We start from the raw sequence: 72089 nt of genomic DNA, 5'->3' as shown, positions 1-72089 counted from the left end.
GGGAGTTGGAGGGGGTTGAGACAAGGGGGACCCATTTGTCGCCCATGTTGTTTTTGATTTTGATGGAGGTTCTCGGTAAGATGCCTTGCAAAGAGGCTGAAGGGGCTGGTTTAATTCGAGGTTTTAGGGCTCACGGTAGACAAAGGGGAGGGGGTTTGTGTATCGCATCTATTGTTTGCGGATGACACGATTCGTTTTGCGATGCGATGAGGAGCGATTCTTTATATTCGGATGCTTCTTCTTTGTTTTCGAGGGCAGTGACAGGCCTTAAGGTTAATGTGCTGAAAAGTGAGATGGTTCCTATTGGGGAGGTTCCTAATATCCATGTCTTAGCAGAGCTTTTGGGATGCCGGATTGGATCTTTGCCTATGACCTATCTTGGTATGCCTTTGGGGGCGTCCTTCAAGTGACCTACTGTTTGTTTTCCTATCTTGGAGAATTTTGAGCGTAAGTTGGCCGGTTGGAAGAAGTTGTATCTGTCAAAAGGTGGAAGACTAACGTTGCTTAAAAGCACTTTGTCTAGTCTTCCCACTTATTATCTGTCTCTTTTTACCATCCCTACGCATGTGGCCAATAAAATTGAGAGGTTGCAAAGGGATTTCTTGTGGGGGGACTCCAAGCCTCATTTGGTGGGATGGGACAAGGTGTGTGCACCTTTGAATAATGGTGGGTTAGGGGTAAGGAAATTAACTACCTTTAATAAAGCTTTACTAGGGAAGTGGTTATGGAGGTTTGGGATTGAGGAGACAAGGCTTTGGAGAAGGGTCATAGCCCTTAAGTTTGGGGAAGATTGGGGGGGATGGAAGTCCAAGCTAGGTAGAGGGGCGCATGGGTGTGGCTTGTGGAGAAGTATCCGCATGAGATGGGAGGATTTCAGCAAGAATACTTACTTTGAGGTAGGGGTGGGGGATAGAGTGAAGCTTTGGACTGACCATTGGTGTGGGGAGTCTCCTCTTCAGTTGTCTTTTCCGAGCGTGTATGGGATTGCATCAAATAAAGAGGCATCGGTGGCCTCTTCTCTTGAACGGTTAGGGATTGAGGAGCGGAGAAGCTGGAATGTTCGTTTTATTCGGAGTCCTAATGATTGGGAGATGCGTGAAGTGGATGACTTTCTTCGAACATTGGGCTCCAATCTTCCTCACACCGAAAATGTAGATCGTATGCGATGGAAGTTGACAAAGAACGGGGTCTTTGATATTCGTTCGTTTTACAATAAATTGAGAAGCTCCGCGCCTATCATCTTCCCTTGGAAAGGGGTTTGGAAGGTTAAGGCTCCTCGGCGTGTCTCTTTCTTTGTGTGGACTGCTGTTTGGGATAGGATCCTTACAGGGGATAATTTGAGGGGAAGAGGGTTGGATTTTGTCGATTGGTGTATAATGTGCCGCAGTAATGGGGAGACGGCGGATCATTTGTTTTTACATTGTGGAAAGGCTTCTAGACTGTGGAGTTTGGTTCTTAGATCTTTTGGGTTCTCCTGGGTCTTGCCTAGATCGATTGCGGATACTCTTTTCAGTTGGTGGAATTGGCTTGGAAAGCATTCGTCTAGCATTTGGAATTTAGCTCCTTTATGCTTGATGTGGTGTCTCTGGAGGGAACGCAATAGGAGGACGTTTGAGGACATGGAAAGCTCAGACGACCAGCTTTTGGCCTCTCTTAGTGGCACTCTATTCGATTGGTCTAGGGCTTGGGGACTCACCTCTAGTGATTCTCTCCCTATGTTTCTTAGTTCCCTTCTGTGTTCTTAGTTTATTTTCCTCTTTTTTCTTTTTTCTCTTTCTCTTCCCTGTGTACTTATCTCTCTGCCTTATGTTTTTTGCATAAGGTAGTGTTTTTTGAATGCACATATTTTTACCTATCAAAAAAAAATTAATAGGTATTAGGTAAGTACCAAGGTCAAACAAGGAAAACTAAAAGAAGTTGAAGGCACTAACTATATATAAGCCACTAGTACTAGATAGCGTCCATCAAAATAATAAAAAAACTCCTTCAAAGACAAATAATGTTTTATGATCAACATAAAATATAAGTTCCCAAGAAGATTATATGGAAATTTCATGTCCAAATTGTCATACACAAAATGATTTTTTTAAGCCAATCAATAGAAAGATTATAATTAGTGAAAAGGAATAGAAACAACTTGTGCCAATGATAATTAGTGAAAAGGAGTATAATCAGTGAAAAGAATATAATTAGTGAAAAGGAATAGAAACAACTTGAACATAATCTTCCCAAGGCCAAAGCCAACGAATAACAAGCAATTACTTTATTTTCTTAGTTCTATTTAATTCAACTTCATGTCATCAATTATATTATGAATGATTGAGTATATAGTGTTTAAACCAATTTTTTAAATAAAATTCCACCAATTTGATTTCTGCCTAATAACCTTTACATTACATATGAATGAATGCCATCTAATATCATAACTTTTTATTGATCCACATCAAACCAGCTAATGTCAACAAAATGGCTCTTAAATCAAATTTAACACAATAATGTATTGATAACACTCAAAACCAATGTTTAGGACCACAATTTTATAAAAGATGGCAGCACAATTGAACCACACCTCATTGATTCACCTCCTCTTGGACCTCACCACCGTCATCCTCGCTTGTTTCCTCGTTTGTTTCCCAAAACTCAGTGTAGAGAGCAACTTGTAACGATCCCTTAAGCCCATCAAATGGAAAAATCTTGCCTGTGTTTGTAGAAGGATCATACAAGACCAGCTGCCCTTCTTTGCTCTCCATAAACATCTTTCCATACCCCCAAAATCCCAATGGCCTTTCCAAATCCAAAGAGGGTCCAATTCTAATAAGCTTAGTCCACGACTCCCTAACACCAAATTCAAACAAAACCCATATATCAAAACACAACATCTCCACCTCCTTCCCAAAAGGATAAACCAGCATAGCAATAGACCCGTTCAGCGCGGTGAGAGTCGTCTTCCAACTGGAGTAATCCCCAATAACACTAGCGTCCGGAAATGAAGTAGACTTGAATACCTCACTGGCAAAGTCGAAGCGAACAATCTTCTCGTCCTCATTGTTATCTAATGGAAGCGGTGTCGCGCACCAGAAAAAGTTTCCATCCAAGTACATTGTGGCCCTCGACTGTGTATGAATCCCATAAGGCACGCGCGCGACCTGAGGATCCAGCTGCCTCCACGTACCACCGCTCACGCTATACACTTCCGCTTCTTGACTTATATGAAGCAAATTGGTCGCGGACCTGAACTGAACATTGAGAAGCCTCACGACCTTGAAGTCATTGGATACGGAATCGAATCCGAACCCAACACTGTGGAAGTAGACATTGACCATTTCGCGAGGGGATATAGGAGGGAGAGGCTCGAGCACCGATGAGGTGGTGGGGTCCCAGAGGTAGATGGTGCTTGCGAAACAGAGACAGAGGAGACCATCGGAGGAGGAACCGACGATGTCGAGGTTGAGACCATGGTTTGGTTGTGGGAGGTTAAGGATGACTTCGGATGTGTATTCTGGATCGAGGTTGTCGTAGGATAGGAACGAGAATGTGTGCTTCGAGGTGTCGATTTTGTCTGTGGCTTTGACGAGGACGAAGAGAGGGTTATTGGGGTCTTCGGATTTAGAGATGAGAGTGGAGTGGTTGATGAGGTTTCGAGAGATCAAATCTGGGGTTCCGATGAGAGAGAGCCAGGTTTTGGAGACGCACTTGAATCGAATGAGGGATTTTGGGGGTAGGCGTGAGAGTATGTTTATCACCACTTCCTCAGGAAGATAGGTTGACATTGTTTTTGTGATTCTGCTATTGCTCGTAAGCTGTTTGTGGAATTGTGAAGGAGAGAAATAACTCTGCAACCGGAGATTCTGAGCCTATCTGACCGGCTTAAAATTCCCTGAAAAAAAAAAAATAAAAAAAAAAAAGAAAAAGAAAGAAGAAGAAGAAGAAGAAGAAGATAAATAAGAAAAGGTAAATTCAATTAAATAGTCATGAACCAACTTATTTAGTTGAAATTGAAAAAATTTTGCTAAAAAAAAAAAAAAAAAAAAAACTCATTTAATAAATTTTGTTGCATAATGAGTACTATTTAGGATGGTTATTGTGACGGGCCAAAATTGGACAAGTAAGATTTCAACCTCACAAGATTTTCCCGTGGATTGCTTCAAGAGATTTTTTTAAGTGAAAAAGTCTCTATTTCTAAGAGAAAGACTTCTTCAACTCCTCAATTAATTTATAGAGATGACATCTCAATCAACCTTGTTTACCCTTTTTAACAACTCTATTAAGTGACATTAGAATGTATGTTTAACATCTATAAGCCAGGCAAAGTAAAACAACTTATGTTTGGGATTAATACAATAATGCTCATCGGTTTAGGCCAAGGTGTAGGTTAACACTTGTTCTTGAACTACAATATTCTCACTTTCTCTCTTTTTTGCTTTTTTTTTCTTGATCCCCTTTCTTATAGAGATCCCTGTCCTTTATATAGTCATTCAGATTGCATCCTGGCCTTCCACTTGGGCAGCTAAGGCTTTTTCTTCAGATACTTGTTCCATCAAGGCTTCACTAGAATGTTTCTTTATTAGGTTGTGAGCTGTGATGATACTATTCAAAGGTCATTCCACCATTAATATGACTATCTAAGTGGATGTAAAGTATTAAATGCAGAGGCGATAGATGCTTTATCTGTACCCTTCTTTCACCTAGTCAATGACAAACCTTTCTTCCTTTCCTTAGTCACGTGTCTAGTGGTCTTCATGGCCAGACCTCGGCCCTTCCAGGAATGTACTTGTATCCTTGGGTTCCTTAGGCACGTCGATCTTCTCGGGTTTTGTGATTGCGTTATCATGTTTGTTTTAAGGCTTCCTTGACAAAACCGTCCAAGGTGTGCCCCTTTTGTCATGACCTCTTCCCATTTGTTCTTGTCTTCGGTTTGCATGCTATTGTCCTCGGTTTCCCGTCCTCCCACAGTTATATATATAAACATATTAATAAAAACTAAATTTTAAGGACAAATTTAATCAATAGACTAAATTGAATTTTAATCAATAAAATATTTGAATTTTATTTCTTTATATTTAATTATTTGGAGAGAACTTAAAAAAGAAAGAATCTTGATAAATCTATGGAGGCAAAAGAAAAAAATAAATAATAAATTTATTGATGAATCAAAATTCTCTCTTTTATAACAGATTATATTTAATAAGAATATTTTGTGAAAAAAATAAATTTATCAAAAAAATAAATTTATTTTTCTAACTTTTGACATAACCAAAAATAATATTTTTTAGGCGTAAATGCACTTTTGGTCTCTACATTTTGAGTCATTTCTCAATTTGGTCCCTAAATTAATTTTGCTCCTAGGTTAGTTCCTGAAATTAGAAAATTGATTCTATTTTAGTCCTTACCGTCAACCCACTAACAGAAAAATCTAATGTGACAAATAGAGTGCCTTGTTGGCACATTAAATGCTGACGTCGCTATTAAAATAATAATTAAATATTTTATTTGGCCTTTTTTAAATGCCACATTAGCATTTTAATTTTTTTTAAAAGCCACCTCAGAAATTTTTTTTAAAAAAATTTTAAAGAAAAACCTTAAATTTAATTCAATTAAAAATTTTAATTAATTTTTTTTTCATAATGTTGTTCATGTTCTTCAGTTTGTTCTTCATGTTCTTCACAAACCAAACCCAACAACCAAGAACTCACCCATCACAAGAACACGAACCCAGCAACCAAGAACTTAAATCACAATAACACAAACCCAGCTACCAAGAACTCAAACCCATATCAAAAGAACACAAACGAAAAGAAGAAAAAATTAAATTAAATACTAACAGGAAATATTCTTCATGTTCTTCCCAAGTCCAAGAAGCAACCAAACCAATCTCTAGCAAACCCCAAATCCAAATCCAAATCCAGAAACCAAATCCAATCTCCATCACCAGAAAAACAAAAAATAAATCCAAGAAACCAAACCATAAATAAACCCGAGAAACAAACCCATAAACACAGTAAACAACCCAATCTCCAGCAACCCATAAACCCATAAATTTTCTTGGGAAACAAACACACAAAAAACCCATAAAATCAAACAACTCCACATTCTCTCCAAAAAACAAAAACAAAAACAAACCCAGAACAAGAGGAACAAAGTTTTGCAATTGAAAAAGGATAGGAAAATCTGACCACGTGTGAAGCCGTAGGCGAAGGAGATAAGGCTTGGGGTGGCTCATCCATGGCAAATCAGGAATAGGTGTGCTGCTACCTCCACCAACAAGCCTCCCACGTGAAAACCCTCAAGGAAAACTCCGCTGAACCAACACCCAAGACCGCATCAAGATACCGTCCATGGCAAATCGTTTTCTCCGCATCAATCTTGTGAGCTCCGGCCATGGAGTTACAATGGAGAGAGATTCTGTCCATGGACGGTGAAGAGAGAGAGAATATTTGAGAATAGAGAAAGAAATAGACTTAAAAAGATAAGGTTAAAGAAATAAGAAGAAAATAAAAAGAATTAAAAAGAAAAAGACTAAGATAATGATTTTCTTTTTTTTTTTAAGAAATTATTTTACTTTAAATTAGATTAAAAAAAAATTTGTTTAAATTTTTTGAGTTGGCATTTTTTATTATTTTAAATGTGATGTGGCATTTAGAAAATGCTAAATATTTTTTTTTTTTATTAGCCACATCAGCAAACAATGTATTTCGTCTGCCACGTATGTATTTTCTGTTATTGGGTTGACGGCAGGGACCAAAATAAAATCGATTTTCTGATTTCAGGGACTGACCTAGGAGCAAAATCAGTTTAGGGACCAAATCGAGAAATGACCCAAAATGTAGGGATCAAAAGTGCATTTACGCCAATTTTTTATTTATTACCTATTCTTAATTTTTTTTTAATTAGAAATTAAAATAATTTTTTGTTTTTCATTTTTGCTTACTTTATTCAACTTTTATTTTAGATCATAAATGAAAATATACTATTTGTGGGGGGTCTGAGGATAGCCATTCCTACTGGACCATGCCTAAGGAACCTATGAGCCAAGTAGGCAAATCCCGTGAAGGAAAACTTGGTACAACTTGAAAGAAGGGTTTGAACGAGGGCCTTAAACAGTCAGAGGAAGGCAACTGCCTTGGATGTGACCGTCCCGAAATAAGCAAGGGGAGCCCTACCCCTGGCTTGGAGGCATGAGCTGAGGGATGCCACCGTGGCCAGTATGGAAGGAGAGAGAGTGGAAAACTTGTTGAGACAGCAACTATTACCTCCGCATTGAATACACTGCACCAACTAGGTTAGCCGCATTAACGGCTGAATGACACCTTATTAGTGCCATAACAACCTGTAGCTTACTTTGCACTTCCTCCAAAGGTGGGATGAGACAAGTATTTGAGAGAAATCAACCACTCTCCAGGTGGAGGGTCAAGATGAGAGGATAGCCACTATAAGAGGGGGAGAGATCCCAATGAACAGGGATCAGAATTTGGAGATTTAAGAGAGAAATAACTGGAACTTGTAACCCTGAAGTGTAACAAGCTCCTTCGATTGAATGAGGAGACATTAATATAATCTTTTTACTTCCATCTTTCTTGTTAGTTTTATTTTCTTTCTATCTAGACCTTTTTCTTTGACTTCAGCCCTTTGGATCAGGAGCGCATGTGTTGGTCCGTTATATCCATCTCTTCAAATTAATTGTAGTGGGCTTGTACCCAAAGCCCGATATTTTTCATTTGGGCCTTTGTGTTTGTTTTTGCCCCCACACACTATTAAATCTAAAGTAATTTTATTGAGGTTCTATTTCAAAAATTATATTTAGTTGCAAAATATTGTAGTACCAACTGTATTCATCTTTAGCCTTACACATCTTGAGTATCACATGAATTTGTTGAATTTTACCATGTATGCAAAATTTTAAAGATAAAGCTACGGAAGAACTAATTTGGATGTACAATTTTTTGAGAACTAAAATGTAACTTTTCAAATTTCGGGAACTAATATAAAACATTACCTAACATTTAAACCTTACATTTTTCACCTAGAGTATAAAACAACACATAATATTTTGCTCACACAATTTTCATCATGTTCTAAATTGTATGTATAGAATTTGGTAATTTATTTTTTAGATAAGTAATGAAAAATGATTTGTTTAGGTTACTTGATTAATGCATCTTTGCAATAAAGATGTAGTTTTTCACTATTTAAATTTGACTTGTATATAATAATAAATTATGAAAGAATGATTTTCATTGGTTCAAAATGAGTTCAAAGTGAGCATGAAAGTTTTTATGAACTAAAAGTAATTAATTTAGATTGCAACCTGTTAGGGACATATTTTATGTAATTGACTAATCCTTTGACAATTGGCCTGGAACCTACCATAGCTAAATGTTGATAATCTCACTAGCGCTCAAGCTCCCCACAGACAACGCCAATTGTAGGGAGGCGGTTTCAATCTTTGAGTTCCTAATTGGCATAGAACTCATCAAACGACTCAACCTCCTCCATCTTGATCTCTTCGAAGCTTGTAGTGAGCCTCTGAAGCTTTGAATACTTGACAACCTTGGTTCCCACATAGGGTGTTTGGAGGATGGTCCATGCTTCCTTGACAGTTTTGGTAGAGGATATCTTCTTAAACTTCTCATTCGTGACCGCACTGAATAACGCATTCAATGCCTTGCTGTTGAAGTTAGTTGCCTTGATCTTAGCATTATCTCAATCGGCCGGCACCTCCTTTGGCTTGATCCAACCTATCTCCACAGCTTGCCACACTTTTTCATCTAATGACTGCAAAAAAGCTCTCATATGTACTTTTCAATATCCATAGTTAGTGTCATCAAATAAATGAGGTATAATCAATGATTGTCCTCTATCCATGACAACACTAGTCAATGGATCACACAGTAAAGATTAAAATCTAATCAGAGTGTGTCTGCTCTGATACCACTTGATAGGCCAAGAATGTATTGACCCCTTCTAATAAATTAACCAAATTAATTAGCAATTTAATTAATTAATTCAATTAACATGCAATACACGTGGTAGCACAAACAAACCACCAACTAAGTTAAATGCAGCAGAAAATAAAGTTGACACGGTGATTTGTTTACGAATGGAGAAAACCTCCAAGGCAAAAACCCCATCGAGTGATTTTAAGGTCACCACTCCCGAGAATCCACTATTATCATAACAAGCTGTTACAAGTAAAGAAATCTCAGTACCTTATACCAACGTATAATTGAACTCTTACCCTAATGCACAATTAAACTTGTTCTATAGTGACAATCTCTCATTTTTAATGCACAGCTCCCAGTACGTGACTAACCAATTGATGTGCTAATCCCAATACACGGCTTACTCACTAACTTGAGAAGGATGTTGACTGCAAAATTCTTCAATTCATCAACACGATGAAGATCACGAAACTCCTTGGTTACAAAATCCTATGGTGTACAAATGCAGCAGCTTCTTCAAGAGAAAGATGAACTAGGGCATGTGTCTCTGGTCACAATATGCTTGCTCAAAACCTTTTCCTCACACTTGCGCTTGCCACCTTTGACGGCCCTTAAAATAATCCTTATATATGTTTAGGGTTGTGAGAAAAGAAAGCCTAAACACATATACATGGATATGCGTGACATCGGATCTGAAAAAATTGATTTTTCTAAATCTCGATAGATAGGTTATCTATCGAGCAGCTGTCGAGCATTGGGCTAAAAATTCCTTCTAAACCTCGATAGATGCTATCTGTCAAGCTAGTTGTTGAGTTTTAAAATCTAGCACTTCTTCACTTGTTTCTTAGACAAATTTTCATGGCTTTAATACTTGAGCTTAAACTCTTGTTCCTTGAAGTATTTAACACATCCTAGATCTATCTAATTACAAGTAAAGTGCGTTTTATCAAAAAATTATCCAATTCTAAATGACATATGTTCCTAACATGATTCACATATGTCTTAACAATCTCCCCCTTTGACAATTTATGACAAAACCAAAACAAATAAATGAACATATGATAGAAGTCATAAATCACTCAACTCATATTCACTTGTTGAATACAATAAAATCTATCATAACACAAACTCTTGAAAAACTTTGCAAGAAGAGAGTTCATGGTAAGAGAGACTTTGACAACCTGTATTTCTGAAATATTTTAAACAAAATTCATCACAGCATCTTAGTGTAAAACAGAAATAAAAGATTGCGTACAATTAATAAGAAGCATGTGCATAAAGAGAGAAAAGAAACAACACATGAAGAAATAGGGGAAAGAATGTAATAGCAAGCTCACTATATATATATCTCAAAGAAAGTACAAGGTTTGCTATCACAATGTAAGAACAGAGTATCTAAAAGAGAAAGAAAAGAAAAGATACAAAAAGTCCTCAATACATCCCTCAAAAAAACAAAAACACTCCCCCTACCAAAAATATATCCTATACTAACTCTACCCCTAAGTACATGACTATTCTCATACCCAAAACTACTCTCCTTTTTGTCACGAATGACAAAGGGTAAGTCACTGAGAAGCAGTCATCTCCTCGTCACTAGAAGAGCTAGAAGTTTTATCCTCTTCAGCATCACCACCATCATCGTCCCCGTCCTCAGATGCCTCTGGAGAAGGAGAGGGAGACTTTACAAAGCCACCAAGGCGAGCCTGTCGTTATGCAATACGACTGACATCGGTGTTCACCTGACACAACTCATTGCTGAAAGTGTCAAGGCGAGTATCCATGCGTTGAAGCTGCCCCATGACTGCCTCGAGGGTCACACCACCCGTTGAAGAAGATGAAGGGGTGGATATGGATGGAGTTGAAGAAGCCGAAGGAGTCGCCGTCTTGGTCCGTGGCTGCTTCGGTTAAAGCTAGGCCTCACTCCGTCTAACGGTGGCCGCATCAATGGCACACGTGACTAAGAAGTGATCTGACACGAGATAGGAGACAGAGAAGTGGCGAATGATCCACATGATAGCAGAAGGAAAGATAAACTTATCACAGATTGTTGTATGCTTATAGACATCTATAAGGGAGAGTATGAAGTGAGAGGAAAAGTGAATGGTAAGCCTCTCAAGGAGGGATAGCAAAAAGTGAGCACGAGGCTCAGTAATCAGTGAGACAAGGGATGTAAAACAAATGTCATCACAATATTCAGGAACCTCGGACCTTTAGCAAAGGCCGAGCAAGGGGTGTTTTGACGACCACCCCAAGATGAAGGTGTCTCACAAAATAGAGATATGAGCTCGTCTTTAGACACAGTCTTAAGACGACGACAACCGGGGTTATCAGGATACGCTACCTTCGGAATGTGTAGCACTTCGAATATAAGATCCGGAGTGACTACAATACGGGTACCTCTAACAGGAGTAAAGAACTGAGGTATAGTGTAATCGAATCCGTGCATATTGGGGTAAAACTCCTGTATAATCATGGAGGGACAAGTGACCGGGACGTCACGAAGGGACTCCCAACCCCTACTGTAGATGACAGTGGGAAGGTTAGTATCGAAAAAAATCCGAAAGGATGATTTGGCATTCAGAACAAATGTCTTGTCGAGAAAAGTTCTTCTAGAAATCCTTTCAGGCTTTCTCATCACAGAACCGAACGTGAGAGGGGGTAGAATGAGAAGAAGATGCCCCGGAACTAAGAAGGTTCCGGGATGGAGTAGACTTACGTTTAGGTGCATGATGCAGACTAACTGAGAGAGAGAGAGAGAGAGAGAGAGAGAGAGAGAGAGAAGTAGAAGAGTACTACCAACCATTGTTATTGATTCCGTTCCGTTCCGGTATGCAAACCGGTACCAGGATACCCAACGTTCCACCTCGGGCCAGATTTCGGGCCATTTCGGTCCATTCCGGCCAATTCCGACCGAAATGTGAATTCCGGCCGGTACATGATTTGGCCTATGGAAAAAAAAAAAAAAAAATTTGATGGCTAATATTATGTTATAAATTTTGTTGGCTTATTAGTTATTAATTATTATGGGCTTATGTAATGAGTAATGACTTGTTATAAATCTTCTTATTGTTTGATGTTGTATTGAGGCTTAAGACATAAAAGTTAAGACTAAATGTTTTGTATTATTTGATGTTTAGTTATTGTCTTGTAAATCTTCTTATTGTGTGATGTTAAATAGATGTTATATTGATGTTTAAGACTTAAGAGTTAAGACTAAATGATTTGTATTATTTGAAATTTAGTTATTTATTTATTAGAATTGACAATTTTATGTTTTACAAGAATATATATAATTTAATTTTTAGGAACCCGAAACACCTTAAAACGGTACGCCGAAATCGGCCGGTACCGAAATATTCCATTCCACTGGACAAACTGAAACGGGGTCCGAAACGGTATTAATAACAATGCTACCAACATAATCAATACCAAAAAGATAGAACTCATTGAACGACTCATCCTCCTCCATTTTGATCTCTTCGAAGCTTGTAGTGAGCCTCTGAAGTTTCGAATCCTTGATAGCCTTGGTTCCCTTATAGGTTGTTTATAGGTTGTTTGGAGGATGGTCCATGCTTCCTTGGCAGTTTCAATAGAGGATATCTTCTTAAACTCCTCATTTGTGACCGCACTGAATAACGCATTCAATGCCCTGCTGTTGAAGTTAGCCGCCTTGATCTTAGCATCACCCAATCGGCCGATGCTTCCTTTGGCTTGGTCCAGCTTATCTCCATAGCTTGCCACACTTTTTCATCTAATGATTACAAGAAAGTTCTCATGCGTACTTTCCAGTATGCATAGTTAGTGCTATCAAATAAAGGATGTATAATCAACGATTGTCCTCTATCCATGACAACAGGGGTCAATGGATCACACAACAAAGATTAAAACCTAATCAGAGTATGCCTACTCTGATACCACTTGATAGGCCAAGAATCTATTAACCTTTGTGATAAATTAACCAATTAATTAGCAAAGTTAATTAATTAATTCAATTGACATGCAATACGCGTGGTGGTACAAACAAATCACCAACTGAGTTAAATGCAGCAAAAAATAAAGTTAACATAGTGATTTGTTTATGAATGAGAAAAACCTTCAAGGCAAAAATCCCACCAGGTGATTTTTAAGGTCACCACTCCCGAGAATTCACTATTATCACAACAAGCAATTACAAGTAAAAGAATTCCAGTACCTTATACCATCTTACAATTGAACCCACAATTGGACTTGTTCTGTAGTGACAATCTCTCCTTTTCAATGCAGGGCTCCCAATACGTGACTAACCAATCGATGCGCGAATCCCAGTACGCAGCTTACTCACCAACTTGAGAAGGATGTTGGCTACAAAGTTTTTCAGTTCATCAACACAACAAAGATCATGAAACTCCTTGGTTACAAAACCCTACTAATACAAACGCAGCAGCTTCTTCAAGAGAAAGACGAAGAAGGGCATACGTCTCCGGTCACAATATGCTTGCTCAAAACCTTTTCCTCACACTTGTACTTGCCACCTTTGACAGCCTTTAAAATAATCCTTATATATTCTTAGGGTTGTGAGAAAAGAAAGCCTAAACACATACACATGGATATGCGTAAAATTAGATCTGAAAATTTGATTTTCCTAAATCTCAATAGATAGGTTATTTATCGAGTAGCTGTTGAGAATCGGGCTGAATATCTCTTTTAAACCTTGATAGAAGTTATCTGTCGAGTTAGCTATCAAACTTTAAAATCTAGCACTTCTTCACTTGTTTCTTGGACAGATTTGCATGACTTCAATACTTAGGCTTGAACTCTTGTTCTTTGAAGTATTTAACACATTCTAAATCTACCCAGTTACAAGTAAAGTGCGTTTTGTCAAAGGATTAGTCAATCCTAAATGACATATGTTCCTAACATGATTCACATATGTCCTAACAGTTAGGTGGCAATCTTTTTTATATATATTTTTTGACAATCAAGGGCATCCAGATTTCAAGTATCTGACTATTTCCATAGGTATGTGTTGTCCCTTCCCCCCTTCCCCCCCCCCCTCTTCCCATGCACAACAGTTATTATAGGGAGGAATCCCTTAAGGATGGTCCCAAGATGGGGGTAAAAGGTTTCGAACCCAGGATATTATGCTTACAGATATCATGAGATCTTATGAACCACAAAGTCAACCCTTTGAGGGAGATTTGAGGTTGACAGATCAATGCCAACTAAGTGAGAGTGCAAGATAAAAGAGGCAAAGGAAGATCATCCCTTATCGAACCTAGAGAAAGAAAAGGTTGATACTAGTGAAGAGAAGAAACCGAAAAAGGTGAGAACCAAATGCAAAAATATTTTAGTGTGAAAAACTGTGAAACAAACAAAACCAAAACCCCAAAAAAAGGGGGGGTATTTTTTTTTTCAAATTTTTCAATAACATACTGGAGACTATTTTGGTTTGATCTAAAGAACAAAATATTTAAATATTGGTCAGTATTAGTGAACTTATTATGGGTAACCACTATATACACATGTGTGTTATTATTATTATTTTTTGTCTAAATTTTACTAGGATATCTAACTATTTTAATGAATATTTTAGTGTTTTCGAGCAAGAGTGGATTTTTACAAATTCCTTTTCCAAATCTTGAATTTTTTATTTTAGTTTCTTAATGGCCAGCAATAAGGTGTATAACAATTGTATAATGAAGTTAACTAGGGATGTCCAGACAACCCGCAAGACCGACCCACCCGACCAAACCGACTGGACCCAAACCGTCCGCCGCCCAATCCGACTACTCCGGTGGTCGGCGGCGGGTCCTCACTTTACAAAACCAATTCTGGCGGATTGGGTGCGAGTCTCTTCCTCCAATACCCGAGCCACCCGACCCGACCGCCATATATATGTTTAAAGGTCTGAACTCTTCAGTTCTCACTCTCAGACTCAGCTCTTCCTCCCACGATCTTTGCTACCCTTCTCCGATATGACTCGTCTTCGATCTATTCCTCTCCATCGTCGACCTATGCCTCTCCATCGTCGATCAGTGCTCTACGTCGTCGACCTCCGTTCTTCGTCCACAATGTCCCAGCTTGTTTCATCTCTTAGGTTCATTTAGCTGTGGATTTGTGGATCTGTTCTCTGGGTTTTGTTCTTTGGATTTGTAGATGTTTTTTGGGTTTTTGTTCTTTGGATTTGTGGATCTGTTGGTTGGGTTTGTAGATCTGCTCTTTGGGTTGTAAATCTGTTGATTTTGTTCTTCAGGAATCAAACTTTAGTGTTTGATCTGTGTATTTCGGTCGAAATCAAAGCCGACCGCCGCTCGTCCACTGCCCGATCCGACCCGACCGGTGGCTGTTCGTGGTCAACGGCGGGTCTGAAAATTCTCCACCCGATCTGACCGGGTCGGTTGCGGGTTGGGCACAAACTCGACCCGGACCGACCTGTGGATAGCCCTAAAGTTAACCTTAAGTGAATAAATTAATATTTTTAAACCACGATAGAGAATGCCGAAGCAATGGTCTTCTAGTTGCATGGCAAAATCCAATAATCAATTGCTGGCTCAGAATAACTAGTCCAACAATAAGTTCAATTCTTTTGTAACATAACTGGGCAAAATAACCCAAATCACAAATAAAAAATAAACTAAAATGCAAAACTTACTTTTTAAGTTTTTCTAAAATTCATTTCAGTCCTCTAACTATGCTTTTGTTTATTTCAGTCCTCTAAACTTCAGATTTATTCAATTAAAGCATTTCTGATAATATTTGTTAAAAGTTTTTGAAAAAGAAAATTGGAAAATACTTTTCAATCATTAATTGAATTTTTTTTATTTAAAAAAATTAAAAATGAAAAGTTAACAACAACTTATAACAAAAGATGATGAAAAAACCTTAATTACATAAACTTGAAAATTAGAAGACTGAAATGAATTTTGGTGAAACATAAAGGGTGAGTTTTGTATTTTAGACTAAAAAATAAAAATTGCTAAGGAGTTGGACTGCACGGTTCTTGCCACCAGTTCTGCATGAACCGTGCGGTCCAACCCTGATTTTAGGAGTTCACGGAATTGCCATATATGTCCGATTCTCTATGCTTAAAAAACCGGATTTCAATCCAGTTCTCGGTTTTCACGGTCCGACCTCTCGGTCCGGTCCGGGTTTGAAAACCTTGTTGATAAGTACAAAATCTAAAACTAAGACTATTTTGTGGCCCATTTGGCTAAAAATAATATGAATTAACGCATAATAAATTGATTAAATGAGCCTTTGCACGCCGACAGCCCAATGGCCCATGTGATGCTTATGGAGTTACGAACCCCCTTTAAATTGCTTATGATGTTTGACCATCTTTGCACGCCGACAGTCATCATAGATGGTCAAACATCTTGACGTTATGCCCAAAAATATTTGTTTATGATTTCCAGAAAAGAACTTGCAACCACTCTTAGCAAGAACCGATCTATAATAATTTATTAATCACTCTGCCTAAGCATATTCCTCACACAATTGGGAGCAACAAGCTAAATTCAAGGAAATTGTTGATTGTTTTAGGCATGGTATTAATCTTGTCCAATATTTTCACAGATATATAACCAAAGTTTTTAAAGGGTGATCATTAGTTAAAAAAATTGGAGGGAATTAAAAGAAAAAGAAAAAATTTAGTAAAACAGAAAGTAATGATACTCGAATGGAATGATCATAAGGGAATGGAATGGAATGAAATTTAATAATCTTGATTGGATGTTTTAAAATAAAGGAATGGAAATGAATGAAAATGAATGGAATTTAAGTAATCTTGTTTGGGAACAACATGGAGGGAATGAAATAGAATCATTCTATGACAATATTACTATTAGAACCTTATTTTAAAATAAAGAGTTGAAAATATAAAGGTATTTTTTTGGGAGTTTTAGTATAAAAAAAATCATTAAATCTAATTTCATTCCCTCCCATTTCTCCCAATTTCGGGAGAATGAAAATTTGAGGTTTTAAGGGTGTGGGGACAAAAAGGACCTAAGTCGGCCCATGAGTCGAGAGTCCGAGGATTCGTCCAAGGACGAATCTCTCCTTGGACAGACCCGCGATGACCCTGAGATTCGCCAAAAAGATCAAGGCAGTGTTCTGGACGAACTGTTGGTTAAAAGGGGGATCTAAATACCCTCTAGACACCACGGGGTGAAAGAAATATCCTAGAAAAGGGCTGCTACCTCCACATTAAAGATCCTGCAACTACCTCCCTGGCCGCATTAATGGGGAAGTGACCCCTGAATAGTAAAAGTCAGTCTTCTTACTATCATTTGAAGACTTCCAGAAGGTGGTGAATGGGACATGTGTCTAAAAGGGTAATTTGCGTTACACGTAGATAAAGAGGGAAGAAGAAGAAGTATAAAAGGGGGAGGGCTAGACAAATACAGAGGACGGTAACTTTTGAAAGAAAAAGAAAAGAAAAAGAAATAATACATAAATAGTCCTCGGCTTACGTCCGAGAAGGTTCATTTTGCCTTATTTGTCCCTTGTTTGTAAATACTGTAACATTCCAGCCTGTTCATCAAGCTTTGAACATCACTAAACTAGATTGTGAACCCACACTTTACAAAATTTAATTGTTTAAGGCTCATTGGGCCTGAGCCCACGTGTGTGTTTTTGGGTCCAGGTGCAATTGTGCACTTACAAATGGAATAAAGAGGAATAAGTGTTCCCTCTTACCCATTCCATTCCCTCCTCTTTAAACTCCCAAACAAGGGAATAAGTTTTCTATTCCCTCCATTAAAACTCCCAAACAAGGAAAGGGAGGAATATTTTAAAATTATTATTTTCATTCATTTTCATTCCATTACATTCACTCATTCCAAACGAGGCCTAACTAGAAACAAACTCACAAAATATGAGTTCTTCAATCGAAAGAATTATCATTGACATCAACAATTGGATGCAGCAACAAAACGATGGTCGTTAGCTGGCAATTTTTTTTTTTTACAATCAAGGGTATCCAGATTTCTTTGAGTATCTAATTATTCCCATAGGTATGTGCAGTCCCCCCCACCCCCCTTTCCCACACATATCAAGTTATTACAAGGATGAATCCCTTAAGGGTGACCCCAAGATGGGGGCAAAAGGTTTCGAACCCAGGTTCTTACGGTTACCAATATCATGAGGCCTTATGACCACTAAGCCAACCCCTTGAGGGAGATTTGAGATTGACAGATCAATGCCTACTAAGTGAGAGTGCAAGATAAAAGAGGCGGAGGAAGATCGTCCCTTATCGAACTTAGAGAAAGAAAGGTTGAAACTAGTGAAGAGAAGAAACCGAAAAAAAACCAAATGCAAAAATATTTGACTGTGAAAAAATGTGAAACAAACAAAGGCAAAACCAAAAAAAAGGGGGATTTTTTTTCAAAATTTTCAACAAAATACTCGAGACTGGTTTGGTTTAATCTAAAGAAAAAAAAAATATTTAAGTACTGGTCAATACTAGTGAACTTATTATAGGTAACCGCTGTATATACATGTGTGTGGTTATGTTTTCTTTGTCTAAATTTTACTAGGATATCTAACTTTTTTAATGAATATTTTAGTGTTTTTAAGCAAGAGTGGATTATTACAAATTCCATTTTCAAATCTTGAATTTTTTATTTTTACTTTTTTAATGGTTGGCAATAAGGTGTGTAACAATTGTATAGCGAAGTTAACCTTAAGTGGATAAATTAATATTTTTAAACCACGATAGAGAATGCAGAAGCAATCTTCTTCTACTTACAAGGCAAAATCCAGCAATCAGTTGCTGGCTTTGAATAACTAGTCCAACAATAAGTTTAATTCTTCCGTAACATAACGAGGCAAAATAACCCAATAGAGAAAAAAAAATGCAAAACTTACCCTGTAAGTTTCTCTAAAATTCATTTCAACCCTCTAACTATACTTTCGTTCATTTCAATTCTCTAAGTTTCAGATTTGTCCAATTAAAGCATTTGTGACAATGTTTGTTAAAATTTTTTGAAAAAGAAAATTTGGAAAATATTTTTCAATCATTAATTGAATTTTTTTAATTGAATTTTTTATAAAAATTAAAAATGAAAAGGTAACAACAACAACATATAATAAAAGTTCACAAAAAAAAAAACCTTAATTGAATAAACTTGAAAATTAGAGGAATGAAATAAAATTTTAAAAAAAAAAAGTTAGATTACTAAAATGAATTTTGGTGAAACATATAAAGCATGAGTTTTGTATTTTAACCTAAAAAAATGTAATTAGGCCCTTTTATTATTATTATTATTATTATGGACTTTAGTAAACAACTCTTTTTTTTTTTTTTTAAAGAACTTCATCAAACAATTTAACCATCAATTGACACATGGTGTTACATGGCATTGTTAGAAAAATACTATGAAGTGTGTTGGGTTAAGATAGCTTGACCCCGATTAATTAATTCAATTACCTAAATTGATTAATTAGGTTCAATTGCATGCAAATCATCAAGGCACCAACAAATCACCAGATAAACAAAGTGCAGCAGAAAATAAATTAGACACGATGATTTGTTAAAAAATGGGGAAAACCTCTCGCAAGGTAAAAATCCCACTGGATGATTTTAAGGTCACCACTTTCAAGAATCCACTAATCAACAATTAAGCAGCTACAAGTATAAGGAACCTTACCAACTACCCTAGTCTATCCTGAAATATCAACTTACAGTTGAACCTTCACTCCACTAACCAATTGGACTTGATCTTGTAGTAGTCTTCTTTTCCTTGATGCATAAATCTACAATCTGTGACTAACCCTTTGCATGGATTCCAGTACGTGATTGACTCTAGCAACTTGAATGATGTTGTTGGCTGCAAAGTTCTTCACTTCATCAACAATGAAGACCTGAAAGCACTTGGTTACAAAACCATATAGCGTACAAACACAGTAGCTTCTTACAGAGAAAATAAGTCTCTTGGTCTCTGTATCCATGTGTGACGGCTTTTAAAATAAGTCTTATATATGTCTAGGTTTGTGAGAAAAGAAACATTAAACAAATTCATAAGCCCTAGCCGAAATTCAGATTTAAAAAACAGAAAATTGTAGATCTCGATAGATCGAGTTTCTGTCGAGCTATCATTTGAGTTGCCCATTAAGTCTCAATAGCAGGCGTCTATCGAGCTATCTGTCGAGACTTCATGAATGGCTTTCTTCACTTGTTTCTTGGAGCAATCTCCATGGCTTTCAATACGAACACTTGATATGCTTTGAATAGCATATTTCTTGATGTATTAAACCCATCTTAGATCTACCTAATTACAAGTAAAATGTATTTTTTGTCATAAGATTGACCAATTATATAAAATATGACCCTAACAAAGTGAATAGGAAATTAACTTCAAATGTAACCACTTGAAAATAATTTTAAAGTGGTGAAAATCCTAGTCCCACATAGGAAACGAAAGAGATGCTTCTATAAAAAATAAAAAATAAAAAAGAATGAAAGAGATAATATATGAGTTTATTTGCTTATGGGTTGAATATTAGGTTGGCTTAGGCATGTGTGAGCTAGGCCTTCTTGTCCAAATAATAATGTATTTTTATTTTATTTTTGAATTGGTAAGTCTATGCACAACGGTAAATAACTTTGACCAAGAAACTTTTCCAAAGAACATATTTTTGTGCATATACTGCATAGAGTCAAAGAGAGAAAAAGAGTGTTGAACACGGATATTGTAGTGCTTCTTCTTCATGTTGTTGATCATTTTATCTTAGAAAGCAAACGTCCATGAGTCTCTAAGCATCATTGAATGTGTGAGGGACAAAATTTGTTTTAAGGAGATTGTGTCAAACTAAAGCCTCGATGATTAGTTCTGCATCATTGATTCTTTGAGGGCGTTTGAATTCAGATTATAAGTTCCACGTTTTGCTTTTTGCGTTTTGCTTCTTTTTTTTTTTTTTTTTTTTTCTTCGTTTCTGCTGTTGGTCTGCTGCTGGAGGGACAAACGCGCAGTGCGCGTACTGTGTGTGCACTGTTCACGTATTTTTTTAGCAATTTTTTTTATTAAAAATGGGTCCCGCAATACTATTCACACATTTAAAAATTATTTTGCTACAGTGTTTTCAGTTTTCAGCAATAAGTTCTATCCAAACAAACCCTTTATGTATTTGGTGCATGAATTATTTAATTATTTTACAAAATTTGTCTTATATACAAAATTTATTTATTGTTTTTGCTTATTGAATATATTTGTGTTCTTGTTTGACGTTTAGATTGGCACGTTGTTCTTGATTATATAATCACAAAAATAATATTTTTTTTTTTTTGTGAAATATATCCAACAGGTACCGTATAGAAAAATGACCACACATATAGTTTGTTTATTACGTTTTCCGTTTGTTTATTTAGATTAAGCAGCACGAGGAATTTGTCGTAAAAACTGACGAACTGTGATGAGTACAAAATCAAAAACTAAGGCTATTTTATGGCGCATTTGCCTAAAAATAATATGAATTAATGCATAATAAATTGATTAAATGAGCCTTTGCTCGCTGACAGCCCACGTGATGCTTATGGAGTTACGAACCCCTTTTTAAAAAAGAAGAAACAAGATTAGAGTCATCATAAATGGTCAAACATCTTGACGTTATGCCCAAAAATACTTGTTTGTTTATGATTTCCAGAAAAGAACTTACAAGCACTCTTAGCAGGAACCGGTCTATAATAATTTATTAATCACTCTGCCTAAGCATATTCCTCACACAATTGGGAGCAACAAGCTAAATTCAAGGAAATTGTTGATTATTTTAGGCATGGTATTAATCTCGTCCAATATTTTCACAGATATATAACCAACGTTTTTAAGGGTGCTCACTAGTTAAAAAAATTGGAGGAAATTAAAAGAAAAAGAAAAATTCTAGTAAAAAAGAAAGTAATGATAGGGTCCTCAAGAGCAAAAATCACACGAACTTACAAAATCTCTCTTTTATTGTTTGAGCGAAAATGGTTCGAGAGCAATATAACCAATGCTTTCAGTTCCCCTTAATTTTATTTCATTCAGCCTAGTATAAACCCTATACAATTTTTCCCAAATGCTCTACACTCTTCACACATTTTTCTTCTCTTTTAGCTGATTGCCACACAGACTGCTTAATATGTCAGTGACTACCTCGAATTACAAAAAGACCAATTAGAGCATCCACATCTCTTCAGCTAAAATTTTGTAAAATGAAAAAAAGTACAACTTTTACATATTTTATGCAAAAAATCAGCCACATCAGTAAGTGTATAAAGGTGCAAAAACGTGGAAACCCTTAAACAAGCTACAGTACCGTGTAAATATACACGAGCACTGTAGCTTGTGTATAGATTATTTTAATCCTTTCCGTTCGCTCCATTTTTCCTCTCTCTACTCCGTTCTCAACGAACTCAACAAACTCAATATCAACACAGAGAAATTAACACAGAACAGATTCTCAGTAACAAACTCAGACATACACTTGCTCCAAAAAAAAAAAAACACACAGATACACAAACTTTGGTCGGCGGAGCTGCGGATCGGAGCTGGGATCGGTGGTGCTGGGATCGGAGATCGGAGCTGGGATCGGTGGTGCGTGGATCGGAGATCGCGGCTGGGCTCGGCGGTGCGAGGATCGGAGATCGCGGCTGGGCTCGGCGTGGATCGGAGATCGAGCTGGGCTCGGCGGTGCGAGGATCAGAGATCGCGCTGGGCTCGGCGGTGCGAGGATCGGAGATCGCGCTGGGCTCGGCGTGGATCGGAGATCGCGGCTGGGCTCGGCGGTGCGAGGATCGGAGATCGCGCTGGGCTCGGCGTGGATCGGCGATCGAGGCTGGGCTCGACGTGGATCGGAGATCGGTGCTGTAGATCGGAGATCGGCGTGGGTCGGAGGTAGAGAGATGGGTAGAGAGAGAGAGAACGAAAGAGAAATGAAAAGGAGAGAGAGAGAGAGACATGAATCAGAAATGATGAAGAGAAGAAATGAAGAGAAAGAGAGAGAGAGAGAGAGAGAGAAATTACCAAAAAAATAAATAAACGCGCGCAGTAGTGGTAGTTGGCGATATATAATTAAAAAAATCAGAAAATTATTATTTAATTAATAGAGGTAGTGGGATAAATAAACTGATGTGGGTGATTTGTAAAAATGGATGTGTAAAATTTTAAAAGGAGGTTTTTTGTGTAAAATAGATGAAATTTTTACACGATCTGATGTGGTTGCTCTTAGAGCACAAGATTCGATAAAAACAGTGATAGATATTACCACATGGAGTGATCTACTTAAATTCTCCCTTTCAAACACAAAGATTAAGCAGAACATAAACTGGAAAGGGTGGTGTTTATAAAGGTATCAAGTCCGCAAGTAGAACATAAACTGAAAATCAGCCTTTGGAGATCTCCATTTCGCCATAATGCTAGAAGATATCAAGTCCTTAAGTAGTGCTTTTGATAGTTGTAGTTTTGAATGGATTAGGAGAAATGCCAATGATATGGCTTGCACTTGATGTAAACGGAATATGATAAACAATTTTTCAAGTTGTATAATGGAGATTACATAGTAATACAAACAAATTAGATATTGAAAAATCCCTCAAAATAGATTAGATTATAATTGTAATGACTTTGGAACGATTAGTAATGGAAGAAAAATTTGCTAGACTCTTATTGCTTTGTATGGAGAGCACGTTTTGTCCTTTGGCAATCTAGGGGTTGTTTGGTTGGTGAGTTTAAACAACAGTTTTCAATATTTAAACAACATTACACGTATTTTCACACACTTTTTTCACCCACATGTATTTTTAAAAAATACAAACAACATTGCTAAAACAACATTATCAAACAGACTCTTAATTATTAGCCCTAAATGTGGTGGGCTGTGTCTTGTTCTTCCAGATGGCTTGGACCCCTAGACCTTTTGCTTTCTCATTTACTCAGGAAAAAAAAAAAAAAAAAGCAGAAGGAGAAGATTAGTAGTGTAAGCATATGACTTGACTATATCTGTGAGGGGTAAAAGTGCTTGAATAAACGTTTGAGTTTTGGGCCTGATTGGTTGGTACAAGTCTGTTTGATCAGAGTCTCTAGGCCCACAGGTCAGTCCGCACTATAGTGGTACGAGGAGTTGTCTGAGGAGGAGTATCTCCTCGGACAGGCCCAGTAAAGGCCCTGAGACTTGCTAAACGGCCTAGAGGCAGAATTCTGGAAGAACTGGTGGGTAAAAGTGTGATCCAAGCTCCCTTTAGAAGCAGGAACGTGTGAGAAATATCTGAGAAAAAAGCTGCTACCACCACATTAAAGGCCCTGTATCTACCTCCCTGGCCACATTAATGGAGAAATGACCTCTAAACAGTAGAATTCAGCCTTCCTACTACTATTTGAAGACTTCAAGAAGGTGGTGGATGGGACAAGTATCTAGGAGGAAGATTTGTGTGACACGTGGATGAAACGGGGAAAAAGAAGAAGTATATATGAAGACGAGAGAGGAAAGAAGAGGAGGATCCTCTTCTTGGCTGAAAACGAAGAATTGTAATCTTTTACTTAAGAAAGGAAATACTATATAAATTGTCCTCGGCTTATGTCCGAGGAGGGTTTTTGTTACGTCTATCTATTACTTGTATAGACAGCGGCATTTTAGCCTGTTAATCTACTTCCAACATCCCAAACATAGGTTTCAAACCCATACTCTACAAATTTCTTTGTATAAGGCTCTTTGGGCCTTAACCCATTACTTGTTTTTGGGTCCAGGTACAAATCGTGCTCTTACAATATCCATTTGAATAAACATTATAAATTTTGAAAGTGCTTATGTAACAAACATGTGCAAAATATCTATTAAAGATAGAGAAGGGAAAATAAGTAAATAACATTTTGGATCTTTCCAAAAGCAATGAACCACCAATCTTTTAACTTTCATCAATAAATTTAAAACGGTTACCGTTTATTATATAATATAAAAATATGTGACAAATTTTTATGTGCAAAAAAATTAATAAAAATATGTGACAAATTTTTAAGACATCGTCTCACTTTCTTTATTATATATCCTTTAAAAAAAATTAATAAAAACTTTTACGGTTTATAAGATATTTTTATATACACAGATAAAAATAAAAGAAAAAATGGCACAAAGCGACTTTTTTAGTTTTTTCCCTTCTTTGTCTTGGTTGGTTCCTTTCCAGTGCCCGAGCACCTAAATAATACTCACTCGTTTTAGCTATTATGAAAATAGATTTTATTATTACATGCCTTAGAGACATTTGTTGGTAAATCATTTTAGAAATGTTTTTATGAGAAAAAAAAAAACTAATTTTTAGACAATTTTTTCAATTTCACATAAAACTGGTATCTAATTTTTTTTAAAATAGTTCATTAACAAATGCCCTAAGAATACTTCTTGATGATGCAAAGAAGATCAGTAGGCTGGATGCTTCGAACTTGAAAGGACTACTGGTTCTTTCTACGGCCTGAAAAAGAAAGAAAAGCGTATCAAAGGCGACCGGGGCTGCCGGCCAAAAATCCTCCGATGGCAAAGTTAGTTTTTCCCTCTAGGTTATCTGAGTTCCAACTTTTTTGGAGTAAAAACTGAACATACCTTGGGTTTGTCTGAAACAGCCTTTATATAGTGTTCTCATAGGCGGTTACCAAAATTGGAACTTCTCCTGGCTTCAAGGAAAGATAGAAATCAAACGTAACTTGCATAACCGTTTGGAAGTTATGCTCTTGTTTCACAACGGATACCTGGCGGTTATGCGTGGGATAAGGGATTATCATATCTCATTTGGAGATTTTCCTAAGTGTGATACCCTCGTCCTTGAGTTTCTCAGTTGGGCGTGCTTTGTTTCACACGCGGGAGCTGTTTCGTCTAACGGGTGAATTTGCTCAAGACGAGGATATCGACACTCTGGACGAGTGCATCACTCTGATGGTGCGTACCTCGTCTTGAGCTCTTCTTCCCTGGACGAGGCACTTGTAGGTAAGTTTCTGAGGGTGTTTACGGTAGTAGGTGAGCTATGGACGACCTGTATGGACGACTTGGAGATGGGCTAAATCATTCCCCTATCAGTTGCCCCCTGTTCTAAGGTCGTCCAAAGTTCTTTATTTCTTGGACTCGTTTCAACATATTATTCCACGTGTCTCAAAGTAAGGGACGAGGTTGCAAAGGCTTCATATTATGTCACGTGTCATTACTTACCCGGGTTAACCGTTGTGTTGGTTTGGGTTTTCGAGGAGGTTGCCACGTGGTTCTTCCTGATTGGTCATTTCGTTCTGGGTTTTACTTTTCAACGCCTATAAATAGTGGATTTCCTCCCCTACCCTCCTCATTTTTAAAATTCTCTCGTTTGACATCTCTCGTCCATCGCCTCGTCTAGGAGTATTCCAGCGTCCTTTAGTTTTCTTCGTCTAGAGCCAGGTATTTTCTCTACGCTCGTTTTAGGCTTCCCTTACATTTCCAAAATGTCCGAAAGTTTTTCTTCGTCTAGCAATAGCGTTGATAGGGAGATAGATGAATATCGCAACACAACTAGCTATAGTGGTTCTAGTAGTGACAGCAGTAGGAGTAGTGGTAACACCACAGACGAGTATGTTTCCGGGGTTCCTGGGGTTCCCTTAGAAGTTTTCCAGGAAGAATTTAGGACGAGGGTAGCATCTGGGTCTAGGGCTGGTCCTTCTAGCGCGCCCTCGTCCACTAGAAGGGACGAGGTTGAGACTGTATACAGCTGCGCTGTTGGGGTTCCAGCCAAGACAGACGAGAGAAAATTAGCGTCCCTTAGAAGTTGGTACCAAATCCCGGACGAGCTAAATCCTAGATTGGCCGTCCGTGATGAGTGGTGTTGCCAACCTCATTTTGGCATTGGGGTTTATGAAGCCTATCTTCTTGGGGGTCTTAGGCTGCCTCTCAATGCTTTTGCCAGGGAGTTGCTTACTAGGTTAGGTATAGGTTTATGTCAATTAAATCCTAATGCATGGAGACTAGTTGTTTCTATGCAAATTTTGTGGAGAGAGGTTTTCGAAGGGGACTGTCCTCTTACCGTGGACGAGTTCCTTTTTTGCTATAAACCCTCTGAAATTAGTCAATCTCGTGGCTTTTATCAATTCACGGCCAGGAGAAAAGACTGTAGGATAATTAAATCTTTGGTTACCTCGGATAGGAGTTGGAAGACGGAGTTCTTCTTCGTCTCAAGTTTTTGGGCAGGACGCCCTGCTGATGTGGGCTGGGATTCATTTCCCCCATATACAGGAGAGTTAGGGAACCTTCGTCCTGAAGGTATGCTCACCACTACTGTAGCATCGCCTTCATTGCATATCTTTCTGGGCTAATTTCTTCGTCCTTGTTGCAGGTGTTAAGAGGCCGTCGTTGAGCAAGTTCCATCTAGGACGCGTTCAGAAGGCTCGTCTTCATCCAGAGAGGGACTTTCATACCTTGGTCACTCTCCAGCGTCTTGCGACTTGGGGACTTGGCCCCGAGCCCTCTCCAGAGGCCTTAGCCCACGAAATTACAGTCCGTCGACGTGAGTTCTCTTCTTGCACTTTCTCTCTTCCCCTTTCTCTTTTTCTCTTTTTATTTATTTATTTTTATTTATTTTTTTATTTTACACTTATTATTGTTATTTATTTTAGGGATGGCTACAATGAAGGAAAACAAAGGTAAAGGGGTCGTGGATGAACGTGGCAAGCAAGACACAGAGGCTAGGGGTCGTCCTGCTGTGGGGGATAAGAGGAGCCTGTCAAAGGCCATCGATCTTGACAACCTCCCCAGCAGAAGAGCCAAGCACAGAAAGTCATCCAAGGCTGGGGTCGTCTCTCCCGTTCCCCTCGCTCCTCCTCAACCACCGTCTGTCCAGATCTTCGACGTGGAGTCGTCTGAACCTGCTCCCACTCCACCGTCCAAGACCGGCATTCCTGCCTCGTCCCAGCCTCCCGTTGACGTTGTGCCTAACCTCCTTGAGAGCGAAGGGTTGGCTTGGGAGAGGTTCCAACAAGCAGTGTCCGACGAGGACGTGGCTGCATGCTATAACATGTCCTTGAGGGATTTTGAACACTCAGGTGTCCACGATCTTTTCAAGGTAAGTGATATGAATTTATTCTCGTCACTAGTTTTGCTTTTATGCTTGTCGACTTTGTTTAATACGGAAACTTTTATTTGCCTGTGCAGGCCATGTCCAAGTTTATAGCTGCGTCCAGGCAGGCAACTGAACTGGACAGGACGAGGCTGCTGTTGGAGAGGAGGATCCAGGAAGTCAAGGATGAGTGCAAGAGCTGGGCTGAGACGGCTGCCAAGGCGAAGGACGCGGCTAAGGGTTTGCTGAACCTCGTCGAGGAACTAAAGGCTGATATAGTGGAAAAAGACTCTCGTCTTGACCACTTTCAGGGGAAGGTCGACGAGCTAAGCAATTCCCTTGTGAGGGCTAAGGACGAGGCCGTGGAGGAATTTAGGGCTTCGAAGCAATTTACGGACCTTCTGGACGCCAACTATGCGGCTGGATTTGAAGACTTTCGCATGGAGGCGAAAGAAAAGTTTCCAGAAGTTGATTTCAGCCCCATCGTCCTTCAACTGGGAGGTGCTACCAGTTCTTTTCTTCAGACTAGCTCTGAAGATGTCAATGTTGAAGACGATGCCTCAACCAAGCCTGCTCAAGACGACCCTGATGCCTAGCGCCCTTTGCTGTTGAAAAATTTTATTACTATTCGTCCAAGTGTTTTGCTTGTATTTTTTTTTTTTTTTTTTTTTAAGATGTGTAATACATTTATCTCGTCTGGGGTACTTTTAGCGAGTTTATAAACAATTGCCTTTCAAGGCTTATTTCTTAAGGGTTTTTGGACGATGGTCGTCCACCCTTTAACGTTTAATGAATGTTTACTTTCGATTATTATTGTTGTTTCATGGACGAGTTTATGCATTTTTGTGTTATTCCATTGCCTTTTAAGCAATATTCACAAGTGTTGGGTGATCGTTTACACAATTCCCTCATGGACGACTAGCTTAGGACGATGATGCTTATTTTGCCCGCCCTTTAGGCTATTATTACTCGTATTTTCATGAGTTTGTAATCGTCTTAACCATATGCTCGTCGTTGGGATGTAATGCGTTAATGCCTACCTTCCTTCTTAGACGAGTGGGCTTTGACTAAGGAAATCTTGGACGAGAATGCCTTAGCATTTTTTCTTTGCTTTATCCCCATTCTTTTCTAAGGAAAGCTTGGACGATCATGCCTTAGCATTTATTTTATATCCTCGTTTGAAAGAAAACTTGGACGAGCATGCCTTAGCATTTTTTTTCTTTGCTTTATCCTCGTTTACAGGAAAGCTTGGACGAGCATGCCTTAACATTTTTTTTTCTTTGCTTTATCCTCGTTTACAGGAAAGCTTGGACGAGCATGCCTTAGCATTTTTTTTCTTTGCTTTATCCTCGTTCTTTTTAAGGAAAGCTTGGACGAGCATGTCTTCGTCCAGAGATTTTACTTGTCTAAGGCTTTTGCCTCGTCCGTGGGTATTATCAGGGAAACTGGAACTCATACATAAGAAATCCAAGCCATATTATTACATGAACATTGTTCACAAATTTGGCACATGCTTACAAGCTAGTGCCTTATTAAGATACTCTAGTACATAGCATCTTCTTTCATAAGCTAGTGCCTTATTAAGTAGTGCAAAAGTTTAAGACCTAGTGCACTTTTATTCATAACACACCATAACAGTAGTAAAAGCAAAAGTAGATATAAACAAACACGCAAATCACAACTGTAATTTTGCCAGACTTCCCCTCGTCCTTGCTCATCACTGATAGTACCTTCGCAGATGTTCCACGTTCCAAGGATGCTCTAACTTCCGCCCGTCCAGGGCTTCCAGGTAGTAGGACCCCTGCCTTTTGCAATTGATTACCCTGTAGGGTCCTTCCCAATTGGGTCCCAGTTTTCCATGAGCTGGGTTCCTGGTTGCCAAGGAGACCCTTTTGAGGACAAGGTCCCCCACACCGAACCGCCTGGGTTTTACCATGGCATCGTGCTGTCTAGCCATGAGATTTTTGTACCTTGTCGTCCTTTGCTCCGCCTCCATTCTTACCTCATCAATAAGATCGAGGTCAAGGCGAAGTTGTTCCCCGTTGTCTTTCTCCTGGTACTGCATCACTCGGTGACTTGCCATATGGACCTCCGCTGGTATGACTGCTTCACTCCCATAGGCTAGTTTAAAAGGGGTCTCTCCTGTCGGAGTTCGTGCAGTCGTCCTATAGGCCCACAGAACACCAGGTAGCTCGTCTGGCCATATCCCTTTTGCCCCCTCAAGCCGAGTCTTGATGATTTTCAGCAGGGATCGGTTTGCTACTTCCGCTTGTCCATTTGCCTGTGGATGGGAGGGTGAAGAATAGTGATTCTTGATTCCAAAATGATTGCAGAAGTCCCTGAAGGGTGCGTTGTCAAATTGACGTCCGTTGTCAGATACTAATACACTGGGTACTCCGAACCTGCATAGGATATTCTTCCATACAAAATTCTTCACGTTCTGCTGAGTGATTGCTGCAAGAGGCTCAGCTTCTACCCACTTGGTAAAGTAATCTATCCCTACCACCAAAAACTTCATTTGCCGGACTCCTATTGGAAAAGGACCCAGGATATCCAGTCCCCACTGTGCGAAGGGCCATGGGGCTGTCATTGGGGTCTGATACTCTGACGGCTGTCTGGGCACATTGCTATAACGCTGGCATTGGTCACATACCTTGACATAGGCTTTAGCGTCTGCCTGCATTGTTGGCCAATAGTAGCCGGCTCGGACGATCTTATGGACGAGGGACCTTGCCCTTGAATGATTTCCACACGATCCTTCATGAACCTCCCTCAGAACATAGTTTGACTCGTCAGGAGCCAAGCATCTTAAGTAGGGTTGAGAAAAGCCTCGCTTGTACAACACCTCATTTATGATGACATACTTGGCCGACCTGACCCTTAACTTTCTCGCTTCATCCTTGTCTTCTGGAAGCCTCCCATCTTTGAGATAGATTATTATCGGACTCATCCAATTTTCTCCTCCTCCTATCTGCTATATGTCAGGGATGTCTATGCTCGGCATGTACTGGATGTCGTCGAACTCGTCTATGACTCCTGCCGAGGCAGCTTTTGCCAAGGCGTCTACTTCAGCGTTCTCCTCCCTGGGAAGTTGAATAAAACTTATGGCGAAAAATTTCCGGGCAAGGCGTTTCACTTTGTTAAGGTACTTCTTCATTCGATCCTCTTTGACATCACACATCCCATTTACTTGGTTAATGACCAGTTGAGAGTCTCCTCTGATTGTTAACGACTCCGCCCCTAAGGACTTGGCCAATTCCAACCCCTTGAGTAGAGCTTCGTACTCGGCCTCGTTGTTGGTAGTTGGATACTGCAAACGGGCCGTATACTCCAGCTTGTCGCCCTTAGGGGACTTCAGTACAATTCCAATCCCTCCTGCATACAGTGTGGACGATCCGTCTACATTAACCACCCACATTTCATTTCCTTCGTCCTTGTTCAGGTCGTCCTGACTGGGGGTGAATTCTGCAATGAAATCTACCAACGCCTGCGCTTTTATCGCGCTCCTCGGGAGGTACCTGACATCAAACTCGCTGAGCTCAACGGCCCACTGTACCAGCCGTCTAGCAGCTTCCAACTTGCTCATCGTCTTTTTTATGGGATGGTCTGTTAGGACGTTGATGACATGTGCCTGAAAATAATGTCTCAGCTTCCTGGAAGCCGTGATTAGTGCGAAGGCTAGTTTCTCCATCATCGGGTATCGTCCTTCTGCCCCTCTCATCGCGTGGCTTGTGTAATAGACCGGCTTCTGGATTCTCCCCTCTTCTCTAACTAAAACTGAACTTACTGCGTGTGGGGACACTGCCAAGTACAAGTACAACTCTTCCCCAGGTACAGACGGACTCAACAGTGGTGCCGTCATTAGATACGTCTTCAAGTCTTGGAAGGCCTTCCGACACTCGTCCGTCCATTCAAAAGCCTTCCTAAGGACTTTAAAGAAAGGTAAACATTTGTCCGTAGCCTTCGATACAAACCTGTTGAGGGCGACTCGTCCAGTAAGAGACTGGACTTCCTTGATATTTTTCGGCGGCTCCATGTTCAGTATCGCCCGGATTTTATCCGGATTCTCCTCAATTCCTCTGTGGGACACCATAAACCCCAAGAATTTACCCGATGAAACCCCGAAAGCACACTTGCTCGGATTTAATTTCATGTGGTACCGTCGCAATGTATCAAAAGTCTCTTGAAGGTCGTCAAGATGTTTATCCTCGTCCTGGCTCTTCACCAGCATGTCATCCACATAAACCTCCACATTTCGCCCGATTTGAGGATGGAACATATGGTTAACCAGCCTTTGGTAGGTCGCCCCCGCATTCTTCAAACCGAAGGGCATAACATTGTAGTAATACAACCCTTGGCTCGTGACGAATGAGGTTTTCTCCTGATCCGCTTCATTCATCTGAATCTGGTTATACCCTGAGAAAGCGTCCATGAAGCTAAGTATCCTGTGACCTGCCGTCGAGTCCACCAACTGGTCAATGCGCGGCAATGGGTAGCTATCCTTGGGGCAAACTTTGTTTAGATCAGTAAAGTCCACACACATCCGCCACTTGCCGTTGGCTTTCTTGACCATGACTACGTTCGCCAACCAGTCTGGGTAATGAACTTCTCGGATAAACTTCGCGGCGACCAACTTCTGCACCTCTTCCTTAATGGCATTGTCTCGCTCGGGAGCAAAAACTCGTCTCTTCTGACGCACTGGTTTCGAATAGGGGCACACGTTCAGGCTATGGGTAATGACGCTCAGATCGATGCTAGGCATGTCCTCATGACTCCATGCGAAGACATCGAGGTTTTTCTTCAGAAACAGAATCAAAGCGTGCTTTGCCCCCTCTTCCATGCTCGTCCCAACTCTGGTAGACTTCTCGGGCTGGTTATCGTCCAAAGGGACGTCCTCCAATGCTTCAGTGGGCTCAGCCGCAACCCTTCCTCCGTCTATACTCATCGCCTGCATGTGCTCGTCCATGGCCAGCATAGCTAAGTAGCATTCCCTGGCAGTTAACTGGTCTCCTTGTACCTGGCCTACTCCGTGCTCGGTCGGGAATTTGATGGACAGGTGGTAGGTAGAGGTTACCGCTTTCCAGCTGTTCAAAGTTGGCCTTCCAATAATCGCATTGTATGACGACGCACAATCAATAACAAGGAAATTCACCTCCTTGGCTATCTGCTGCGGATATGTTCCGACGACCACTGGCAACGTGATGGTGCCTACAGGTTGCACCTTCATTCCTCCGAATCCTACCAACGGCGAGTTCACCGGTCGAAGCTGATCTCGTCCTAGTCTCATTTGTTGGAATGCGGGGTAGTAAAGAATGTCTGCAGAGCTGCCATTGTCTATCAGTACCCTCCTGGTCGTGTAGTCAGAGATGAGTAGGGTGATGACTATCGCGTCATCGTGTGGGTGGTGAATTCGTCCTGCCTCCTCGTCCGTGAAAGTAACAGCCTGCTGGTCCACTTCCCTCGTCCTGGGAGGTCGTCCAGACTGTTGGATGTTCTGCACCACCTTCAGGTATGTCTTTCTTGACCTGGACGACTGCGCCGTCGAGCTTCCTCCTATAATTACCCTTATTTCTTCTAGTGGGGGGCGTGATGATTCTTCCACCTTGGCCTTCATTTTCTCATCTCTCTGGTCTCGTCCAAGGAAGTTCCTCAATTTCCCCTGTCTAATGAGGTTTTCTATCTGCTGCTTCAAGTCAAAACACTCGTCTGTATCATACCCATGGTCCCTATGAAAACGGCAGTACTTGTTCCTATTACGCTTGTTGGGGTCTCCCTTCAATTTGTCCGGCCACTTCAAGGACGGATCATCCTTGATCTGCATAAGAACCTGCTCTAATGGCATAGTCAGGGGCGTGTACTGCTGATTCCTTGCAGAGGAATTGGCTTTCTTACCATCCTTATCTTTTCTCTCGTCTACTTGAGCTTTTTTCGGACGAGGTCCCTGGTCCGGGTAGCGATGGTGGCCCACTTCTGAGCGCTCTGCCCTTTTTCTTTTCTTGGCTATGATGGCGTCTTCAGCATTCATAAAATTCTGGGCCGAATGGACAAGCTCGGCCATAGTCTGTGGTTCCTGCTCGTAGAGCTTATGAATGAACAAGTCAGAATTGACCCCATTGTGGAAAGCGGCCAGCAATAGCTTGTCATCCATCTCGTCCACCGTTAAGGCTTCTCTGTTAAACCGGGTGATAAAAGACCGCAAACTTTCATTATCCCCTTGCTCTATAGTCAGCAGGCTAGAGGAGGAACGTTTGTGACGCTGTCCTCCAATGAAGTTGTTGACAAACAGCTTACTTAGTTCTTCAAACGATCCCACTGAGTTTGGGGGAATCTTACTGAACCACACTCGCGCTGGTCCCTTGAGTGTGGTGGGAAAAGCTCTGCACATGATCTCGTCTGGGACCCCCTGCAGGTGCATGGTCGTCTTGAAAGTTGCAATGTGATCGCAAGGGTCGCGATTTCCATCGTACGAGTCTAGAGAAGGCATTTTGAACTTCGGGGGTAGAGGGTGACTGTTGATGGAAGCTGTGAAAGGGGAATCCGTTCGGTGGACCATATCATCTACCGGGTTTGCTCGCCTCATATTTTCCCTCATTTCCTCCATGGCCTTTCTCATCTGGTCCATTTCTTTTTCCAAGTGCGGCACCCTTCTTGAAGCGGTACCCCTTGTTTGATCTTCGGACTCTGCATTTTCCCCTCCTCCTTCCTGACTTGGGGCCCTTCCCTCCATGTGTCCTTGACGTTGCCTCCTGAGGTTGATCTCCTTATTCAACTCCTGGTTCTGACGCGTCAGTTCTGCCATAGCGGCAGCCATGGATTGTATGTGCTGAATAGAAGGCGGTTGCATTGCAGGTGCTGATCTGCGATCGCGAAGGGGATTGCTGGAGGCATCCCTACTCTCCTGGTGGCCTGGGCTGGTAGCCCTTGATCTTGTTCGAACCATTCAACCTTTTGTCTGGGATAGAATAACAATCTTGTTCCCACAGACGGCGCCAACTGATGATGCAAAGAAGATCAGTAGGCTGGATGCTTCGGACTTGAAAGGACTACTGGTTCTTTCTACGGCCTGAAAAAGAAAGAAAAGCGTATCAAAGGCGACCGGGGCTGCCGGCCAAAAATCCTCCGATGGCAAAGTTAGTTTTTCCCTCTAGGTTATCTGAGTTCCAACTTTTTTGGAGTAAAAACTGAACATACCTTGGGTTTGTCTGAAACAGCCTTTATATAGTGTTCTCATAGGCGGTTACCAAAATTGGAACTTCTCCTGGCTTCAAGGAGAGATAAAAATCAAACGTAACTTGCATAACCGTTTGGAAGTTATGCTCTTGTTTCACAACGGATACCTGGCGGTTATGCGTGGGATAAGGGATTATCATATCTCATTTAAAGATTTTCCTAAGTGTGATACCCTCGTCCTTGAGTTTCTCAGTTGGGCGTGCTTTGTTTCACACGCGGGAGCTGTTTCGTCTAACGGGTGAATTTGCTCAAGACGAGGATATCGACACTCTGGACGAGTGCATCACTCTGATGGTGCGTACCTCGTCTTGAGCTCTTCTTCCCTGGACGAGGCACTTGTAGGTAAGTTTCTGAGGGTGTTTACGGTAGTAGGTGGGCTATGGACGACCTGTATGGACGACTTGGAGATGGGCTAAATCATTCCCCTATCACTTCTTAACTAGACTCAAATTTTTTTTTAAAAAAATGAGCCAAAATTTGTTTCAGTCTTCTAAATTTATTTTTGTTTAATTAAGTCTTCTAAATTTCAAATTCATTCAATTAAAGTCTTTTTACCAAATTTTAAATGTCCAATTTTTTTTTTCAAATTTTTAAAATAAAAAAATTAATTATTAGAAATTATTTTCAAAAAATATTTAAAAAAAATCAGGAAAATTATTAGAATAAACTTAAACTTTGGAGTCCTTAATAATTGAAGAAAAGTGAAGTTAAGAGTACTTTTTTATTGCTGAATAAAGTTAAAGTGTACTTTAAATAGGTTGTGGTTTTAAAATGAGGTGGTTTATTGACTTTACTCCAGTCTCTTCATTTCTTATCTTTCTTTTAAATCCTAGCCTTTTAGTGAGATTCCTTCAATCCTGTCTTCAAAAGCCGTGTGTAAGTGTAATGGGTAAAGGGGGAAAGTGAACTGTAGAACCTCACTTTAGCCGTAAGCATCAAAAAAGGGGAAAAACTATAAACAGAAAGAGAGATGGAGGATGAGATCCAACACTTTAGCCATAAGCATCATTTACGACTAAAGAATTCATATGAATTTAATGCAAATTGCGCTGCATGGGGTTTTCTCTCTGGCATCGTCTATTCTTGCAACGATTGTCGGTATTATCTTCATGACGAATGTGCCAAGTTGGAAGGTGAGATCGAACACTCGCACCATCCATTTCAATTTCTAAAGCTGCACGGTATTGTAGATGATGGGGCTTTCTATTGCAATGTGTGTCAAAAGCATTGTCTGGGCTTCAGCTACCGTTGCACCGACTGCAATTTCAAAATGGATCTTTTATGTTCACGCGAATCAGAGATTCGGTTACCAATTCACGACCACAAGCTAAAGCTACAGGTTGGTGATACTGAAATTGAACCATCCTTTTTTTGCGATTTCTGTCATACTAGATGTTCCAGTCATCGAGGACGGAGCTTACATTGTGAGGAGGGTTGTAATTTTAAGATCGGTCTTGACTGTGCTCGAATGCTTATGAACCCTATGTTGAAGCCCATTCAACATGTAAGCCACGAGCATTGCTTGATATATGACGGTTGTATAAAAGCTACGGATAGAAAGTACTGTGCAGCGTGCAGAAAAGTGTGCCACGGTGCTACCTATAGTTGCGAGCCATGTTATTTCTTCCTTCACATGTCATGTGCCTGGTATCGGACAGAAATCGAACTTCCCTTGCATTCAGATCATCCTCTTACGCTACGCACTAGGAAAGAGAGGGAACGCTGCGATTTTTGCAACCTTATAAGCCAAGCCTTAACCTTCCGCTGTGACTTGTGCAATTTCAAGATTGATTATTTATGCGCCCGTATGCTCATCGACCTTCAAAAAGACATTGATGCAAATGATCATTTTAGCCACCCCCATTCCCTGTTCCGACAGGACAGCTTTTTTCTAAATCGTGGTACTGTTAATGCTAACTGCTATGCGTGCAGGAAACCAATCTCAATCTCTAGTTCATCCTACAAATGCTCTGCTTGTGCTTTCTATCTCCATAACTCATGCAGTTTAGATCTCATCGAACATTATAGACACTACAAGCACATTCAAAACCACTTTCACAACCATCCATTGGAAATCGTTTACTATCATAGAAATGTCCCTAGTGTTGCCTGTTGTAATTTATGCCGTAAATGTTGCTTCGGGCCTACCTACGTTTGCTTCCTCTGCAAGTTCTTCCTGCATGAGTCCTGTCTAGAGCTCCTGGGAACATATACAATCAGTCAAAATTCCTTCCATAAGCATCCACTGATAATCGTTGACAATAAGGTTAATGATTCTACTAGTTATTTCTGTATGAATAATGATTTTCCTAGTTGCTCTGCTTGCGGTGAACCTTGCTTTGAAAAATCCTTTGCTTGCTTGAAATGCAAGTTCTTAATCCACGAATTATGTCTTCAACTGCCCCATGAGATTCCGCATTTCTTCCACCCATGCCCTCTGTCTCTACGGCAGGAGACTACTAACTTTACATGCAGAGCCTGCGAAAAAAGTCACTCCCAGTTTGCATACCACTGTAATAGATGCCACTTTTACCTTGATGTTGAATGTGCCCTAATGTTGACTAGAAATTTTGAAGGCCAAAACTACATTCTAAGTTACTACCACCATCACCCGTTGATCCTCTGTAACAAGGAAAGTAATGATCATGTAGTTTCCTGCGATGGATGCAACCAAGTCATCTCTGGTGAAATATACGGTTGTATCCAATGTCATTTCTTTCTCCACAGATCATGTGCTGCAGCCCCACAACAGATTGAACATCCTTTTCACGCAAAGCACACCCTCACTTTGTTTTTTGATGAAAAGTTGTTGTGCACAGTCTCAATTTTGAAATCCTTGGATAAAAAGGGGAAAGTGAAATATTTGAGGTACAAGCATTTCTCAATCCGTGATGATAAGGAGATTGAAGTTTGCTGTGATGTATGTGAGAAACACGTTTGCAGTCCATCATATGAATGCATTAGATGCAAATTCTTCATCCATCAAGATTGTATTGAACTTGTAGAAGAAGGGCAACATCGTCCTTTTCAACCGCATGATAATGATAGGCTAATTGGCGTATCAAGAAAAACTCTTCCTAGAAAAAAATTTACATGTGATGCTTGTTCTTGCAAGAGTCGCTTTGGTTTTTCCTATCGTTGTGAAGAATGCAGCTTTAAGTTGGATGCTAATTGCGCCTCATTAAAGCCTCTGATAGAGTATGAAGGTCACGAGCATCTCCTTACTTTCTTCGAGAAAGTGTATGATGACCCTCAGTGTAAAGTTTGCAAAACTAGCTGTTCTGATCTCTCATATTTGCGATGTGTAGAGTGTGGCTTCAATGTCCATCTCTTGTGTGTTCCACTGCCGAGTACCATTAAGCATAAATGTCATATCGATCCCCTTTACCTTAGAGATTATTTTGTGGAAGATGATTCGGGTGAGTACTATTGTGATGCTTGTGAGAACAGGAGAACTCCATGTCTCCATGGGAATGTGTTTATCACTGTGCAGGATGCGATAACTACGTGGCACATATGAATTGTGTGATTGATGAGGTACGTCCAAATTCACTATCTTATTATATGAATTCATTTTTTCTTTAATGTAATTCATTATTTTTGGGGTTTTTTTTTTTTTTGGGTCTTTTTAACCTGATATAAAATGAAAACAGCCTACAGATTCATACCATTCAATATTGGATAGTGTGTAATTTACCTTGGGTGCGGCTTCTGTTTTATTTTTTTTTATTTTTTATTTTATGGAAGGGCGTGGCTTCTGTTGTTATGAAAGTTACAACATTCTTTACCATTCTAATGATTTTCTCAAAATTCATTTTAAAAGATAGATATTGACAGGGTGTGCGTTTTAAAATTAAGGTCTACCATTGAAGTACACAAAAGAAATCCATTAAAGATGAACTAAGCCAAAATAGAACCTTTCTTTTTTCTAATTGGTAGATATGACCATAAAACCTACTTTAACATACTCTTACTATTTCATCACTAACCAATTAACTCAAGATTCAGAAGTATTTATGAAGACAATGATTTCCATAAAGGACAATAAATAATTGTTAATGATTATTTTTTTTTTTGTAGTGGGTATAGTTGTGAGTATAGTGTGATCCACGTTACCTATTGTATGACATGTATAGGATCAAATGAAAAAGCGTATTGTATCATAGACACATCTATTCTACTTATGAATCATACGACACATACATCAAGGGTTAAGGTTTCAATTTTGACCCTTTGACAGACCTTACATTCCTTGATATGTCTCTTGAGCTCATTTTTCATCCCGTTCTGGTATAAATCCTGCTTGGCTTTCTCCAAGTATTTCAGGTAACTAGAATGACAAGCCAAAAAGCTATTGTGATGTAGGACAAATTAGAGATTTTTCTAGCATTTAGTTGTGGTGGGTTTATGATTAGAAAAGAAGAAGAATTAGAGAGAAGTTAGGGCTATTTAGGGGCTATGTGAACAGTCCTCATGAACAGTATATAAAGACTCTTACTTGTGCTAGTAGTAATAAGATTCCTACTAGTATTAGGACTACTAATAAAACCTAATAAATACTAACTTGGATCAAAGTGAATAAACCAAAGATACTTACAATACTTTAGAAGATTCTAGACTCAACTAAATTACCAAAACACCTTTAATTAGCAAGAATTGCAGAAATTACAAATTTGCCCTGCAATATAAAACTGACCATAACTAATAAAATAAAAACCCAAATTAAAAACTATTTTAACCCTAAAAGACTCATACTTAGACCATTAAAAGGGCATGACTTTCACTTCAATTGGACTTCACACAAGGACTCAATAGCGAATTTGCAAAGTAGTAGCATATTAACCTTCCATGACTTCATCATACTCCTTCGGTTAGAAGAAACTCGACCTCAAGTTTTAAAGTGTTGAAGTATAAGAACCTTCAAACTTGAAACTCGCACCAACTCTTCAATCACCTTTGGAATCACCAGGAAAAAAAGAATCTTTCTTTCGCATCGTATCATTAAATTCATTTGGAATGATGAAATCAATAACCAAAGGAATATCCAACTTGAAACCCTTCTTGAATTGATCTATGGTAGTAACATCCACATCTTTCTTCATCTTGAATTTTCCATGATCAATCTTATGCTCGTCATGCTCCTTTGTGATCTCCATTGCAAGAACACCAATATCTTTCTTGGTATCAACTTTCCCGTGATCAAACTTATTCTCATCTTGCTCCATCTCTCCAACTTCCTTTTGTGATAATATTGCTCTTTGTTTTGGAGTTTCAACAGCATCCTTATCCTTGACCTTTTGTTTTTTTCCTTTAATGTTCTAGTTGTTTTGCACTCATGGGCTTTAACACAATTTGTGAATTATTGAACATAAATTTATATTCATTGTCCCTTTCAATATGATACACATCTCAATCATAAAGCCAAGGGCGACCTAATAAAATATGAGTTACTGTCATAGGAATAACATCACACCATATAGAATCATTAATTATATTACCCACAAGAAATAGAAACCAAGCCTCATTTCATTACTGGAATAAAGGTGCTATCTATCCACGCTACCTTGTATGGTCTAAGATGTGGTTCTATTGGTAGCTTCAACATTTCAACAGTAGCTTCAGAAACAACATTCATCTCGCTACCACCATCAATAATAAGCATTCAACTTTCAACTTCACAACGCACTATGATCCTAAATGTTGAAGTTTGCTTCCAATCCTCCTCTTGCTTGGGTATAGCTTGAATACGCCCAACAACTAAAAGAAGAGATGTATCTTCTTCTTCTTCAAGATCTCCATATTCACACATCAACATGATCCTAGATGATAAGTTTTGTCAAGTGGCTGAAGAAGATTTTGGCAAAGGACTTGTGATTTAGGGTTAGGAAAGAAGAAGAATTAGAGAGAAGTTAGGGTTGTTTAAGGGCTATGTGAGAAGAAGAAGAAGAATTAGTGGAGAAGTTAGGGTTGTTTAAGGTCTGTGTGAACAGTACCCGTGAACAATAACCTTAGAAAGAAAGAACAGAAAATAAAGGGAAGAGAAAATGAGAAAGAAACAACAAAAGCCAACGTACCTATCGCTCAAAACACTTAATTCTTATTAATCAACGGATTCTATTTTCTTTGAATACATAGAGCACAATACATATACACTCGTACTTGTACTAGTAGTAATGGGATTCCTACTAGTATTAGGACTACTAATAAATACTAACTTGGACCCAAAGTAAATAAACTAAGATACTTAGAATATTTTAGAAGATTCTAGACTCAACTAAATTTCGAAAATACTCTTAATTCACAAGAATTACAAAAATCTCAAATTTAAGAGTTTAAGAGGGAGAGAATGGAATGGGTAGGGGGAATACTTATTCTTCTTTATTATCTTAAAATCTCAAATTTTTCGTTCTCCCAAAATTTGTGAAAAATTGGTGGAAATGGAATCAAATTTAATGAATTTTTTTTTTACTAAAACTCACAAAATACCCCTATATATTTAGCCATTTATTTTAAAATAGGGGTCTAATAATAATATTGTCATAAAATGATTCAATTTCATTCATTTCCCTTACTTAAATACATTTCATTTCATTTCATTCATTTTCATTCTTTTATGATCAAACCATTACATTACATTCCATTTCGTTTCCTTATCATGATCTCCCAAACAAAGCCCTAGGGGACCAACCCTTACAAAAACAACATTGGGTCCATCTTTTACATGTTAAAAAAAGGAGAGAAAAAAAAATCTAGGACCACAGTTTTTATCACACTTTTTCCTACAACTATCCTATATGGTTGATTATAAGTGGTGGGTTAATGTGAAAATTACAAGTAGTTAGTCACAATTTACCACATAAGATAATTGTAATAAAGGGCAGCATGACCCTACTAACTTTTTCAATTTTTATTAAGGGTAGATGATAAATTAGAATTTATACAGAAAGTTACTCATTGGTGCCCTTCAAATTTCGGAAATTTAATCCCTTAAAATCTTAAATTTAGATCTCAAACATCACCGCTCAAAATTTTGAAGTATCCAACAAAACCCAAATAATCTATATATATAGTGAAAACTGAGAGAAAATCCAATTAGATTTCAAATTAAAATTCAATTAGAGTTTAATTTTGTGCCATGTGTCTCATCTAATCTAAACTTTTAAATTTTTGTGCCAAGTGATTAATTCAGTATAAAATTTTGATTTCAATTAGAGTTTAATTTTGCACCACATGTCCCATCTAATATAAGTTTTTTAATTTTTGTGCCAATTGAGTTAATTTACTCTAGATAACGAGGAGTCTAATATAAATAAACCATGAAGAAACCTAAAAATATATCTAACTATATATAAAAAATTAGAGGAAAAGGGAGTTTGAATCGTTTTATATTTATGAGCAATTTTTTGTGTAACTAAAAATAATTCAAATTTATAAGTTATTTATATAATATACAATGATTACGTACGATCCATTACAAACTAGGTAATATATATATATATATATATATATATATATATATATATATATATATATATATATATATATATTAAACCAATGCTAAAAGAAAATTAAATTAGAATCAAAATTAGATTTTGATTTTGTTAGCTTTCTATAAAAAATAAATTGTTTAGAGTTTTTCTATTATTTTTTTTTTCTTTAAACTAATGAGTATATTTTTATACTATTTTTATTCAGATATTTTGTATTCTTATATTTTTTTTCCTCTAAACTAATGAGCATGTTTTTTATACTGTTTTTATTAAGATATTTTGTATGCGAAGAACTTGAACAAAAAAAAAAAAAAATTGGAATTGAGCTGAACGATCTTATGCACCTATCCACATTCAATTTATAAGATACTACTGGACTAATATTTTATTTTGTGTTGTATTTAGTAGAATTTCACGTACAATAATTGTGAGTTGATATTGTATATGTCCTATCCAATAATAGTGATTTTTAAAATTATATACATAATAGCAATGTAATGAGAAACTTGACGTAAATAATATCATGAAAATTGCAAGGAAAAACTATTTTAGTACCTCTAAATGTCTTGGTCGAAATAATGTCCTATATGTTTAATAACCTAAGCTAACATCAATAGCACCACTTTAATTTATCATTTCCGTATGCAAGCACAAGTTACATATTAGTTTAATTGCAAACAAGAAATTAAATTGGTACAAATAATTAGCTCCCAAAAATGCCCCATTTCTCAGCCCACAGTCCTCCAAAAATTAGATTTAAAAGGAAAAAAGAAACCAAATTTTCTTTTTTAATAGATCCAAATCACCAAAGATCAATGATCTAAAATTATTTTTACAAAAAAACCCAAAACAAATCTAAGTAGTAGTGTGCTGTGTACCCATTCTAACGTGCCGCTAGTCACCTCACCTTGAATCCATGGTTGTTTGTCGACTCCATGCTTCTATGCCTAGCAGTACCACTGGTGTCTCTCTCTCTAATTTGTAAACGGAAGTGTATTGCTGAAGAGCGACTGTGTGAAGACTAAACTAGATTAAAGAAGTTTAGTAGTTTACTGCTTTTGTTTACTTTGTTTATACATAGTTTATTATATATATATATATATTAATCTCTCTCTCTCTCTCTCTCTCTATATATATATATATGATAGTGTTGCTTATTATAAATTAATGTATTTGTCTTTGGTTTTGGTTTCAAGATTTGAGATTTGCTTAATTGTTGTTTTAATTTAGTGGGTTTCAGTTAGTAAAGTCTCTGATTGTTGAATATGAGATCTACAGTTTAATTCCCACCTATACTTAAAATTGATTGGTGTTTTTTAATTTTATTTTTCGTCTCACTATATTTGCTTAGCAGTTTAAACTTATTGTTCATACATTTTTTCTTTCATTCTAAATTAACTAAATAATTAGTTTATAAAAATCAAAATTAATGTTTTAAAATGTGAATAATTCATGGGAAAACATCAACAATATATATATATATATATATATATATATATATATATATATATATATATATATATATTAAGGGAAAAAATATTCAAAATTCGGAAGCTACGCCTCAATATTTTGTCTAAAAAGTTGAAACTTTAGATATTAAACCCCCTAGAAAGGCTCAAAGATGTGAACCAAAGCAAATAAATATAAGTAGAAATTGTTCCTTAGAACATGGTCCTTGTTAGGACATATGTGGATCATGTTAAGAACATGTCATTTAGAATTGGCTAATCCTTTGACAAAACGCACTTTACTTGTAATAGAGTAGATCTAGGATGTGTTTAATATTTCAAGGAACAAGAGTTCAAGTCCAAGTATTAAAACCATGCAAATTTGTCCAAGAATCAAGTGAAGAAGTGTTGTTCATTAAACCTCGACAGATAACTCGACAAATGTATCTATTGAGATTTAAAATGTGAAGCTTGACAGATAAGCTTGACAGGAGTATCTGTCGAGAATTACGAAAAGCAGTTTTTTAGAACTGTTTTTCACGCATATCCAAGCTATGTGTTTAGGCTTTCTTTTCTCACAACCCTAGACATATATAAGGATCATTTTTAGGGCTGTCATAAGGTAGTTGCACTTGTTGTTGCATGCATATTGTGATCAGAGACAATTTGCCCTAGTTCATCTTTCTCTTGAAGAAACTGCTGCGTTTGTACGCCGTTAGGTTTTGTTTGATCTTCATCATGTGGATGAATTAAATAACTTTGCAACCAACATCCTTCTCAAGTTGGTGTGTTAGTCACGTACTAAGTTTGTGCATCAATTGGTTAGTCACGTACCTTGCATTGAAAAAGAGAGATTGTCACTATATTACAAGTCCAATTGTGTATTGGAGTAAGGGTTCAATTGTAGGTTGGTATAAGGTACTGGGATTCCTTTACTTGTAACTGCTTGTTTTGATAATAGTGGATTCTCGGGAGTGGTGACCTTAAATTCACCCGATGGGGTTTTGCTACGGTGGTTTGTCCCATTCACAAACAAACCACCTGTGTCAAATTTATTTTCCGCTGTATATAACTTAGTTAGTGATTTGTTTGTGCTACCACGCTATTGCATGTTAAATTGACTTAATTAATTCACTTGACTAATTAATTGGTTAATTTGCCCAGGGGGTCAATACATTCTTGGCCTATCATTCCTAAATTTCATTGATCAATAGAAGATTAGAGTGATTGTGTAATTGTGTATATAGAAAAAAAAATTTATTGTTATAAAATTGATTTAGGCTAAATTATAAATTATTTTAGTAGCAAGAAAAAATATAAGGCCCAACTTTGTTAATTTCAAGTTATTAAAAAATTTAAGTTAATTCATCCCCCACTATAAACATGGTTCTACACCTAAAATACATGCTATAAAAAAAAATTAAAAACATTTTTAGGGCCCCCACTATAAACGTGGTTCTACACCTAAAGTACTGGCTATAAAAAATATTTAAACATTTTAGGGCCCCACTGTGAACATGGCTCCCTAAAGTACCAGCTATAAAAATGTTTCGCTAGATTTCATAAACCTATTTTGAGGTTTGTGATAATACTAACTAGGTCCAAACATTTTAAAACTCACCAATTTGGTCTTCAAAAGACAACTTTATCCCTAACAGCCAAACACCGTTACTTTCATTTTCTCTTCTTCCTCTCTCTTTTTAGTCTTGTGTAGGGAAATTTCCACAAAATTCCCAACTTGTGAGAAACAGAAAATAGAGAAAACACACGCCAAAGAAAAATAATCATATGCACAAGACAGTATTTACGTAGTTCGGCAATTTGCCTACGTCCATGGAGTTGTAGGAATTTCACTATTATCAGGGAAAAAAAATACAAAATGCGGCTACGGTTTTTTTTCTCTCTCACATGACAACGACAGAAAAACCCTAATAACCAAAATAACGTTTTTCTATATCCTGCGCATAGGATTCACAATGGGCTACAAAACGGACTAAAAGGCTTGTCCATGAGTGCTATAGCTTGGGCCTGCCGGCCCAAGCCTCCACTCCATGGATGCTGCTCAAAAAAAACTCTCATTAAAAAATCACGCAACATTATTTGAGTCGGGTTGGGTCGTCAACCAGATCAAACACAACTAGGCTCCACAAAGCCCAACATCTTGTTTGTTCTTTCCCCCTTATTATCTCTTTGTTCTTTGAGTTCTCTTTCTCAAAAACTCTCTCTCTAACCTCAAGCTAATTATTTAGCAAATCTTGCCAGAAATCAATTTTATTTGAGTGGTTATAATCCCTAACAGCCAAACACCGTTACTTTCACAATACCCTTTACAAATAATCCCAAAGTACCAGAAAAATCAGCACAGTAACAATACCAAAATCTTTGAATCAATAAAAAACAATATCAAAATCTCTAAGAAATTTTTTTTTTTAAATCTCTACAAAAAAGCACACAAAAATATTTCTTTCAAAACTAATAGAAACCCAAAAAACCCAGCAAAAATCCAAGCCAAACAACACACAAATACCTTTGTAAATTCCAAATGAAATCTCCTAAAAATCCCAACAAAAACCAAAAAAAAAAAAACACCATATCACAAGATCGGCCATGCTGCAATCCACGATGCTGCTGCGAGAATCTATTGAAGGTGAGATCTAGATTGAAGCACCACCACCACTACCACGTAGGTTCCGATCTGAGAGAGAGAGGGACGAGAGTCTGTTGACAGAGTTGATTGCGGTGGGAATCAAGAAGATCCTTGCATGGTGGTGTTGCTGATGTCGGTGACCAAGCCATGAGTTTCATCGGGGTTAAGGTTCAATTGGAGAGAGTTTTGAGAAAGGAACAAGACAGAAAAGAGAGAGAGGAAAATGACAAAATGAATTAATGATGTTTGACTATTAGGGACAAAGTTGTCTTTTGAGGATCAAATTGATGAATTTTAGAATGTTTTGAACCAAGTTGGTTTTATCACAAACCTCAGGGTAGGTTTGTGAAATTTACCCAAAATATTTTATACATTTTTGGGGTTCCCATTGTAAACATAGTTCCACCCCTTCAATAGGAAAAGGTATACCATAAATTGGGTGTACACATCCACCCTCTCATAGCACGTACCTCTTTAGAAAAAAAAAAGGAAGAAAAAAAAGAAAAAGGAAGAAGTAAAAACAAATAAACATTGAAGGTTTTTTTCTTTTTTTGATAGTCAATAAACATTGAACGTTAGTATGACAACATATCACCAAAAATTAAGCCAGAAAAATTAAAAATAGCAAATCTTATCACCAAAGAACATAATTAGAATTTTTATTTATCCTCTTCCTTTAGCTGTTGTCTTGAGTTTGCAGTTTGCAGACCTATATTGTTCATTACCTTGGTTTTAATTTCTGGTTGTTTAGCAGGTGGTACTTTCACTTAGCGGAAGGCGTGGAAAGGTGGAATTGAGAAGTGTGGATAGACAAAAGGTTGAAGAGCAATTAAAATTACGCTTGACTTCAGAATACATATTTAGCTTTTTTAATGAAGATGAGAAAAAGGAATACGTGAGGTTTGAAGCAGAAGTAGGTGATTTGATTGGAAAGATAATGTCTAGTGCTGAGTTTAGGAATATGGAAGATATTCTAGAAAATTCATATGCAGACGAGATATTCATATTGCTCTTGAAGTATGTTAAGGTTTATGCGAAAGATTTGCAAATGACAGTTAAGCAATATACAAATACTGCATCTGTCAAGGACTACATTTACGAGTTGGAGAATGCCAAGCTTGATGTGAGAGATTCAGGAATGACTTTTTGGGATTTGGAGTCTGAAGTTGTAAAGGTAAGGGGCTATATTGTCTCTCGAAACTTTGAACTAATTCTAAAGAGCTTATTTGAAAAATTCGGGGATTTTAGCTCTGACTCCACTTTAAATCCAAGGACAAAGACGCGTCTCATCAATATATTTGGTGGAGTTGCACACAGCATGTGCAACACAGAGGTCACTACGGATTTACTTTTCAATTGGTGGAAGTACTTTAAGCTTGTGCAGCACGCCGGATTCAATATTCAGTTTGCCTTGGATAAGTTGTATAAACTTGCAGAATCGTGGTTTTGTCTTCATCGAGAATTTCTAACTAATGAGACCCTTCTCAGTTATCATGTCCAGATTCGTGATCTAACAACTAAGTTTGAGGAACTCAAAGTCAAACAGAAGCAATGTGTAGCATCTACAAAAAGAGAATCACTACCGGAGATGGAGCGCTGGATTGCTGTCATTGAGCTGATTTCGAAAACACCAAGGACATGTTTCTGTGATAACAAAGCTGGATGAGTGGAGTGTGATAGTGTTACTGAGTTCATTTATGTAGTCTCCGGGCTTCTTCCTGTGAATTTATTTAGGCCTTTCTTTTGATCTTGTGACGTTGTTCTTGCTTTTCTTTCCCCGAGGTAAATTGTTATTAGAACTATCTGCAGTAAAATACTACATGTATTTATTCATTAATGGGTAGAATTTGAGACAAATTATCATATGGTTCTTGTTAATTTTTTGCTTCAAAAAATTTATGGGATTTGGTTGTCCTTTGGGATCTTTTTCTCAAAATTCCTTTCTTCTATTTGATCTAGTGAAGTACACGGCTTCTATTTTATTAGAAGCTTCCCTTATCAGAGCAACATACATTTATATTTATGTAGTGCCACTGCCAAGGACAATGACACGTTTCCTTAACATATTCTGTGGAGTTGCACACAACATGTGCAATGCAGAGGTCACTCCAAATTTACTTTTCAATTGGTGGAAGAACTTTAAGATTTTGCAGCATGGCGGGTTCTATTTTCAGTTTGCATTTGATCATTTGTATAGACTCAGCACAATTGCGTATTCGTCTTCAGCATGAAAAAAAAAAAAAAAAAACCTTTGCAACTGATTTGGAGGAACACAAAATTAAACAGGAGCATGTGGCATCTACATAAAAAAAAAAAATAATAAATAAATCTCTGAAGGAAAGCTTTTTTTTTTTTTTCAATAGGACCAGAAGGAATGCTTGATTGTTGACATTGAGCTGATTTCAAACACACCAAGGACATTGTTTCTGTGATATCGAAGTTGGATGCGTTGAGTGTGATAGTGTTAGCGAGTTTGTTTATGCATTCTCCAGTTTTCTTCCAGAGAGTCTGACTTTGTTTGTGCCTTCGTGGTCATTTTGATCTGATGTTGTTGTTCTTGCTTCTCTTAATTTGTTATGAGAACTATATGCAATTAACTAAAAAGACCTATTATTTCAAGCAAATATATGAATCTTAAGGAAATCTATTTTGCAAATCTACGACCCAAATGACACCAAAACTATCACCAATCATCGATGTAGAATAATATAAGAGAGAGATAGTCACTGAGAGTGAGCAATTTTCGGAGGAATGAAAAATGAGGAAAAAAGAAATAGAGGGGAAGAGAGCGGTTGTGAAAGGTTGAATAGTGAATACAGAGGGAGAGAAAAAAAGTGAGAATAAAATGGCCATTTGCATTGTCGCTAAATTTTATGCACAATTATACACCCACTATGTGGGTAGCTTTTAGGCAAAAATATGTAAATTTGACATCTTTTTTTATTATATACCTACTATGTGAATGCTCCTATGATTCTGTACTTTTTTTTTTTACCTACAGAAAGAACTTTATAAACAATGATAATTAGTCACTAACCCGTGCGATACATGGAAAAGCTATTGACTTTGAAAAAAAAAAATCTAACAATAAGTAAATAGACATTTTGCTAGGTAGTATTTTAAAAAAAAAAATGAAGAAATATTTAACTTCTATAATTTTCCATAGTTTAGAAGTGTTGTCTAACATTGAACGTTATTGAGTTGCTTGTGCATAGTTACCAAAACCTACAAAGTAATTTACAATTCTTAAATTAATAAAGCAAAACTCCCAATAGTTATATATACACACATACTCAAAACTAATATAAACTGCAAATATATAAACAAAAACCATGATATGAGGAAGACATACCAAGTTTTAAATTTGAGTAGCAATATGACTTTCTCGTAATAATAACAATGTAGACAATTCAAAACATAGAACAATATCAAAATTATAATATCTAATTTCATTATCTTTTATGTTGAATCCAAAAAAATAATTAATTGAAATTAATCCAAATAAATAATTAATCAACCAAAAATCATAACTTTTAATAAGAAAACAAAAAATCACATGAATCTAAATAAAAAGCATTTAAGGTGAAGAATTAAGATCAACCTACTGAGACGCAAATACCAAAAACACTAAGGCTTAAAACTTCAAAATTTATAGAATCCTCAAATTCTACTTCAAAACCAAACCAAATTCAACAAATTTATATATAACATACCAAATAAAAATTTATCATTCCTTAAGCTGGAAGACATAGGTTGCAGCTTTGATTTTTCATCAAAAAAATAGAGATATTTTATTTGTCATGTACAATAAAAAAAAAACAATAATTAGTAAAAATTTCAACTCAAAAACCAAACCTACAAAAACAATGTCAATATAAATATGGAGGTTAACCCAAATATTCAAAAGAAAATCAATTCTAAACATAACAAAAGAATAAGATAAAAAAAAAAAAAAAAATCTCTAGCACATATGAAAGCAAATAAAAAATTCGACATAAAAGATAAAAGTCATTAATAGCAATATAAACAAATATCCACATATGTTGAATTGAAATTTTATTAATAATAACAATATAAAAAAATTCGACATAAAATTCATTAATCAAAGAAGAAAGTTGAATCAGATTGCTTGCATTTTTTTTTTAATCCTAAAGTGAAGTTAGGTTTAGGGTTTTGAGGTGGTAATTGCTAAGGTTTGGAGGAGGGAAAAGAGACTCCTAATAGGAGTCCTTCTCTCTCTTTTATCTTAATCCTAACTATTTTTTGTGGGTTACATGAGTCTCTCTCTCTCTCTCTCTCTCTCTCTCTTTTTTTTTTTTTTTGAATCTTAAAGTGAAGTTAAGTTTAGGATTTTGAGGTGGTAATTATTAGGACTTTGAGGAGGGAAGAGAAACTCCTTCTATTTCTCTCTTTTTCTTAATCTAATGCGAGTCCTGTTTTTTTTTTTTTTTTAGTCCTATCATAATTTTTGTTTTTATATAGATTATCAATGTTTGGGTTTGAGTTTAAGTTGGACTTGTTAGAGAGATAAAGTTTCACTTCTTATTAAGTTTTGATCAAACAAAAATAATTAAACAAAAATAGTTTTATTTCATCATTCCTTTTTGGTGTCATTATTTGGACGGGAAATTTTTACTCTTACAAAATAAATTTTTTTTTTTGAACAAAGAACTTCCTTCATGCTGTACTATATGAACAAGTGCATTCTTTGGAGTTCTATTTTATTGGCTATTTTGAAGAGAGATTTTAGATCTTGATTTTGACAGTGTTAACTGTTATGTATGTGTATGCAGTGAAAATAGAGGGTCAATGCATGGGGCATAATATGCATACTGTATCTAATCTAGTGAAAGTTTTCATGTTGTTTCATCACTTCAATGGAAAAATGAGGTCACTAAGATTGCTGCAGCTGGACAGATAGTGATTTGTGCCCAATTTTTTACTATTAATAAAGGAAGACATATTTTGCATTCTAGACGAATGCAGTCTGCTTCTGATATTTTTTTTGAGAGATAATTACAACATGCTGCTAACCTCGCAGCTCGAACCCTTTTCCCCTAAACCTCCAATTACTTTGTATATGGGAAGGTGTCAATTCAGCTACAAAGCCTTTGGTAATTTCATTCTTTTATATCTCCAATTACTTGTCATCTATGCCTTTTGTGTCTCATACTGTGGTAGAATTTTCTCATCTATTATCAATTGTGTTCAACGTAAATCTGCAGATTTTACATTTGTTAGAATGTGAAAATAGTTACCTTTATATCATGATTTGGCATTTTCTAACATGTATCAGTGATACTTTGACCTTTTGCATGAAGGTAATGCCCCTTACAGCCCTTTGGAGGTAAGCCAAAGTTTCAGAGCTTTCTAGGGATTATTATGTGCTTGAATTTTTCAATTTTAGTCTCACTTAAGGGTTGTATTTGAATCAGTTACTAACCCACTGGTTTGGAAATTTTTTGAACACAGTCTCACTTTCAACGATAGAGCTTATTTGTGACTTTAGGATTATGCTACTGGATCTTCTTTTTGCAATCAGGTTATGTTATGCATGATATGTTTATATATATATATATATATATATCAATTTAGTTTTAAGCATATTTATTTTTAATGTAACAAAAATAGATAAATAATAATGTAGTTTATGTACGATATTAAAATTAAGTCCTTGAACAAATTGTTTGTAGATGAAAAGGCATATAAAAGAGTACAAATAAGATACCTTGGAGTAAGTAATTTTTTCAACTTTCAAGAACCTTACTTAAATGTAAATTATAGTAAATAGGTATATAACTATTATAATCAAGCTAATTAATTAAAAAAATGTAACACTAATATGAATTACAAATTCAATAGGTATAAAGATATAAGTTTTTCCATCTAAAAATTAAAAAAAAAAAGGACTCAACCCAACTTGAAACTCAGCCTTTACAGGGTCAATATCCCAATAAAATAAAAATATTAGAAAATAAAATATCATCCTCTCATTCCCAGTTTGGTTAATGAGAAAAACAAACCCAAAAAAAAAAAAATTCTTACATTTTTCTCATCCTTTCAAGTATTGTGGGTTTTTTGGTTTTTGTTTTTGTTTGTTTTTTTTTGGTTGTTGATGTGAGTTTTAAGTTCCAATCAATTCCTGGTTCTTAGGTCTGTCTGTGCACAGAGCCACGCCTGAGCCAACAATAGTGATGCTTTTAAAGAAGGTCTTAGAATATATATTTTCTTCTCTCTACATCTCTTTGTGGAGTCTGTGGACTAGGTTCCTGGATTTTTGGGGTGGCTCACTTAAGGGTCAAGGGTAGAAAGTAATAACTATTTCAGTTATAATGTTGAGTACATAACAATATAATTATGAATGTAATTTGTCATGTCAATTGTCATGTACACATCTATGAATCTTGCCCAAAAAGATTATTAAGACTTTTAGAGAAAGCTTGCCAAAATTATTATTATTACAATTTAATTATAGATGTATTTCGACCATTTCTTTTTGGTCATGCCAAAGCACTAGTAAATGGGGCATCAAAGTATCCTGGGAAAAACTTTACCTTCTCAAGAGAGAAGAAGGATTGGAACAAATCAGCTATTCCATAACATATCTGGAATCTTTACACAAAAGGAAGACGCGTATTGACTCTCTTGAGACTTACTACTAAGAGTGATATTAGGTAACTTTTTGCTTTAGCCTTTCAAGTTTGGGTTTTACAAGATTAGATTAACCGTTAATCCAAGCTCAACTTGCTACGTTATACTCTCGGTCCCATAATCCAACTTAAAAATGAGATTAAGCCCCATGTACTAGGTTTAGATTCAAAGCCAAAAAACAAAAGAGATTTTTTTTAAGAAATTAAAACTATTTTACTCTTCACTATCAAAAAAATGCCTAAATGGAAACTTTCAAGAGAGTCAATACGCGTCTTCCTTTTGGAATAATGATTCCATGTGCTCTTTTTACTTCACAATTATTGCTACCTATTGGGCCAATTATGCAAGTGACTGACTTTGAAAATCATACTGTTAATAAGTTGTTTAGAATTATTTGAATCTTTGATTAATCTTGTACAATATTTTAATTTGCTCCAGAAACATCAAGCAATAGATAACCATCTATTTGAGAAATGAATGAAAAATCTTTTACATTAGATTGGTTAATCTTTCAATAATAGAAGAATGGTGTGTGCCAATGCTATCAGACTCATAATTCCACGCGCATGCCAACTCTTGACTCCTTGCTAGTCACGACTCACGAGGTCTTGAAAGGAGATATTGGTGCAACTTGCAAGAAGAAAAGTCTTCTAGTACAAATGAAACAAGATAAGGATGGCACCATCGCAACATGTTTTGTCATGGTATTTATTAGGAAGATGAATCATAGCGAAAACAGAGATTAATTAAAAAAAGAAGAAGTGAGGCTTAGATTTAGTGTGCGTTTGAGAAACGCGTTTTGCGCTTCCCAAACGCACATTTTGTGTTTCAGTATTATTTTTTTTTTAGCCGAAAAATTTGACTTTTTCGTGAACAGTGCACATTCTGCACTGTTCACGGACCTACAAATTTCACTTTTTAACAATTTTTTCTTCAAAAATGGATCCCACAACACTATTCACTTAAAAAATTATTTTGCTACAGTGTTTTTCAGTTTTCAATTTTCAGTTTCAGCTACATTCAAACAGACCCCTAGTGTATGTAGTGTACTGAATCCGTTAAGATGATGATATATGTTCAAAAGTGAATACATGTTATAATCTCAACGGGTTCAATATAACTAGATATTGGACTCAAACCTCACAAAAAAAAATGATGAAATGAGATATGTCGAATGCTTCAAGGAAGATAAACAGATAACGAGCATAAATTGAGTTAAAATGATTTGTGAAAGTGGCAACAACTAGAGAACGCCAACAAACTCCACGACGGCCCAAGGTCCTAGCTCAATCCTCAATGTCCATTAGATCTCACGTGAGGTTAAGATAACAATCATGGTAACACCCAAGTAAGGAAGTCACACGCAGTGCTCTCTACTACCATTTTTTTTAATTCATATAAAAAATACTAATAAAAATAAAAACCTAGAGAATGCTAACAATAAATCCATATAAAGTCTTGACATAATTGGGCTCAAGATGGGACACTTTACATTCCATCGCCCAGCCCAACTTTAAATTGGGCCCACTTACTAGGGTCCAGGGCCCAATTATATAAAACAAAAACCGACCTTCCTAGTACCAATTCGAGACCTCTAAAACTTGAGCTGAGTTTTAAGTTCCCTTCATTTCGTAGTTCTATGTATACTGTACGGTCTTCGAACGCAGCATTATCAAAACATTTTGAATTTGAAAATTTTGTTTGTTGCGCTTGAAGATTTTCATCTTTATTTATTGTTTATGTTTTGTTATTTATTTGGTAAGTAATGTATTAGGGTGTTTTGTAATTATTTTGAAATGGGTTGTTGATGTTGAGCTTATGTATTGGCTCAATTGTGTGATTGGTACTTATTTTTGGGTCTGAGAGATCGTTTTTCATTCAATAATTATCTCTAAAAAACTGCAACGGTTTCTCATATTATAGCATTGAAATAAAAAGATAACCTTTTCCATTGATATGTTTGGAGCAATCTTTTGGAAACACAGATATGTTTGAACATAGGAAAATTCATAAGAACTTGGAGGAAAAAAAATTGGACTAATTTAGGTAGGATGTGGTTTTGTTTAGTTGAGTTGTGTGATTTACAGGTCTCACAACACCTTAGGAATTGATTTTTACTGCTTTCTGTACTTTTCACACTACATTTTTTTTTTTGGTTGAATTTGGAATATGCATAAGTTGAGAATTTTTGGAGTGTTTGACTATTGGAAGGCAATGGTTTTATGACAATTGAGTAATGATGTTTTTCATTCTTCTCTCTTTTTAATCAATAAATTAACGATGCACCATTGGGTTAGAACTCATTGGCAGTGTTTTTCTTCTTTTGATTAGGAATGAAGACCCTTGACTAGGTGCTTTTCACTTCAGGGACTTGAGAATCTTTATGAACAACTCTTTTGCAACAAGAGTAGTTCACTCTGTTCTACGAAGATTAGTTCTCAACAAGAAAATGGGCATTCTTCTTAATTGAGTTTTTATTGTAACATTATCTCCTAGTTAATTCTATATCTTAACATAATTTGAGTTTTTATTATAACATTATCTCCTAATATTAGCTTGATGGGATTAGTCATCTGTAAGGGCGCAGGACAAAAACTGTCCTTATTTATATATGACTCTTGCTGTTGTATGACCTTTGCTTCCCTCTTCTTTTTTTTTGAGGGGGGGGAATTATTTTAATTCTATTATATATGAATTTGATAATAGTTATATTTTTTTCATATAACATGCAATGGTAGGGAATTTAATTTTCTTTTGTCTATTTATTGTATAACATTTTTGAATATAAGTCAACTTTTTTGGATAAACTGATTCCAGATGCAAATCTACATGATACCTAATTTAAGATTTATCATAATGTCTTTTTTGTTTCTTTCCCATTGCTAATTTCATCAATATTGTAACCCTTAATTTACTCAATAAATTTTATTTGCTTTTTTTGTCATAGCTTGAATTCTACTCTAGCATAGTGCTATGCTTGCGGGTTGTTGTTCCACAACAATCAAGATACTGATGTTGACTGCAAATACTGCACTCTTGCCTCAATCACCACTAGGTATACATGATGACTACCTTCATGTAATCTAGCTGTTTAAGTACAGTGATTTAGAATGTGCTCTTTTGTTGCTAAGGGTGCAAAATAAAGGGCTCTTTTTTGTTTTTAAAACCAAAGATGATATAACAAATGACAAGGAAATGTGAGTTAGATTTTCTCTTAGATATATCCAGTACAACCCTTAGATTAGTTTGATCCAAGTTCTCATTGGACCAAATCAAGTTGGATCCCAACTAAAGATAGTATTTTACTTGATTATCACTTTTTGAGGAATTCATGCTTTTGGCCCCCTGCATTATTTATTATAATTATGATGATGAATTTAGAGTGTGAGAGGTGGAGAGACAATATATGTTTCATTTATTTCATCATTCCTTTTTCGTGTCAATATTTGGACGGGAAATTTTTACTCTTTCAAAATTTTTTTTTTTTGAACAAAGAACTTCCTTCATGCTGTACTATATGGAGTTCTATTTTATTGGGTATTTTGAAGAGAGATTTTAGGTCTTGATTTTAACAATGTTACTTAATTGTTATGTATGTGTATGTAGTGAAAATAGAGGGTCAATGCATGGGGCATAATATGCATACTGTATGTAATCTAGTGAAAGTTTTCATGTTGTTTCAGCACTTCAATGGAAAATTGAGGTCACTAAGATTGCTGCAGCTGGACCGGTAGGGTGTTGTGCCCAATTTTTGACTATTAATAAAGGAAGACATATCTTGCATTCTAGACGAATGCAGTCTGATTCTGATACATGTCATTCCGCTTTGGTAAGTTCATTCTTTTATATCTCCAATTACTTTTCATCTGTGCCTTTTGTGTCTCATATTGTGGTAGATTTTTCTCATCTATTATCAATTGTGTTCAACGTATATTCTACAGATTTTATATTTGTTATAATGTGAAAATAGTGGAAAGTAAAAGTTATCTGCGATTCATTGTTACCTTCATATCATGATTTGGCATTTCCTAGCATGCATTAATGATACTTTGACTTTTTGCATGAAGGTAATGCACCTTAAGACCCAATATGACTTATTTTAGGATCATGATATGACTTATCTTTTTGCATTACCTTAAGGTAATGCACCTTAAGACCCAAATGGGTCTTAAGACCCAATTTTTGTATGGTCTTAAGGTGCATTATTAGGTTATGAAAATGCTCCCCAAGTAAGAATAATAGCTGAGCTTTAGACCCAATATGTTGTTTTAGGGGCCACATTGCTGGAACAAAAAATCTTTGATTTCAAATTACTTATCTTTTTCCTTGAGACCATACAACAATTGTTCTGAATGATTGACAAGAGATAGTGAATCTTGCTTGATTTGGCACTTGAAAATCCTTAATAGAAGGACTCAAACACTTCCAACTATAGCAGCATAAAAGAAAAATTATGTACATTACCAAATTTTAAAAACCGAAAGAATTGTGTATTATGTAAAAGTAAAACCTAATCCGTGAGATTTCCCACCTACCACCAAAAAAAAGAAAAGAAAGGAAAAGTAAGACAGGTTTTTAACTATACATACATTGGTAATTGTCTTATCAACATATTTAACCCTCTCAATCTCAAATTTTGACGCCTAAGAACCTAAAATTTTGAAATCCTCCATCTTCAAAATATAATTGCTCACCTATGTGTTCCTCATTAATCCTAAGATTTATTATATTAAAAGGACTTGAGGCATTTTTAATGGATCATTTATAAATCTTTACCAGTTAAAGAATTTTAAGGGTAAAATTGTACAATTCCTCCCCGGACAATTTCAAATTATATGACCTAATCATTTTAAACATTCATTATGTCAAATTCTCATAACCAATAATTTCTTTTATTTGTTTTTTTTTTGGTAAAACTTTTCCCTTTTGAGGATCATTATAACTAAGCTCATGGACCTCTTCATGACATCCTTTAACTGCTGTGTATGAATACTTTAGTGTTAATGATATTTAATGTAATGCAACAAATATTGTTTAAAAATATGCATTATATTACATATTAAGGTACTTTGTTTGCTGAACATAAGTAGATTAATTTTGGGATTAATTTCTTAATTGTGTTATTATGATTTTCCAACTACTAATCCCTATAGGGTATTTTTTGAATATTATTCAAGCATTTTTCAGAGTACTTTGTGCTTGTTGGAAACGAAAAAGTATGTTATAAATTATAAGACAATTTCATGAAACCTCTCTCTCACAGCATGTTTAGATCTCACCTGTTTTGTGAGGGTGCCTCATGAGATATCCTCTCGATGGAAACATGCTAATCACATACACATAAAATCATATTTTCATTTTAAGCACCCGATTAGTCACCCACATTAACCAAAACATTTCAATTAGTTTCTTCTACAAGTCAATTATTAAAACATTGTCTTACCATATAATATAATTTGTGCTATTATAGAAAATTGCAAATCATGACATGCCATATATATAGGAAATATTTTCAATTTGATTTGTGATGTCTTATCTATACTACTATTTAAGGGGCTTCTCCTATTTGAATTTCACATTTTGGATGCCTAAAGTACTCTTATCATATATACTTACAAGTTTTCAACTAACGAGGATAAATATGTAAATTAAAACTCCTATACTTTAAAACTCACAAACTCACGTACGCTTTGCAGTTGCTATCTCTCATTCTTCTTTAGATTGAAGATATTTAGTTTAGCTCTACATCCTCCTTTATTTTTCTTCAGATTAAAGACATTTATTATCAGAGGCTCCAACAAATTTTCAGGTTCTATCTTTTGCAAGTTCCTCTTTGTTTTCTTTTCTTTGGTTTATGTTGACTTTCTTTGAGCTTTACTTTTTTTTTTTTTTTTTTTTTTTTTATATATGTATCACGTTAACTCTTTTTTTTTTTTTTTAAATGTAATTTTGAAATGAATGGTTCCTTTATATACTCTACCACTGTACTTCTTAATGAATTGTCATTTCATGTTGTAGGTATTGTGATCCAAAGACAGGGCTGCCTTATGCTATAAAAGAAGCATTCAACCAACAAATTTTTAGGCTCTATTTTTTGTAAGTTCTTCTTTGTTTTCTTTTTTTTGGTTTATGAATGACTTTCTTTGAGTTATACTTTTTTTTTTTATATGTATCATGTTAACTCTTTTTTTTTTTTAAATGTAATTTTGAAAATTTGATTAATGATCAAAATATAAATGATCAATTACTATTTCCTTCTATTTCCTCACTTTTTTTTTTCCTTCTACGTAATTTTTTTTTCTTTTTAAGATTTTTTTTTTTTACCATCATTGTATATGTTTTTGGTGTTAAAGTTTTTTAGATTTTTTTTTACCATCATTGTATATGTTTTTGGCGTTAAATTTATTTATTTATTTATTTAGTTATTTATTTAAATAGTTGATGATGTGGTGATTAGATTTTAAAGAATCCATGATAGAGTTAAATTCTAAAAAAAACTTTATCTTCTATTTCCTCACTTTTTTTTTTCCTTCTACGTATTTTTTTTTCTTTTTAAGAAATTTTTTTTCTACCTTTATTGTATATGTTTTTGGCGTTAAAGTTTTTTTTTTTTTACCATCATTGTATATGTTTTTGGTGTTAAATTTTTTTTTTATTTAGTTATTTATTTAAATAGTTGATGATGTGGTGATTAGATTTTGAAGAGTCCATGATAGAGTTAAATTCTAACTTTTGTTTGTTGATCAAAATTTTTTATTTATTTTAAAATACTTGGTTTAATCCTAATTATTTTATCTTTCTCAGGTTCACGTAGGCACAAATTTTTTGGATTGCATTGAGAAGTCATTAAAATGAAATATTAGATAAGTTTAGGTGAGACACTTTACAAGAATTATTATCTCTTTTTAAAAAAATTTAAAGGGTGAAAAGATAAAGAGCGTCAACTGAAAATGATTTTTTTTTTTTTTTGAAACTGCAGTGAGAGAGAGTGGGGGAGGTGGGTGGGTGAATTTACTGAAATGGGCCTACTGGTTTTGTCTACTTTTGTTTGAAGATGGGAGGGGTGAAACGGGAATTTGGATGGCGTGTATGGTGGGCATATTGGTCAGTGAAATTAGGTTTGTTGTTTCTGACTTTAAACCGTTTGGATAGAGGATAGTAGTGGGGGGTTTGGTCAACAACTGTAGACTCCTGTTAGTGACCGCCGGATGAAACATCGCTTCATCCAACGGTTGAGAACGTATGTATGTATAGTTTTATCGACTTTGTGTAGCCATAACCCACATTCCTCTTTCTCCTAGCATATTTTCCGCTAAAAAAAGGTTATTTGTTTGTTAAAACTATTTTTTTTGCTTAATCTAATAGCATGTTTGTTTTGTTTCTTTAAAAAAAAACTAGTCTCTGAGTACGCAAGTGAGACTCTTTTATTTTTTAAATAAGGGTTAGTTTAGAGCATTTATTATAATTTGGGATTACTATATTTTTCAATCATAAAAAAAAACCTAGGAGTGTAATAAGTATTATGTGTTGTGAAAGTTTTTTTTTTTTTTTTTTGTGATTAAAAAATGTAGTAATCTCAAATTATAATAAATGCTCTAAATTAACCCGTACCCAAAAAATAGAAGAGCCTCTGAGCACGCGCTCACACGTATACTCAGAGGCTAGTATTTTCTTAAGGTCACGCAAGTACATGTAAAATATATATGATTCAACGACTAGGATGACATTTTTTGTATCCTTTATCCCATCCCTTGCAGGCTGTTTACAATTCTATAATAAGACTCATGGTATATCCTAAATGTATGGTAAATCCATCCAGCCAATTGCCAAAGTGATCCAAGCTGTATTGGGGATAGAGAGATTTATGGGGTTCCAAAAGGTTCCAGGGAGGTGAGGTTGAGCCAACACTAATTATTTATCAAGTATTAGGCCTTGGAAACCAAACCAGTTAGAACACCTTAGGCTGTAGCCTTGAAGAACACATGTTTAGGCTTGAAGCAGTCTCATAAGATGTGGATGGGCTTCTTGGAAGTCCTCAATGAGAACACTGTAGGACGGAAGGGATGTGACTAGGGAATAAAACTGAATGGGATGGGAGATGGTTGTGATTGCATCTCTAGAGGAAGAAGATAATATGTCGGTGGTAATTTCTGCACCATGTTCAATTCCATGAAATAGTAGGGTCGGTGTTAGAGAATTTTGCAAATAAATTATAGGCCTCGAAGATGGTACACATAACTGTTGATAACGTCCAACATTGGTGATCCTATTGTTGGTGGTATTTGGGCAAAGAGAGGGCTAGATTAAGGTCTATGAAGTGGGGGGTTAGTGCCAGGGAAGCATGTATATCTACTATTGTCTTGTTTTGTCTACATCCTTATATATAAAAAATGTAATATATCCAGAACTAATTTGATGAAATACCTCTAATTGAAATTGGTGGAACAAGAGCAGCAGAAGTTGCATCAACATAGCAAACTAACAACACCAAACATCAAAACAGAACATGCAACAAACGTGGTAACAACTCTGCAACAACACAGAAAACTACACAAAATAGCGACTGCACCATACCAGATACAACATCTTCATCTTTAAAAATAGTTGAAAAAACTCCTCAATTAGCACAAAGAACCCTGTTCTGACAGTTTCCAAGTTTGTTTATTCTTTGGATATAAAAATTAAAGGTATACCCTTTTATTTATATGCAAATGTCAATAAATAGAATTTTTAGCTAAAATCAAAACCATTACATATGAATATATCAGCAAAAAACATGACATACTTAAACGACTTTGAAAATCAAGTACAAGTTAAGTAAAACATCACCCTTTTGCATATTATGTTCTCAAGAGGTTCATATGCTTGATACAGTGAAATCAAAACATTATTACAGCAATACAAACAATGAAGGCAGCTACGCAGGGGCAAATCAACCATTGCTGCTATGGCTGATTGGCTAAAGAGTAAGTATTTTGTTTGATTTGGCATTTGAACATCCTTTAAGATGTCAACATTGATGCTTGTAGCCTAACAAGTATAAAAATAGCAATATAAAGTATAAACAAAAGGTGATTACGTATGAACAAAAAAAAAAAAAAAAGGATTTATTATATGTGAAAGGGGGAAATGGAGACTTACAAACTATCTTTGAAAGCAGCTAAGCTTTGTGGCTCAGACACCTATCATAATGAACAAACTTAGTAATGTGAACAATAGTGCTAATAGAATAATTGTCTAATAAATTATAAATTTTAAACTTCTTTTACAACAACAATGCTATTGTAAAAATTAAGGTTTATCTCACAATAATGCTACAATAGCAATCCTAGGACAAGATGCACAGTGATTCACCAAAAATAACTCCCAATATTTTTCGAGTATTACTTCCTGATATTAACATTATATCTATTGAATGACTGACTAGTTTCAAGCTAGTTGGTACATCCAAAACCTTTTTAGTTAGAAGCCAAGATATGAGAAAGAGGAAAAAATAGAATTGATTGAAACTTTAAAATAATGATTTGGACCACTTCTTTCCATTACAAAAGAATCTATAATTTGGATGTTCGAACCCCCCCCCCCCCTCCCCCACTATTTCTCTATTTTTTCAAAAAAAAAAAAACTCCAATTCCATCATATTACTATTAATCAAACATCCAAATCTTCTCCACATAGTATATTTATCAAACACCTAGGAAACAAAAGTAATAGTTTGAATTAAAAGGATTTTCATATTCAAATACTAAGATAGACAAACAAAGAAAGGAACAAAGATCCCAAAAAAAAAAAAAAATCAGAATACTTTAAAAAACCCAACTCCCAAATCAAAAACAGCCAAAACGAGATAAACCCAGATAACAAAACACAAAATTACAACCTAGATAACCATAATTGCAAAATGCCATAACCTCACACAAAATCACCCAAATTTTACAACAAAAAAAAAAAAGTGAACACCAAAAGCATTATGATGAACCAGAAATACAGATTAGAGAGTCTCATACATATAAGGCATTCAAAATAAGAGGAAGGCATAAAGAACAAGTCATGCACACCACAATTGTCTCCCTTCTCAGTCTCATCACTTGAATTATTCATTGTGTTGCAACAAAAGGATAAAGGAAAAAAAAAAATTATTGTAAGTCTGAACCTTTGGTAATACCGTAAATATAAAATAAATAGTGCAATGGCTTAGAGAAAATACCTGTAATTTCCCAAAAATGGTGAGCGCACTTTGGTTCTCCATCTCTTGAATTACCTTTGCAAAAGCTCCAATAACTCTGGATCACCGAGTTTGTGGATTTTGTAGTGTTCCCCTTGAATCCTATTCCAAAAATGAACAGAAGGAATATGCTTGACTTTCCAAAACTCAGGACCTTCAGCTGGCTGCATACTAAGCACGAATTCAGTCGGCATTTCATAAAATTGCAGATTTTTTAGGCTTTTCAGATGTTGGATGCCTGTGGGCACCTTCTTAAGCTGTGGGGATGGTCCAATTTCAAGAATTTCAAGAAGAGGCAAGGCATCTTCGTCTATTATCAACATATTCAAACCTCCTAAATTTCGAAGCCCTAGAAACTTGAGTTTTTGGAAGCCTCCTCCCTCAATATGTAATTGCTCACCTCTGTATCCATCATAAAGCAAAAGATCCATCAAATTAGATAGAGCTTGAAGGACCTTTAATGGATCATCCATTAATCTTGACCAGTCTAAACCAATTCTGACTATACATTTGAGTTTAGGGATCCATTCTGGCAACTTTTCTATTCGCCCAGATAGGATGAGAGTTTGTAGGCGTGGCGGAGGCGAAGACATTGATTGTAACTCAAGAACTTCTTCTTCAACTGCTGCACTAATTTTCAAAGACTGAAGGTGGCTCATTTTCTCCAATGCAGTGCACAAAGCCGTCCCATTTTCTCTGTTTAGTTTACAGATTTGCAATTTTCTCAATTGGCCCAAACTTCCCAATTCTTCAATAAGGGCATCGTTGTTGGCTTCAATTTTAAAAAGCTTTTGTAAGGATTGTAAACACGTAATGCCACTTTGTATCTTTACTGCTCGTCGAAAATTAATATTGTCTTCAATATCATGGCTTTCAAAGTACGCCGCAAGATATCGTAGCTTCTGCAGCCCATTTATCTCCACTGGTAGCTCAGACACAAGGGAACGCTTCAAATCCAAAGTCTCTAGGTTGTGGAGTTTACCTATCGACTTTGGAAGTATATGTACCTTTGTATCTCTTAGGCTTAAATATCTTAGAAGGAATAGATTACCAACTTCTTTAGGAATGTAATCTATAGGAGCACTTTCACAATCCATTACTTTCATGAGTTTGAAGTTTGCAAAAAATGTACCAAGAAAAGAATTAGGCATTTCGTCTATCCCAAAAGTAAGAATAGAACGAGTTTGGGAACTAGTAATACTCTCTAAAGGAGTATTTACATTGTTCTGAATTGAGAGGCGTCGAGCGATTCTCTTACAATTTGAAAAGTTTTGCACTGAGATCAAACGGAAATTCAATTCCTCTGACCTTGAAATAATAATTTCACGAATCATATCATGAACTCGACAACTTCTAGTTTTACCAACAAAATCCTTTCGTGTCAATTGAACCAAGCTTCTATTAATAAGCTGCTTCAAGTAGTCTTGTGCAACTTCTTCCAATGTTGTTCCTTGCCTTTCTTTTACAAAGCCCTCAGCTATCCAAAGTCGAATTAGTCTTGAACAATTAATGGAGTGATCCTCTGGAAACATGCCAAAATATAGAAAACATGCTTTGAGGTTGTAAGGTAAATCATGATAACTAAGAGAGAGAATTTTGGGGATACTTCTTAGATGTGAATTATTTTCTAACTCTGAACTAAGACTATCATGCAATTTCTGCCACTCTGAGACAACCTTGTCTTTGATTGACAAAAAACCGCCTATTGCAACAATTGCTAGGGGCAAACCTCCACATCTCTCAACTATGCCACGAGACAACTCAAAAAAATCAGAAGGACATTTTCCCCCTTCACATTGGAACACCTTTATATAAAATAGTTCCAAGGCTATTTCAAAAGGTAGAGGTGGCAGCTTGTACACATAATAATTTAGAGATTCATTTGTAGAAGGAGCAACATCCTCATTTCGACTTGTGATTACAATTCTATTGCCTCTTTCATTCTCTGGGAAAGCAAATTTTATATGTCCCCAAAATTCTACATCCCATAAATCATCAAAAACTACTAAATACCTATGTTCATGTAAATATTTTCTTTATTCCTCAATTAGTGATGTCTCTTTCATTGTGTCAATTTCCCAAGGCACAAACTCCTTCCTTGCCTTATAGAGCTGCTTTATCGTGTCCCTTAATAGGCTCTCCATCTTGTATGATTAAGATACAGTAATCCAAGCATGGCAATCAAAATGTGTTGCTACCTTCTCATTGTCGAACACTTTCTTGACAAGAGTGGTCTTGCCAAGGCCACCAATGCCAACGACCGAAAACACCTTGCATTTAGATGGTCCTTCTACCAACCACTCTATCAATTTGGCTCTAGGAGACTCAATTCCCACAACCTCTGCTTCCTTAATGAAAAGGGATGCCACTCGAGGGTCATGCCATGTAACACTTCCAGTGTTGCTGGATCTTCCTTGCTCTATTGCACTAAAGCCATATCTTTCACCACTCTTTCTTATGTCCTCGAGTTTCTTGTTGATACCTTGAATATTAGAGGCTATCACATGCTGTGGTTTTAGGTTTATGGTAAAGTGAAAAACCGTCTGGAGGAAATGGAAGTATTGCCTTCGCTTGTGAGATTTTTTTGCAAAATGAAGTATGTATTTATCAATGGCATCTTCTAAGTGATAAGCTTTTTCCCTCACCAGTTTCACCCATGTTTTTGCAACATTGTTCATATCTTCTTTCTCAGCCCTTGCATCCACATCCTTGAGGAATGATCGAATGAACTCTAATTCAACTATGATGCTTTCAACTTTGTCATGGATACCCTTCAACAATTTCACTTTTTGGACTAACAATGGGACCAAATTCTCTATAACTAGGCTAACAGCACTTTCTGCCATTTCTCCTCCCTTCTTAAGTCAATAGCCACGATACACTGAAGATAGACAAACTCAGTGGCAGTAACAGAAATATAGTTATATTTAGATGAGACCAAAAAAAACAAAAACAAAAAAAACTCGTCATTGCTTCTCAATATTACCTCGTGAACTGTAAGATGAAGGTGAAGTTGGAACTACTCCACGTCGATCTCCCACAAGCCCCTCAAGTAAAGAATAGTTGCCTCAAGCCCGCAATCTACATTTATAACAACAAGTAAACAAGAAACACAAACACATGAAAGTGTATCTCTAATTAACTCTATGCTCCAAACTGAAACCCATATTCTATTCTCTAGAAGAAGAAATATATATTTTACATATTAATACATTAAATAGCAGCAAACTAGGAGAAGTTAGAATTAGAGAATTATTTGAAAGTAAAATTACCATTTTGGTTCCTATATTTTGAGATCACTTTTAATTTGGTCATTTCTTTCTTCCAACACTAATTTAGTCCTTGTCATCATCTCAAAGACTAAAAAGGCCTACGTGTTAAATAGATTACACAACTGGCTTACTTGAAGTATACTAAAATAATAATAATAATTTTAATAGACATTAAAAAAATGACCACTTTGGATGAAAAAAAAAATCTAATTTTAAAGAAAGGAAAAAAAAAGAATTAAAAAAAAAAATTAACCCAAATTTGGGAATCTCGGCACACACAGATCATCACCAAATGATTTTTCAAAAGTTTCACCAACACAAGCTCAAATCAATCTCCACAAATCCAAATCAAAATTCAGTTAGTTCTTCAATCTCTTGCCCTTACGCACCACTGTGGCTCACTGGATCCTTAACCAACCATGAGCTCCACTTCACATACCCGTTTGCTTCTATTGCATACAAGATTCACACACTCATTCTCAATTTCTTTGATTTTCTTTTGTATTCTTGCACTTTCTTAGCTAACAAACACAAAACTCAACAACAAAGCAATCTCAGAAATTGAGAATAGTAACTGTTTTTGTTTTAGAAGTTGAACTGTAGTTTTTTTTGGGTGTATTTTGTGCTTGCTTGCCAAGAAAATGAAAGAAAAATTGCATAGGAATCTTTTCTTTTAATTCTTCTTTTCTTTCTTCAAATTTGAGAAAGCTACTTTATCTATATCTTTGATTTTCTTTTGTATTCTTGCACTTTCTTAGCTAACAAACACAATACTCAACAACAAAGCGATCTCATTAACTGAGAACAGTAACTGTTTTTGTTTTAGAAGTTGAATTGTAATTTGTTTTGGATGTATTTTGTGCTTGCTTGCCAAGAAAATGAAAGAAAAATTGCATAGGAAGCTTTTCTTTTAATTCTTCTTTTCTTTCTTCAAATTTGAGAAATTAAGAGTATGTTTGGCACCACAAAAAGCCACTTTATTTATTTCTTTGATTTTCTTTTGTATTCTTGCACTTTCTTAGCTAACAAACACAGTACGCAGCAACAAAGCAATCCCATAAACTAAGAACAGTAATTGTTTTTGTTTTAGAAGTTGAACTGTAATTTGTTTTGGATGTATTTTGTGCCTGCTTGCCAAGAAAATGAAAGAAAAATTGCATAGGAAGCTTTTCTTTTAATTCTTCTTTTCTTTCTTCAAATTTGAGAAATTAAGAATATTTTTGGTACCACAAAAAGCTATTTTATCTATTTTACCACTTCACTTTACAAAACACCCAACATCAGTGGTTCTATTTTAGCATTCAACACAATAAAATAATATATCTACTACAATAAACAACAACCACCATCACCACCAACACAATAAAATAATTTATCTTTTAATAAAATATTGGTTTTTTTTACCATCTTAGCTATAGTGCACAGTCATCTTTGGCTGTGCATTGTAGCTTAACAACAAAATAAAATGCATTTTGCTCCACTAATGCATTAGCCTTTTGTTATATTTAGTTGCTAAATTTATCATTTTACCTATTTCCCTCCACCAATACTAATGCTCTTAATAATCTATGTAAAGTTGTGATTTACAACTGTGTTTTTGTTAACTTTAATTCCGTATCAAATTTGATTATATTTTGTTCAATCATTTCTCTGTATGTTTGTGGGATTTAATGTAAGGGTTGAGTATGAGAGTTTTGTGAAGAATTGTGAAAAAAATGAAGTTAGTGACTTGCTCACGACTGGCTCGCGAGTGGACAACCCGCGAAATTAAGGCCACGTGACAAGCACATACTTGGAAGCTGTACAGACTTATGCCAGGCTGGTTTTCGCGAGTCACTTCATTGCTTGGCCAACTCGTGAGTGACCTAGGAAACTCTTTGCTTCCATGATTTTAAAGAGTGCTTTCCTTATTTGTTTTACACACGCTATATAACCTCACATTACCCACGAAATTGTAAGAAGACTTTTCAAAGAGAAAACCCTAGCATTACTTTTGAGAGTTAGAGATTGTAAACTCACAATCATGTACACAATTTCTCTTAGTTTTCCTCTACTCCAACCTCTCCAATTACAAATCCTTGAGAGGTTCTTAGCCCAAACACTTACCTCACCCAATCTAAGTGTTGAAAGAAGTTTTGGTGCATGTGGGAAGCATTGGAAGAAGCCATTGATTGGCAAATGTAACTTGGAGCTAATTGCGGGATTCAAGTAACTAGTGAAGACATGGGTCGGTAAAGTTCGTTTGTAGCTGGAACTTTGAGGGTTCAAGTACATTGGGTAGATTAGGCTTGGAGGGTCTTTGTGATATCCTTGTACTCCAACTTTATTCACTAGTGGATCGATTCGACTTGGAGAGCCGTGGAGAGGTTTTTTTCCAAGTACTTTGATTTCCTCTTCGATACGTCTTGGTGTTATTTTTTTTTACATCTCTCTTCTGTTACTCTTTATGCTTTATATTTATTGTTTATTGTATTTGCATATGCTATAAAGTAGTTTCAGCCTTATTGCGTTATACTTACTCTTATTCTGCACCTAGTTAAGTAGGGTAAAAGCAATCAAGCCGTTTGTTTAAAGTTTGTGGTCTAAACAGGCAATAGTGTTTTACACTATTTGAGATTTTAATTGGTATCAGAGCGGGTACACATATTTTGATTTGATTATCTTTGTCTGATTCCTAGACCCCATTTGATATGGATCAATCTCAATCCCTTAACGCACCTCCCTTCTTTGACGGGAATAGTTATGTGTTTTGGAAAGTACGTATGTGTGATTCTTATGTGCTATCAATGAGAGTGTGTTTGGCAAGGGGAAGTTGTTTGGCTTACCTTGCAAATAATTTCCGGAAATTTCTAAAAGTGAAGAATAATGGGAAGTTGTTTGGCAAGGGGAAATCTTCATCCTTCAAGAATGACAAGAAAGATTTAATGAAGAAGGATGTCAAAGAGTCATCACCATCTCAAGGAATTGTTTGCTATGAATGCAATGAGTATGGTCATTTGACGAGGGAGCGCCCAAACTATTTGAGAGGGAAGGGCAAGGTGTTAACCACCACCCTTAGTGATTCCAAAAGCTCTAGTTCATATTCGGAAGATAGTTGTGATGGTGATGGAAATTGTTCTGCCTTTATGGTAATTATCTCAATGAACTCAAAAGAAGAATTAGAAGAGTTGAATGAGGAACTCGGTGAGCACACCAATGTTGAAGACATTGAAGCTACTAATGATGAGGACGAATACCTTAATGAAGGTGATAGGAAGTTTCAAGTTGTTTACAATGCATTGCTTGAGGATTGTGGCTAGTATACCAAAGTAGCAAAGAGTGAAGTTAAGAAGATGAAGAGAATCAAGGAAGGCTTCAAATCCACTCTTGTGCAACTTAGAGATGCTAAGTGTGAAGTTGAGAATTTGAAAGAGGAATTGTTGAATGCTATTCCAAAATCAAATTTCTTGAACCAGAAGTGATTCAAGCAAATGAAAAGGTTCAGCGCATCACAACCAAGAAGCTTGACAACATCCTAACATCTCAAAAGTCCTTTTCGGTCAAGACCGGATTGGGTTACATCGGTGAAGGAAGTTCAAGTGCAGAACCAAAGAGGGAGATGAAGTTCGTATCAGCAATGGTTGTTGAGAAGCCAAAAGTGGACAGTCTAAATCTTGAGAACAAGGCCGTTGCGGCAAAATCTAAGGTAAAAAGGAAGTCATTGCCTAAGAATCAAAGAGGAACTCAAGTGAAGCATTTTTTCCATCATTGTGGCATTCATGGTCACACTAGACCGAATTGATTTAGACTTCATGCTCTCAAAAGAGCCGATCTTCAAAGCGCTCAAGGAATTGAAAAAGGGAAGCCAAGAGGAAGGCAAGCCAAGGAAGACAATGGAGGACAACTCATTGGGGATGTCATGGAGATGCTAAACAACATTTCAACTTGCCTAGCTAGCTTCACCCCAAGGTTTAAGCGTTATGTTGCATGTACCCCTCCTATCAAGGATCCCACCAAAAACACCCATGTGGTGTGGGTGAACAAGGGTACTTGTGCATGATCACTCTACTATATCCATGCATTAATATTTCCAATGTTTTAGGGACATAGTGTCATGCATGCTCTCATGTGCATCTTCTTTTAGTTGTCATGCTACCCCTCTAGCATGTTTCTTTTAATTGCCTTTTAGTTAAAAGCTTGTTTGTTGTTGATTTTACTTTATTGCTTTTGTTTTGTGTGAGTAAAAAATTCAAAATCACATAAAAAGTATAAAATCCAAAAAGTTTGATCGCTCATGTTGTATCCTATCACATGTTGAGTTTGGCCTAGTACCTTCATACTAATGACGTAGTTTATTTATGAGCTTAGCATGTTATGGATGCACATATTGAATGAGTGAAATCTAGAAAACTATGTTTAATTGTTGTAAATAGATCTTCAAGTTTGTCATGGATGTTTAGCCAATAGTCTTGTTTGATCTTGATACATGCGTAGACTTACTCTTATATATCTCCTTACATTTAATTTTCTATCAAAAAGCTCTTCAAATGTCAATCTCTAAAAAGAGAAAGGGCTGAAAAAGTCTAGCTTCAAAAACTAGTTTGACTAGAAAAAGGTTAAGGAAAATGTATTTATTTGTATGATGCCAAAGGCAAAGGCTTATTTTTTAATGAAATATAAAAAATTTCATGACATCAATGCTCAAAATTGAGTTGTATTGATAAAAATAAAAAAGCATGAAAAATGGAAGCCAAGTGAAAAGCTTTAAATTAATGTAAACATTTTGGTAAGGAGTCATATACGTTCATTTCTATTAGTGAGATAGATCTCTTGATTTCATGTTATTTGTGTATGACTTGATTGAATTGATCATTGAAGCTTCATGCTAGACTATGGTCTACCTTATACTTGATACTCACACACAACACGCAAGTCTAATGTTCAATGAATATTTATTTCATTTGTGTGATTGTACGTGTTTAAATGTGATGTGTGTATGCTCAATTGCTCGTTGATCAAACCAAAAAGATTTTTAAGTGTTTTATTTGTTTTTGGATGTGATTTTCGTCACTCTTGTTTTGAAAGTTTTTCTCAAAAAGAAAAGAAATTTATGTTGAAAAACTTTGTGTTTGGCAATTTCGTGACTCATTTTGCAAGTGGATGCAATCCCATCCAAGTCACAAGATGAAATGGGAAAAT

General features: G+C 36.4%; 2 protein-coding genes and 1 pseudogene across 2 annotated transcripts in view; 1 reads left to right on the top strand and 2 right to left on the bottom strand.

Moving 5' to 3' along the window:
- The window catches only part of LOC142614820 (F-box/kelch-repeat protein At3g23880-like), a 9282-nt gene extending 5431 nt beyond the window's left edge, over nt 1-3851 (bottom strand). The window contains exon 1 of the mRNA XM_075787456.1: nt 2570-3851. Coding sequence (XP_075643571.1) covers nt 2571-3770 — 1200 coding nt within the window. The 5' untranslated portion in view covers nt 3771-3851 and the 3' untranslated portion in view covers nt 2570. The remainder of the gene's footprint in view (nt 1-2569) is intronic.
- A 32301-nt stretch (nt 3852-36152) lies between these two features.
- On the top strand, nt 36153-47655 carry LOC142615347 (uncharacterized). Its single transcript, XM_075788098.1, has 2 exons — nt 36153-38715; nt 47518-47655. Exon 1 carries the CDS (start codon nt 36449-36451, stop codon nt 38696-38698), a length of 2250 nt encoding a protein of 749 aa, XP_075644213.1. The 5' UTR covers nt 36153-36448; the 3' UTR covers nt 38699-38715; nt 47518-47655.
- A 14354-nt stretch (nt 47656-62009) lies between these two features.
- Nucleotides 62010-66485, bottom strand: LOC142615426 (disease resistance protein RPM1-like; annotated as a pseudogene).
- Between the last annotated feature and the right edge of the window lie 5604 nt (nt 66486-72089).

Source organism: Castanea sativa, chromosome 11 (genome assembly GCF_040712315.1).
Source record: "Castanea sativa cultivar Marrone di Chiusa Pesio chromosome 11, ASM4071231v1".
Classification (NCBI taxonomy): Eukaryota; Viridiplantae; Streptophyta; class Magnoliopsida; order Fagales; family Fagaceae; genus Castanea; species Castanea sativa.
The sequence above is the reverse complement of the archived record's forward strand: the minus strand, read 5'-3'. Positions and strand labels throughout refer to the sequence as shown.

Bases quoted from the DNA above. Each gene is read 5' to 3' on its own strand.
- LOC142615347 (XM_075788098.1), top strand. From the start codon at position 36,449: ATGGATCTTTTATGTTCACGCGAATCAGAGATTCGGTTACCAATTCAC.